At 51.3% G+C, this 54,333-nt stretch overlaps 2 protein-coding genes across 3 annotated transcripts; one reads left to right on the top strand and one right to left on the bottom strand.

Moving 5' to 3' along the window:
• Positions 1 to 25,130: 25,130 nt before the first annotated feature.
• On the top strand, positions 25,131 to 34,121 carry HCRTR1 (hypocretin receptor 1). Its single transcript, XM_019429907.2, has 8 exons — positions 25,131 to 25,327; positions 26,514 to 26,844; positions 27,080 to 27,258; positions 28,490 to 28,733; positions 29,175 to 29,290; positions 30,447 to 30,673; positions 31,471 to 31,592; positions 33,289 to 34,121. Exons 2-8 carry the CDS (start codon positions 26,634 to 26,636, stop codon positions 33,477 to 33,479), a joined length of 1,290 nt encoding a protein of 429 aa, XP_019285452.1. The 5' UTR covers positions 25,131 to 25,327; positions 26,514 to 26,633; the 3' UTR covers positions 33,480 to 34,121.
• Positions 34,122 to 36,364: 2,243 nt separating this feature from the next.
• PEF1 (penta-EF-hand domain containing 1) lies at positions 36,365 to 52,277 on the bottom strand. Of its 2 annotated transcripts, XM_019429909.2 has the most exons (6): positions 52,152 to 52,277; positions 42,930 to 43,230; positions 39,666 to 39,821; positions 39,035 to 39,178; positions 38,572 to 38,635; positions 36,365 to 37,367 (listed from the first exon to the last, which is right to left on the bottom strand). In XM_019429909.2, the coding sequence occupies exons 1-6, from the start codon at positions 52,173 to 52,175 to the stop codon at positions 37,040 to 37,042; spliced, it is 1,017 nt and encodes a 338-aa protein (XP_019285454.2). In that variant the 5' UTR covers positions 52,176 to 52,277; the 3' UTR covers positions 36,365 to 37,039. The 2 variants fall into 2 exon arrangements, with proteins under 2 accessions (XP_019285454.2, XP_019285455.2); XM_019429910.2 differs by lacking the exon at positions 38,572 to 38,635 and having other exon boundaries at positions 52,152 to 52,276.
• Between the last annotated feature and the right edge of the window lie 2,056 nt (positions 52,278 to 54,333).

Raw genomic sequence — 54,333 nt, forward strand, 5'->3', positions numbered from 1 at the left:
AGTGATGGTCCGGTGTCCCTTCCCAGTCCTTTCCCTGCTTGGGAAACTCTTACTCGTCCTTAAAACCCCAGCTCAAACGCTCCTTTCCTGGCGTCCATGGTCTAGTCCACCATTCTCGACACAGCCGGAGTACCTGTTGACAGCCTTTGCTCCTACACAGGAATGAGGCAGGACTATTTTTTTTTTTTCTTAGTCCTGTCCTTTCCTATCCACTAAATGTTCTGCTTGGGCATTCATCCTGGTCTCCTGTGGGGCTCTGTGGGGTCCCGAGTCACCTGACTCTAGTCTCCCCGGAGCTGCTGACTTATATCGCTTCACGAGTACTGACGCCTCACATCTTCCTGGTGTCTTTGCCAAATCCTCATCCTTGCCTGGTGCCCATTAAGGGAAAGGAATCCATGCTTACCGAGCCTGCAGCAGGCCAGGCCTTGGGTTGGGCGCTTCACATGCTTTTAGCTCGTTTGTTACTACGCACATCCCTGTGAGAAAGTATATCTTTAGAAATCGATGCCAACCGGAGAGGTGACTCTCAGAATGCAAGGGGGAGGCGAACTCCTAGATTGTGAGCAGAGCTGCTGGGCCCGAGCACAGCCCAAAACAGGGGCCCAGATACTGCTGGGTCTACCGACTGTCCCTCTCTCTCCTCTGCCTTTCCCTCTGCAGACGAACTGCCATGAGGAAGGACATGTGGCCAGTGATGATAGCTCCTGAGCTTTTCAGCCCACAGCCATTTTCTCAGTTTGGGTTCCAAACAAGACCGATGGAACAGGGAAGGCTTCTGATCAGCCTGGCTGTGGTCAGATGTCCACCTGTGGGCCAATCACTTGTGGCCAAGGGACAGGATCATAGGAGTGGGGACAGCCCTGGCTGAAACAGTGTTTGGAGCAGAGGAGATCCCCAAAAAAGGAGAGGGCTGCTGTTCTAGGGCAAGTGGGTGAAGCTGAGCAGATGGCAGAACAATGCCCACGGCAGCTAGGGACCACTGTTACTCCTACTTGACAGACAAGGAAGTCGAGGCTCAGGGAGGGGGGTGACTTGTAAGGCCACACAGCCGATAAATGGTGGAGCTGGATACGGACCACACTATCTTCCGGTGAATTTGTAGAGATCCTCTTTGCAGGTCAAAGAGTGAGGGATTCCTCCCACTGCCCCCCCCCCCCAGCTTTTCCCCCACGACTCCCTGCTGAGCCCTGGGGGATTCCACCCACTTCCTGAAAATTCTGTGGTTCTGACCACAACCTGCAAGGCGGCCTCTTCCCAAGGTGAAGCAAGGCTGAGTCCAAGCAACCCTTGGAGGGTAGCATCCTCCTTCCTATTCCAAGGGTCGCAGCAGGGTCCACCTCTCAATGCGACGACGAGATGGTTAACGGGAGTTTGCCACTTCATAGATCAGGGAGACGGCTGCCAAATGAGCCTTACTGGACATATGCGCTATAGGATGGTTATTACCCGCCCCCCCCGCCCCCTCCCCCCTGTTTTACGGGGAGGAAACGCTGGGGGAAGGGAAGGGAAAGTGAAGTGTCCTCCCCAAGGACGCATTGCTAGGAACTGGTAGAGAACTTCAACTGTCAGGCTCCAAAGCCTGGGTTTTCCCTGCCCTCTGTCCTTGTGCACATGCAGCCGCCCTTCATCTTGTACCCAAGCAGGCTCTGTGGCCTCTAACTCTGCAGGGATGACTAGGGCCTGAAGTTTGGGGGCTCACAGAAGCTGGTGGTCGCGGTGTGCCTGGAGGGAGGGGGAGTCATGTGGGTTATGAACACCCAGGACGGCTTGGCTTGGGGCTGCAAGGAGGTGTGAGAGTCTGCAGAGCAGGAGCAAATCACTGCTCATCCTGGAAAGTCAAGTTCAAAAGCCGCCTCCTCAGGGGCACCTGGGTGGCTCGGTCAGAGTCAGCTCAGGTCATGATCTCATGGTTCGTGAGTCTGAGCCCCAGAGCATGGTCTCTGTCGTCAGGGCAGAGTGTGTTTCAGATCCTGTTGCCCTCTCACTCTGCTCTTCCCCACTTGTTCTCTCTGAAAAATAAACTTTTTTTTTTTTTTTTTAATTGAAAGCCTCCTCCTCTGAGAAGGCTTCCTGACTCTGTATGGTCAGCTCAGTCCTCTGAGCTCTTACCCCCACCCCACTTTGTCCAGCATAGTATGCTTTCTTGACTGTAGGCTTCTCAAACAGGGCTGTGCCTTCCCCTCTGTGCTCTTGGCATCCCTCCAACCTCTACTGGGCACAGAAGGGACACAGGAGCTGTTTGTTGGGAGAGTGGAGGAATGACTGAAGGAACAGATGACCCTGGCGGGGCCCAGATGCTTGGTCACCCTTGGCAACAGGGCCCCCTGGTGGCTGAATCCGTAGGTCGCCCTACCGCAGCCCAGAGAGATGAGGAAGAGATCCAAGCTGACTGTGTACCAATGTTAGACATACATTCCCTCATAACTGCTCTTTGAGGCCGGAGACTGGCCCAAGGGGATAAAGAAGGAAGGGGCAGAACTGGGGATGGCTCTCAGTCTGTTGGCCTTCAGAGGCTTGTGGTTGCTGTGGCCCCCACTCTGCACCTGTTACCCACATGTTGTGCCCCAACCTGTCCGCGAGAGGTTTTGGCTTTGAGGTTTCTCTCACCTGTGGCATCATCCCCCCCTCCTGCCTCCACTCAGGCTGCCCTGTCCCCCCCCACCCCATCCCCTGCCAGCACGCGCACACACACACACACACACACACACTTCCCTTGGAAAGCCTCTAACTCAGAGCCGGACAGACCCAGGTTCAAATTCCACCTCCTCTAAATAAATTCCCTGAATCTCACTCTCCACTCTGATCTTCAGTTTCCCAGTCCGTACAATGGGAACAGGGACCTCTGTGAGACCTAAACTGAGAACTTCCCTAAGAATGAGGATATGAGGGAAACAAGCTGGGCCCACTGAGAGTTGGACAGAAGAAATTGATATGTAATGAATCAGAGTAGAGATGTCCAAAGTCATCTCAAAGGGCCAGGCTAGTGTGGTCCTGCGGAAGCTGACAGGCATTAAGTGAAAGTATTGACCCACCTAAAGTAATAAAGCATCCTCAGACAAAGGTGAGTCCCCGTGACCCCAAGATACTGAGTTTGGCCAAGGAGAGACAGCTCTGGCTATTGAACCAGTGGCCAAGCTGGACAGGTGTTGAAATGGACAAGGTGGGTGTTACTGATGGCTTTGAGTACTCCCTTCCCCCCTCCCCACCCCCCCCCCCCCCCATGACTCTCTGGAGACCTGGAGGCTGTGACTCTCTTAGCCTGGGGCTATGAACCCAGGTTCTCCGTCTCAATGGTCTTTGAGACCAGGCAGATCCAAGAGCGAGCCAGGAGTGTGAAAACAGGGAGTGGTGGCGCCTGTGTCCAGCACATGTTAGAGAGTGCGCCCTTGCCTAAAGGCATCCAGAATCAATGACTTAAACACACGATGCCAGCCTGCATCACTCAGGGTCCCAACAGGAAACGGATGGCATACTTTGATTAGGGGAATTGGGGCAGCATTTATTTTTAAAAGGACTAATGACAAAGCAGGGCGTAGGGGAGTCACAAGAGAGAGTGCAAGAGCCCGGGGCAGCATTAGCAACAGCAGCAAAGCTTTCACCCCTAAGCCTGCAGGGTCAAAGCCAGGGAGAGGTGACCCGTACTCGGATGGAAAGGGCTTCTAGAGCAGAGGAGACCTCAGAGAGAAGGAGCTGGGAAATAAACACCCCGATTCCACTCTCTTCCTTCCATCTCATCTCCTGCTGGGATCCCCATTTGCCAAACCCCACAGGATGCCCCAGCTGTGGACTTTGAAATGAACAAAAAATACACTTCTCTCTTATTTTAAGCACTGTTTTTAGAGTCTTTGTCACATTGGTCCAATCCTAAGCAATACAATCGTAGAGGAAAACACCTGCCAGGAAGTTAGAATAATCGCGAATTTATATGTATCGTGAACTTATATTTATTTTGGTGAGACATATAAAGCGAATCTGGCAGGACTGTAAAGAGAAAGTAACGTATCTATAAACAAAGTGGGAAGTGTTAATTAAACTTTTGTAAAACCAATGGCTCAAGTAGCAAAGCATGAGTGAGGATACAGAAGTTTGAAGAATATAATTAAGGAGCTTCATCTACTGGGTAAACATAAACTTCTATTACAGCCCCCCAACACAGAATACTCATTGTTTTCAAGCTCAAGTGGAACATTAAAAAAAAATCACATACGTGGCATGAAGAAAGTCTACAATTTTTTCAAAAAATCAATATCACTGCCAAGTTCTCTAATCCCAATGTAATAAAATCAGAAACCAACAATAAAAGGTTGGCCAAGGAAATCCAATATGCTTTGTAACTTAAAAACTCATTTCTAAATAAGTCATGGGATAAGGAGAACATTATCATGGAAATTACAAGATATTTAAAACTAAATCACAATAAAGCTAAAGTGGAACTTGAAGGAAAAATTCTAGCCTGAAACGCATTTATTAAAGACAGGAAGGATTGACAACAATGAATTAAGTGTCTGACTTGAGACGAGGAAAAGGCCATCAGAAAACCCAAAGAAAGCAGAAGAAAGGAAATAATAAAGCAGGAAGGAACGCTATGGAAACCAACAGAAAGTTGAATTCTTTTAAAAAGACTTAGTAAATTCTTTTAAAAGCTTCAGCAAAATAAACAAATTATTTTCACAAAATATACCATATTAGGAACAAAAAGGATAGGACTAGAGACGCAGTCAAGCTTTTAAAAAATCACTTTAAAACACCATGGAGAGTTCTGACGAGATGTCAAATTAAGATAATAGATAAAACACAGGAAATAAACCCAGAAAGAAAAAGTAGCTTGCAAGAAATGGAAAGCAAAAACATGATTAAGCGTGGGAAATTCAAATAAGAGTGGACTTAAGAAAAATTCTACAGGGGCACCTGGGTGGCTCAGTCGGGTGAGCATCCAACTCTTGATTTCGGCTCAGGTCACGATCCCGGGGTCATGGGATTGAGCCCCAAGTTGGGCTCTACACTGAGCATGGAGCCTGCTTAAGATTCTCTCTCTCTCCCTCTGCCCCTCTCTCCTACTCCCGCACACACGCACTCTCTCTCTCCAAAATAAAATGTTTTAAAAAATTAAAATTTTACAGACATTTGGGGAATAAAATAAAGAACGTAAGACCAAAAAAAAAAAAAAAACTGGGAACAATCAAATTATAGGCAGGAAGCTAAGATCAGGGTTCAAAAGTATTCTGACTAAGGTCCTTGATTGTTCTAGAAGAGGACATTGATTAACTTTAGACTTTGTTAAGTTGAAGTGGGCATGTTAAAAAATTTTAAGGATGACTAATGAAAGAACAGAAATAGAATGTATTCTAAACCTGCAGAGAGGAAACAAAGGGAATGAAGACAGTCCAGTTCGTCCACCTCCAGGCAGGAAATGACAAATAAAAGAAGAAAAGGAAAAGCTTGGTGTGGCTGTCAGTTTCCAAGATGGCCCCAATGATCCTGCCTCCTGGGACCCACACCCATGTGGAGTCCCCTCCCATAAGGTGCAGGTGGGACTTAGTGACTTGTTCCTGTGTGGTAAAATATGATAGAAGTGATGGTATGTCACTTGCAAACAGGGTTGGCCGTCTTGGGAGTATAACCCACGTTCTGACAAAGGGCACTGTCCTCACTAGGGCTCCATGCTTGGTTTAGTGCTCTGCTCTCGCTGACTTGAAATTCCTACAAATTTAACAAGGGACCCCACGAGTTATGTAGCCAGTTTTGCTTCCAAGGTCAGGTTATCAGTAAGGTTGCCAGATAAAATTCAGGAAGTCCAGTCAGATTTAAATTTCGAATAAGCAATGAGTAAGCATTTAGTATAAATATGGCCCGTGCGAATATTGAAATATTAACTGAAATTTAAATTTGACTGTGCATCCTGTATTTGTATTGGCTAAATCTGGCGACTCAAGTAGAAGAGACCCACAGCTTTCATCCTGTTGCTCTCTCTGTGTGCTCTCTGTCTCCTTCGGATCACTCACTCTGGGGAAGCCATGTTACAACCATGGAGAAGTTCATGTGGCAAGGAACGGAAGCTTCCTGTCTCTGGCCACGGGAATGAACTTGGAAGCAGATCCCCAACAGACCCTTCAGATGGCTGTAGCCCTGGCCGACAGCTTGACTGCGACCTCACAGATAGCCTGAGCCAGGATCGCGTAGCTACGTGGTTCCCAGATTCCAGGCCCTGAGAAATTAGGAGGGATAATAAATGTTTGTTGTTTTGAAATGCTCTTTTTGGGGGGTCGTTTGTTACATAGCAATAGAGAACTATTGATCATACACGTGGTAAATGGAAAACACAAAAGAGGATTTAGAAATAACGTTCTAAATGCTAGTAATCACAAAAAATGTAAATGGACTGGTTTCTGCAGTTGCTAGATTATCGTAGTGCAAGAAAACACATAATCTAGCTAGATGCCGCTCCTGAGAGACATCTAAAACAAAGCTACAGAAATATTGAAAGCAAAAATATGAAAAAAGACACCTAGGGTATAACTGCCCATTGTTTGAGCAACAGTGTACCCCAAAACTTTTGCCCTTTGACACTGAATCCTGATTTGCTTTTTCTTTCAGGGAGGAGGCAGAGATCTGTTGGTCCAGGAGGAGTGTCTGTCCACCAGCCTCAGTTTATTTCCTGTGATGCCAAAGTACCAGCTGCAAAGGATGAATCACGATTTGGTCTCAGCCGATCATGGAATCTCATTTCTCTTGGTTAGCGATTAAGGAAAAGACGCTCAAGTGCCCCAGTTCTGGAAACTGGGATGTAAAGAGAAATCTGGAAGTGTTTCTTTCCTTTTCTCTTCTGCCTGGCCCGTGGACACCAGTGCCTCAGAGTGCTGCAGCCTTTGTGCAATCTTGATGACAAGTGTGAGCACAAAGGCGTCCAGGCTAACACTAAAGAGAAGGAAACACAGGGGCGCCTAGGTGGCTCAGTCGGTTAAGGCGTCCGACTTCAGCTCAGGTCACGATCTCACGGTCCGTGAGTTCGAGCCCCGCGTCGGGCTCTGGGCTGATGGCTCAGAGCCTGGAGCCTGCTTCTGATTCTGTGTCTCCCTCTCTCTCTCTGCCCCTCCCCTGTTCATGCTCTGTCTCTCTCTGTCTCAAAAATAAATAAACGTTAAAAAAAAAAATTAAAAAAAAAAAAAAAGAGAAGGAAACACAGAGCAAGCCTGGGTACTGAGGAAAACATACATCAGTTTGCTTCAGCCACTGTTGTTGGGTTTTGTTACTTGTAGCTAAAAGCATTTTTTTAACGTTTATTTTCAGAGAGAGAGAGAGAATGAGTGGGGGAGTGGCAGAAAGAGAAGGAGACACAGAATCTGAAGTAGGCTACAGGCAAAGCCATCAGCACAGAGCCCGACTCAGGGCTCAAACCCACGAACTGCAAGATCATGACCTGAGCTGAAGTCAGACGTTCAACCAACGGAACCACCCAGGTAGCCCCTAAAAGCATTTCTAATAAGCACAGGAGGCAAATACTAAGCCAAAAAAAGCTGGTGTAGCTTTATAAATCTCAGATGTAATGGACTAAAGGCATCATTATGGATAAGAGAGTCATGGTATAATGATTAACAAGAAAAATTTTTTAAAGAAAAGAAAAATTCACCTGGGAGATATAATTCTGAGTTTCTTTGAAGCTAACAGCCTAGCCCTCAGATTACATAAGGCAGAGTCAACACACTTTTCTTATAAAAGGACAGATAGTAAATATTTTAGACATTGTAGACCATACAGTCTCTGTCTCAACTACTCAACTTTGCCATTGTAGTAAGAAAAAAGCCATAGATCATACATAAACAAAGGAACATGGCTGTGTTCCAATAAAACTTTATTTAAAAAAAATAAGGAGTGGGCCAAATTTGGTCCACAGACCATAGTCTGATGACCACTGATAGAAAGTGAAACTTGAGACAATTCAGAGAAAGATGGATGAATCCCTAATCCTCCTGAGGATCTTATCTTTCCTTTCTCCATAGTTACGAAGCCAAGTGGCCATAAGATTCGTAAATATGTAGAATATTTGAATAACACAATTAAGAAGTTTGGTCACAAAAATTGGCATTCTTTTCATGCAGTATGAGAATGTTTACAAAAATTGTTCCCATACTAGGTCATGAAGCAAGTCTTCCCACAAAGTGAACTGATGTCTCATAGGCCATTTTCTATGACCACAATCCACTAAAATGAGAAAACTATAACAAAAAGGTAAATTTTCATTGGAAAATTAAAATCAAACCAAAGGCTCAATGGGACAAAGAAAAAATACAAAATATAAGAACGGGCTGATGATGAAAGCAATACATTTTGAAATTTAAGTGCAGCGAAAACAACCCTTGAGGGGATGTGTATCCTCTTAAATGCCTATATTAAAGATTGCACCTTGGGGCACCTGGGTGGTGCAGTCGGTTAAGCGTCTGACTCTTCAGTTCGGCTCAAGTCATGATTCCAGAACCATGGGATCGAGCTCTGTGTCGGGCTCCACGTTGAGCATGAAGCCTGCTTGAGATTCTCTCTCTCTCTCTGTCTCTCTCTTTCTCTCTCTTTCTTTCTTTCCCTCTGCCCCTCCCCTGTTCATGCTTTCTCTCTCTCTCCCAAAAAAAAAAAGATTGCACCTTAATAAAGATTTCCCATTGGTGACCTAAGCATTCCACTTAGGACACCAGAAAGAGACAACATAATCATGTCTCCCCCTCCCCCCCGCCCCCCTCCCCCCACGCCCGTAGCAGGAAATAATAAAGATAAGAAAAAAACCAATGAAACAGAAAGCAAAGAACCAGCACGGATGATCGCCAAAGCAAATGACTTATAAAATAGGTACATTTGTAGTAAGCGTGGTTAAGAAAAAAGAGAGAAGGCCCAAATGAATAATGAAAAGAGGGAGTTACCTAGACAAAGATTTTTGCTGACCACGAGAAACAACTGTGCATATAAATCGGAAAATGAAGATGCGGTGTGTCTTTAAAAGATAACTTATCAAGACTGACGTAAGAAATGGAAATGAAAGGGCACCTGGGTGGCTCAGTCGGTTAGCATCCGACTTCAGCTCAGGTCATGATCTCACGGTTTGTGAGTTCGAGCCCCGCGTTGGGCTCTGTGCTGACAGCTCAGAGCCTGGAGCCTGCTTTGGATTCTGTGTCTCCCTCTCTCTCTGCCCCTCCTCTGCTCGTGCTCTGTCTCGCTCTGTCTCTCTCTGTCTCAAAAATAAATAAAAACATTTAAAATAAAACTTAAAAAAAAAAAGAAATGGAAATGAAAAAGAAAACGTCACGTTAAAGACACAGTTGTGTAGACTGTTCTCTCAAATCTCCCCTGGATCTACAGTGATCACATCCTTTTCATTCTTAATATTTACTTATTTGTTCCTTTTTATATGCAAATCAGCCTCGGAGGTTTGAGTATTTTTTTAATCTTTTCAAAGAACTCACCTAATCCTCTCCGCTGTGCCTTTGTTTTCTGTTTTACTCATTTTTGTTTGCTCTCATCTTCATCATTTCTTCGCCCTGCTTTCATGGGGTTTAGTCTCTGGTTCTTTTTTATTTTCTAAGTGAGAGAAAGAATTTTTCGGCATCCCTGCCGTCGTCCCAGAGGAAACCGCTATTCTCCTTCTGTCACTGTAGATTAATTCTGTCTGCTTTTGAGTTTCACGCAAACAGAGTTATGGAGTATTTACTTTTTCCGGCTTCTTTCACTCAACAGTCATTCTGCGAGTTTCCCCCGTGTCGCCTGTCACAATTGTTATGCACGTGTGCTTGTGTCCGATGCGTTTTGGGATGTGGCATCCCACTGTCCAAATCTACTGCAACCTATTTATCCATTCAACGGTTGATGAGCATTCGGGCTGTGTCCAAAAGCGTGTTTTTAAACTTCCAGACATGTGGGAATTATTTATTGTTACAGATTCTTAAGTGGATTTTGGTGGGAGAATATGGTGTGCGTGACTGGTGTGTGAGACCTGCTGTGAGGCCGAGAATGTGCTCAATGTTTGTTAAACGTTCCACGTGTGCTTGGGAAGAATGAGTCTCAGTGTTGGACTCTCTTTAGGTCGGTAAGCTGGGCTTGTTCGGTGTGCGGTTCAAATCGCCCATACTTTTCATCATTCTTTTTCTGATTAGAAACAGCAGTCGCTTGGCTCAGGTCACGATCTCGAGCCCCACACCATGATGGCTCAGAACCTGGAGCCTGTTTTGGATTCTGTCTTTCCCTCTCTTTCTGTCCCTCCCCTGCCTGCACCCTGTCTTTCTCTCTCTCTCTCAAAAATAAACATTAAAAAAATAAAAAAAAAAAAGAAACAGCAATCAATAATAAAGAGAGGTGTTTTAAACTACCCCGCTTAGAACCCTGTATTGCCGACATATTATTATTACTAACTTACTTAGCTTGTCTCTATCCTGGTGGTACCTTTTGCTTTCTCTTTGTCTCACCTTTGCTTTGCATTTCGTTCTCCTTCCTTGCTTTTTTATTTATTTTTTATTTTTATTTTATTTAAAAAAAATGTTCATTTATTTTTGAAAGAGAGAGGGAGAATCCCAGGCAGGCTCTGTGCTGTCGAGCCTTGGGGCTTGATCCCATGAACCGTGAGATCATGACCTGAGCCGAAATCGAGAGTCAAACACCTAAACGACTGAGCCACCCAGGTGCCCCCTTCCTTGCCTTTCTAAAAGTAGACTGGGTTTTTGTTTTCTTATTCCTTTTTCTGTCTGCTGGTTTGGAAGTCATTGACCCCATTCCTATTCTTAGAGTGGTTCTCTTAACATTTTGACTTTGTACCCTTAACACAGCTTATATTTAATATCCCATCCCTCTTGCCAAGCAGTACAATCACCTAGGAACACTAACCCCAGTGTCTCTCCCTTCCACCTGCACCCAACTTGCATTTCGGCCTGTCCTTTTCTCAGCCCACAAATTTGCCTTCCTGCTCAATATATCGTACGACGTGTGTTTAGATCCATCTACGTGTTTATCACTGTTTTTTTTTTCTCAACACTCTTTCTTCATCTCTGACTCGTCTTCTTCAATCATTTTTCTGCTCTCCAAGGTACATACTTGGAGGTTCTTTTAATGTAGGTCTATTGGTGATTTAAAAACATTTTTGAGCGGGCACCTGGATGGCTCAGTCGGTTAAGCGTCCGACTTCGGCTCAGGTCATGATCTCGCGGTTCGTGAGTTTGAACCTTGCGTGGAGCTCTGTGCTGATAGCTTGGAGCCTAGAGCCTGCTTGGATTTCTGTGTCTCCCTCTCTCTCTGCCCCTTCCCCACTCTCACTCTGCCTGTCTCTCTCTCTCTCTCTCAAAATGAATAAACATTAAAGAAAAACTTTAAAAAAATTTTTTTTTAATTTTGATATAATTGTATGTGGGACCTGGGGAGGATGGTGAATCTGAAACCATTTGAAGGCACTTGCAGGGTCCCCGTTCAATGCAGGAATCTCAGTCAGTTTCCCCAGCTTGCTCCCACCCCCATCAGCACTCCTGTGGTGTTGAGTAGGCATCTACCTTAGGTAACACCTCCTCTGACTATGCACCCCTCAGAGCCCTGGGCTCAGCTCACAATATTGGCTTTGTCTCTTTAGAGATTTCACTTCCTAGAAATCTACCAGTAAAATTTTAAATTACACTTTTTTTTTTTCTCCAGCATCTGATTCTTTGGGATTGGGAGGCCTTTCAGAGCGTACCTAGCCTGCCAGGCTGCCAGATGCAGGTGTCGTTTCCATGCAAGCTTGTATAATTTTGCTCCTACCGTACATATCCGTGAACAGTTGATAGTACTGATTTGGACACAGTTTGGACAAAGTCGCTCAAGTGTCAACAAATGTGCGCGTGAGGTTTTCACCGTGTGGGATGGAGGCAGAGTGGGGAGAGGACAGGGATGGGCCCCGAGCCTTGCCCTGGGCCTCGGAAACGTTAGGGGTAGCCTGTCAATCAGTACGTATCTCTCCAGCGCGCGTTCACCTTCACCGTCTACTTTGTAGCTCTGACAAGGTTGACTTGTACATTACTCTGTTGTTTCCAATCTTTCACTCTACACGGTGTTGTAATGAACATTCTTGTGTTTGTCAAGAGTTGCGATTTATTTCCAGAACTAAAGGGCTAGGTCCGGGAGTATGGCGCAGACACGCTGCACTTCACTAGATTTTGCCAGATTGCTCTTCAAAGTGGTTATGACTTAAACCCTTTTTGGCATTAACAAGAGTTCCCCTGTTCCACCTGTTCCCCAACACTTAATAGAGTCAGGCTGGAAATGTTGTTTGCGTTACCATCCTGGGGAGTGAAATTCCAACTCATTATTGTTTTCATTGGCATTCGAAAAATTACAAGTAGGATTCAACATCGTTTCACATATATTTGTATTGTCTACCTATTTATGTCTTACCCTTGTTTTTCTGTTGAGTGGTTTGTAACCTTTTCATTGATCTATAGAACTTCCGTTGTTTTAATCTTTGTTTATTTTTACTTTTTAAATTTTTTTAATGTTTATTTACGTTTGAGAGAAGGAGAGAGACAGAGGCGTGAGTGGGGGAGGGGCAGAGAGAGAGGGAGACACGGAATCTGAAGCAGGCTCCAGGCTCTGAGCTGTCAGCACAGAGCCCGATGCAGGGCTCGAACTCACACACGTTGAGATCATGACTTGAGGTTGAAGTCAGGCACCTAACCGATTGAGCCACCTAGGCACCCCAATCTATAGAACTTCTTTGTGCAACCTGAATATTAACGCTTTGTTGTGTACATTATATGTGTATCTTCTCCCAGCCTTGTGGCTTGGATTTTAATTTTCTTTATCACGTTTTTGTTATACAATACTTTGGAATTTTAATGTAGTCAAATCTATCTGTGTTTTCTTTATTGTTTATGCTTCTTAAACTTATTTAAGAAATCTTCATACCATGAGGTCTAGAAAAGATTTTTCAAATATTTTTTTAAATGTTTATTTCTTTCTTTGGGGTGAGGGGAGGGTCAGAGACAGAGACTGAGACAGAATCCCAAGCAAGCTCCACACTGTTGGCGAGGAGCCCGACTTGGGGCTTGCTCTCACAAACCGTGAGATTATAACCTGAGCCGAAATCAAGAGTCGGATGCCTAATTGACTGAGCCACCCAAGCACCCTAGAAAAGTTTTTTCTTTAGAAGTGTTAGGTTGTTTTTTTTTCACATTTAATATCCCTCAGCATTGACTTTGGTGATCACAGGGATATAGGAGTGCAATTCTCTTTTTTCCACATGGAAAACCAAATTTCACACCACAATGTATTGGAAAGAACTGTTTTAACTATCTTTTTTTTTTTTTTAAGTAGGCTTCATGCCCAGCACAGACCCCAGTGCGGGGCTTGCGGGGCTTGAACTAATGACCCTGGATCAAGACTGGGATGCACCACCCAGGTGCCCCTCTTTTTTTTTTTTTTAAGTAAACGCTACCCCTAACATGGAGCTTGAACCCATGACCCTGAGATCAAGAGTTGTATGTTCTACCAACTGAGCCAGCCAGGCACCTCATGAAAGAAACTGGTTGGAATGCCACCCCTGACATATGTGAAACCTCCAGTCTGCACACTTCTGTCTCTGAACCCTCAATCCTGCCCCATTTATTTATTTGTACATCCTTCTGTCAATATCTCCCTGTCTCAATTACTTTAGTTAGTTGTATAAGTCCTGACATCTAGAGGGTGATTCTCCTCACTGTGTTCATTTTCTTCAAAGTTGCCTGGCTACCCTTAGCTGTTCTTTCAGATGACTTTAGGATAATGTTTCCAAAAACATTAATTTAAAAGCCCCTTTATTTAATCCTTTGACAGTGAAATAAATGTATAGATTAATTTGGGGAGAATTGACATCTTTACAGTCGAGTCCCTCCTTCTACAGGCGAATTATACCTCTCCATCTATCTGTATCTTTTGAATGACCATCAATCAAGTTTTCTAATTTTCTCCATAAAAATCTTGCACATCTCTTAGGTTTATTTGTAGCCACTGAAGAGTGTTTTGTGCCTTTTTAAATGGTACCATTTATAAATAACACTTTATGTCTGTTGCTGGCATTCAAAAGTGAGATGGCTGAACCATCCATCAAGAATGTAAAGGATCTGGGATTTTACCCCATCAGACTCTTCGCTACCACAGCATCAGGGATGCCACAGAAGACACGAGACTTACAGGTCAGAGACAAAGGACTTCATTACTCATGGCTCAACAAGAAGCATGTGCCTCATGTTTGAGCCAGCAGCTCTGCTCCTCTGGTTCCCCAAGTCCCACAGGGATGTTGCACATGCACTCAGTGGGTTTGCATATTCACTGAGGAACCCTGAGCTCAGGGAACCCAACTGTCTGATCTTTGCTGCAGACGGAGACATTATCTTCACTACACTGGGTAATAAGCAAATCTGCCTTCTGCTCCGGAGGAAGAGATTTACTCTATATTCCAAAGATGGTCGACAAACAAACATCTTTGAAGAGATTGTCCAAAAAAAACCCCAAAAAACAAAAACAAAAGTCCCAAACCAAAGGTCAGTTAGTGTCTCTGTTGCAAAGCATCCAGAAATGCAACCGACCCAAGGAAACTCTCAGTATGAATCTTCTCGATAATTTTAATAGCTGGTCTGTAGAATCTCTTCCACTTTCTAGGTAAACAATCATATGATCTACAAATATATGATGACCATTTTGTTTCTTCCTAGCACGGGTTTGGGAATCCAGTATAGCTCTGAACAGAAGCTGAGGTAGTAAACATCCTTTTTAGGTTACTGACTTTAAAGGAAATGCCTTTAAGTTTTTACCATCAAGTGATACATTTACTGCAGGTTTTAGAAAGATACTCCTTATCAATGTATCACATTAAGGAAGTTCCCTCCTATTTCTAGTTTGCCAAGAATTTTTATAAACAGCTTAATTTTATCAAATGCACTTTCTCCCATCTGTTTCATGTGATTGTAGGATTTTTTATGTCTTTTAATCTGTTAATGTTGAGCCTTAAAATAATAATTTTCTAATGTTGAAATTATTCTTGCATTCCTGGAATAAACCCAACTTGGTCCTTATGCATTTTTAAATGTATTGCTGTATTTAGTTTGACAACCTTCTTTTTAGGATGTTTGGATCTATGTCCAGAATTCACTGATCTAAGATCTTCTTGTCTGAAACTTCCTAGTCTCGGTTTAATATTACGTTTTTACTAGCTGCACAAAACACAATGGGTAATTTTCACTCTTTTTCTACTTTTTAGAGCAATTTGGATAAGATATGGACTGTCTGCTCTCTGAACATGTACCTGAGCCCAAGATACTTGATTGTTCTATCCACATGCCACTAAGAGTGGCCAGGAGAGGCATGGCTGAGCCTGTGAGCCACTCCCTGTGAAAGGAGGGCTCAACCTGCTTCCCCAGGCAGGGATGGAGGCTCAGTTAACAGTCCTTGCCCTAAGCTAAGGCCTTTACAGCCATTACCAATAACAAAAGTGATACTTTGCCTTCCATAATTACTCTTTTCCTTTATTTCCTGGCATGTCAGAAACAAGCCAAGGAGGAGAGGCACTATTGAAAGGAGACCTCTTTGGAAGGCCTTGGCAGGAATGCAAAGAAAGCTCAGGCAATTGATTAACGGGTAACCGACATGATTATTAATTAAAGAAGTATTTCCCAAAGTATGGTACATGCACCATTGCTGTGAATGCTATTTGGTGGTAAATAAAACTTTTGTTATTTTTTTAATGTTTATTTATTTTTGAGAGAGAGACAGAGTGACAGAGTACGAATGAGGGAGGGGCAGAGAGAGAGGGAGACACAGAATCCGAAGTGGGCTTCAGGCTCTGAGCTGTCAACACAGAGCCCAACGCAGGGCTCGAACTCACAAGCCATGAGATCATAACCTGAGCCAAAGTCAGATGTTTAACTGACTGAGCCACCCAGGTGCCCCTAAACTTCTGTTGTCTTAAGAACTGGGCGTATAGGGGGCATCTGGCTGTTAAGCAACCCACTTCAGCTCAGGTAATCATCTCCTGGTTCATGAGTTCAAGTCCTGCGTGGGGCTCTGTGCTGACAGCTCAGAGCCTGGAGCTTGCTTCAGATTCTATGTCTCCCTCTCTCTGCACCTCCCCCACTCACACTCTGTCTCTAAAAACACACACACACACACATAAAAAAAACCTAGGAATATAGATTAGAAAATACAACTATATAATTACAAACAAGAGATACAACTCTAACATGAAACATGCAATTTGATAGGTATAACTAGCAGAGTCAGTTTCAGCAAAAGTCATACCATAAGTAAATATTCTGTCTGCTGTTGGCTTGAGTGGCTGGTGTTGAGATGGACAAGTTTGTGTAACTTGAAAATGTTGGGCCGATCCTGGCTGGACGCTACTCCAGTCATCATGAAGAACATTGGTGACGGCACCTCAGACCGTCCCTACAGCCACACTCTGGTGGCTGGAATTGCCTGTGATCCCTGCAGACTGACAGCTGCCATAAGCAAGAAGAAAACCACCAAGAGGTCAAAGATCAAGTGTTTTGTGAAAGTTTAGAACTACAGTCACTTCATGCCCACAAGGTACTCTGTGGCTATCCCCTGGGACAAAACTGTCATCAACAAGGATGTCTTCAGAGACCCTGCTCTTAAATGCAAAGCCTGACAAGGGACCAAGGTCAAGGAGGAGGTACGAGAGGTACAAGGAGAGGAGAGGTACAAGACGAGCAAGAACAAATGGTTCTTCCAGAAACTGTAGTTTTAGATCTGTTTCATTTCAGTCATTAAAAACACCAAAAAAAGAGAGAGTAAATATTAATACAGGTAGTAAGAAGATATGGCAAAAATAGAGATGCTGTTATGAGAATCACCAAAATTAGAAAATAATTCAAAGAAAGGCCTGTTTAACGAATAACAAGCCAGCCTCGGCCACCAACAATCCCCTGCAAACACATACACATCAGGAACACACAGAGAGGGGGTAGATTAAACAGTGAGAGAGAACTCCTTTCTAAAGAAATTGAGCAATTTTTTTCAAATGGACCAGAATTCCTATTCAGAGTGTTGGCGATCTAGAATAAATCCCTCCTTATGTTGGCCCCGGGGTGAGAACCTGGGTGCCGGCTTGCCTGTCTGCCTCCTTTCCACATGCCCTAAAGCGAAGCCTGTGGGTTGATGGCCCCACTCAGTAAGAGTAAGGACAAATTTAAAACCTTTTTCAGACATGCAAAGCTTCAGAAGATTTTCCTTCCATGCACCCCCCCCCTCTTTAAAAATGTTATTTGAAGATATCCTCCAGCAAAACAGAGGTAAACACCAAGTAAGAGGTAACAGATTCACCAAACAGTAGAATTAACCCACAAGTGCAACGAATAGAAATACCAGAGGTCCATAAAGCCATCAGTCAAAATTAGAACAGGAAGTCCGGGTTTGGAGGAAAAAGCCTTTAAGAAGAAAATGGGCTTCATTCAACAAATAATGTAATTAAGACGCTGGAAGATTTTAGTGACCTGATTAAAAAGGCATATGTTTCTTTTCTCGAGAAGAAAAGAGAAAAGCAATTAGAAATTCCAGGAGAACAAAAACTCGTATAAGAAAGTCATGGTCCAGATATGAAGTGAATTAAAATATAGCATGACTTTGAGTATCTGAGGGAGTATAGGAAAATACATTTGAACTTGAAGCCTGGAGCATTTGCCTTCAAGCAGCATTTAAATCATAAGATTACCGGTCCTTCCCTCTGGGTCCCCGGATGCTAGTTAGCTCTGCAGAGAATAATGTTTACATAATCACAATATTTTTTAAAAACACTTTATTGATTTTCAATTTTTGAAATTCAGAGACAGACAACACACAAAACCAGAACATTTTAATTATGGATACAGAACTAGATGCAAATGTAGTGGTTTAGCAAGAAGATTTAGGAGGAGGGAGGGCAGGTGTGATAAAGGATGTCTCATCTTACACAGTGGGGAGTCAAGAGATACTTCATGAAATGAATGGCATAAGAAAGAAAAGCTGGAAAATGTGTATCCAACCGAACTCTGGAGGGAAGTTACCTTTCTAAACTTCTCATCTTTCATAGTTGGGCATGGTGCCAGGCACTGTGAGTTCAGTAACCAGCTCCCCTCCTTCCCTTCACAGAACCCCTGCGTTTCCCTGGACACGTGGCTATCCAGAGAAACAGGATATTTCCCAGGCTTCCTTGCAGCGACCTGGGATCAGGTGACCAAATTCAGACCAACTGGATGCAAACAGAACTGATGTGCCTCTCCATTAGCTGGAATACGGATGTGACTGGCCATCTCTGATCCAGGCCAAGAGTTTTGGGGTAAATAATAATAGCTAACACTTAGACATATTCTATGTTTTCTAACAGGTCTTTTTCTTTTGTAATTAAAGTTTTTTTTAATGTTTATTTATTTTTGAGAGAGAGAGAGACAGAGCGGGAGCAGGGGAAGGGCAGAGAATCCAAAGCAGGGTCCAGGCTCTGAGCTGTCAGCACAGAGCCCAACCTGGGGCTTGAACTCACAAACCAGGAGATCATGATCTGAGCTGAAGTCAGATGCTTAACCAACTGAGCCACCCGGGCACCCCCTGGTCATGGTGGTTTTCTGGGTGTTTTAACCTAATGAGGATGTGTATTCATTACCTTATAGCTGCTCTAACAAAATACCACACACTTGGTGGTTCAGAACAACACAGATTTTTTTCCCTTACAGTTCTGGAGTTCTGAAGTTTAAAATCAAAGTGTCGTCTAAACTGCTTCTTTCTGGAGACTCAGGGGAGAATTTGTTCCCTTGTCTTTTCAGCTTCTAGTGGGTCACCTGCATTCCTTGGCTCCCAAGTCCTTTCTCATGTCACTATGGCCTCTCATTTCCATCATCGCATCTCCTATTACGATTTCCATTTCCTGCCCCCTTCCTTTAAGGACCCTTGTGATTGCATAGGGCCCACCGGAGCAGTCCGGGATAATATCCCCAACTCGAGAGTCTTAATCACTTCTGCCAAGTTTGTTTTTTGTTTTGTTTTGGTTTTGGTTTTTTTTTTGCCGTATAACATAACGTTCACAATTTCTAGGGATAAGGGCATAGACATCTTTGGCAAAACATTATGCTCCCTCCCTCAGATTCGTAGATAGTATCCCCATTTTACGGATGGCGAAACCCAAGCACAAAGAAATTAAGTGGCACGCTCAGGGTGACACAGCAGCTCAGAAGTGGCAGACCCGTCACTTAAGCCTGGACAGTCTGGCACCAGAACCTGTGCTCATGACCGTGACAACACTTCTACCCTGGCCGTACTCTGGCTTCCCGAAGACTGCAGAACCGTCTAGCCAGCGCTGGATGGCCTGCGGAGAAAAAGAAACTTCCGTTTCCTAAGGCACTGTCATTTGGGAGTCTTCGTTACAGGGGCTGTATTCTAATACCAGAGTCAATAGCTACTGTAGGTAATTGAAGATAATGATTTTCCTTGATCTCATTCCTAGTGATTTGAGCCTATAATGAGAAAAATGGGCTTTGTATTCATTGCAAATGTGTTTAAGTTGGAGGGCCCGGGTGTAGATCAATTCACATCACAACCTTGCTTAAACCCTTCAGGGACCCCGCTGCCTTTGGGATGGAGCCCAAGCCCCTCAGCCTAGATTCAGGTCAGCTTTTCTTTCGTCCATCTTTCTGTTTCTTGCTGCTCTTCTTTTAGGGAGAACCCTTGGACCCCACTGGCATTGACAGTGGACCCAGAACAGACCTTTGGCCGTGTCTACCCCTCACTTTTGCTCATCTTACCCCCTCTCCCTGGAATCCCATCTTTCTTTCTCTCCCCCTCCTTTTTTTTTTTTTTTTTAATGTTTATTTATTTTTGAGAGAGAGAGAGAGAGCAGGGGAGGGGCAGAAAGAGACAGGCACAGAATCTGAAGCAGGCTCCAGGCTCTGTGCTGGTAGCACAGAACCTGACGCGGGGCTCGAACTCACAAGCTGTGAGGTCATGCTCACCGACTGAGCCACCCAGGCACCCGTTCCTCTCCCCGTCCCGCTCAGCATGTCCTACTCAAAGCCCATCTGTGAACTCCTAGTCATCCCTCAAGACCCAGCCCAAGTTGCCTCTGGAATATTTTTCTGTTTATCTTGGTCTTTCTCCTGTTAAAGATTTTCCTCAAATGTCCGGCAGTTCAGATCATGGTTAAACAAAACAAAGCAAAACAAAACAACTCAGTCTACACACACACACACACACACACACACACATATGTACACACACCCTCCCAGAAAGATCAGGCTTCTCCTTTTCTTTTCCTTGTGCGTTCCTGGGTCAAAATAACCACATCAGCACACATTTACCATGATCATTGTTTGTAACTAATATTATTTATAATTTTAGGATTTAAGATCACTAGGAGGGTCCTGCACCAGTATGTGACTCAAAATAAAAGCAATACCAAATGACAAGAGAGCCATAAGGACATCTGACAAAACCCTGATTTGTCCCATGATGACCACTCTGATTTTTTTAAAATATTAAACTATTTAAAAAAATTTTTTTAACATTTATTTATTGTTGAGAGCCAGAGAGAGAGAGAGTGCGAGCAGGGGAGGGGCAGAGAGAGAGGGAGACCCAGAATCCAAAGCGGGCTCCAGGCTCTGAGCTGTCAGCACAAAGCCTGACACGGGGGTCGAACCCATGGACCTCAAGATCATGACCTGAGCCACAGTCGGACGCTTAACCAACTGAGCCACCCAGGTGCCCCGATATTAAATTATTTTTAGATACTGTGTGTATGGAAGTATGAGTCTCTGTCTTGCCCGGCCACGGCTGCTCTGCCCCCCTGCCTGTCCGCAATGAATCCTTACGTGACTCTATACGGAAAACTTTCCTGTTTTTGCCCTTAGAACCCGTGAAACGAGGCCCAGAGAAGCAGCATTAGTTTCCTGGGGCTGCTATAACAGATTACTGCCGACCGAGCGGCTTAAAACAACACAGCTTTTTTTCTTGCCACATTTCTTTCTGGGGGCGAGAAGTCCAAATTGGGTCTAATGGGGCTAAAAGTAAGGGCTGAATTCCTTCTGGAGGCTCTAGGGGAGAATCTGTTCCTTGCCTTTGACAGCATCCAGAGGCCGCCCGCCTTCCTCGGCTTGCGGCCCCTCCCAGCGCTGGTATCACCCCAACCTCTGTTCTGTCACCACATCTGCTCCTTCTAACCCTCCCGCCTCCTATTACAAGGACACTTGTTATTCTCTTGGGCCCACCTGGATAACCCAGGCTAATTTCCCCATCTCAAGATCCTGAATTTAGTCCCATCTGGAAAGTCCCTTTTGCCTTGTAATGTGTCACAGGTGCCTGGGATCAGGATGCGGACATCTTTGGGGGCCACTACCCAGCCTGTCATAGAAGTGAAGTGACTAGTCCCGGATCACACAGCAGTAAGCAGCAGAGCTAGGAGTCTGACCCAAGTCTTTCTGGCCCAGCCCCTTCCCTCTTTGCCCCTGCCCTAGCCTGAAGATGCTCTGTAGCTTGTGAAGTCACCAAGGATGCCTGGCTCTGGGTGGGCCTTGGGGCTCCTGCTCTCTCAGTGGATGTCCACCCCCTTCAAGCCACCCAAACCCTGAAGGAGGGCCAGCCCTTCCTGTGAAGAAGGGGCACAACTGAGCATCTGGCCTGGAGACATGAGCTCCCTGGGTCCTTCCCGTTGGCATGGCACTTTGCCAGGAGCTCCCAGAGGCCAGTGCTGTTGGGCCCGAGGACCGAACCCCACAGCCTCCTCAGTGGCCTGCCAGGCTCAGCGCTCAGAATGCCCCACTTGGGACCCACGGCCCCGCCCCTGCTGGCCCACCCCTCATCCCTGCACACACCTCTGCCTGTTTTCTGATTTCTGGTCTCCTAAGAGGCACCTCTGCCCTGCCCTGAGTGTTCCCATGCACAACCCAGGCCTCTGGCAGCATCAGCAAGTCAAAAACCCAATTACATTCCGATTATTCTAGTCCTAGCCCGACAGAGGTTACTGTAAGTCACGCTGGAATTGAGAGGGACGGGGAGGCAGACCTGGGGCCGGTGCCCAGGGATAGCACTTAAAGATGGATGTGACAGGGACCTGTGGCTCAGAGGTTCGGGATTAGATCAACAAGGCCGGGGATGGCTGGTTCCAGGAAAGAGGTCATGTGGCCGCCAGTTTGACAGACAGCTCAGGCAAAGCAAAGGCTTCAGGCCGGTCCTTCCTGGTCAGAGCGGGTGCCAGGGCTGAGTGCCCAGCCTGGAGATGGAGGGCACGAGGTCCCTGGATGCCTCCCCTGGGCACTGGTGCTTGGCCAGGAGTTGCCAGAGGCCAGTGCTATTGGACCCGAGGACCAAAGCACCACAGCCCCTTGTGGGTCCTCCAGAGCGTCACTGGCCCCTCTGGGTATCGCAGGATTTTCTCTGAGCATCTGCCCAGGGGTCTCTCCCTCGTGCCCACCTTGGCCAAACAACTGGCCTCTCTCCTCAGGCCATGGCTGAGGGAGCCAGACTCAGGACCAGAGGGACCTGGGGGCTCAAAGCCTCCTCCCTGACCAGGGTCTGATAGGGAGAAATATTGCTGCCTGGGGGGTCAGCTTCACTTCTCCTCCTGTTCTGGGGAGGTGAAGGTCACTGACCTGTCCCCTGTGTTCCTCCAGCTCCCTTCCCACACACTCCTGATCCTTCCTCCTGGAAAGCAGCCATCTCTGGGGTCCCCAAGGAGGAACAGAGGATTGGCCTTTGGGATCCCTTTTAAGGGGAGCTGAGACTGGCTCTGTGAAGCTGAATTCTCAGCCACGAGTCCTTCCCCACGCCGACACGTGCACCCCATGTATAATGGTTTGGGGCACCTGGGGAGCCCCGTGCTCACTCCAGCCCAGGGGGTATGGGAGGTCCCGGACTATGGCATCCCAAGCTCTGGGCTGGGCTCTAAGCCTGGGCCGTGCTGGACTCCGCTGGGGCCCACTGCCTGGGTGGGTGTCTGCATGGGTCTCTACCTGTCGCATTACCAGCTGCACCTTGTTGTTGCTGCTGGTGTTTGAGTGTCCCCGCACGATCTGGCTCCCACCCCACGTCGTAGCCCCTCCCCAGTCCTTCCACAGCAAGCAATCACAGCTCTAGATGGGCGGGGGGGGGGGGGTAGCGTGGGGGATGAGATGAGTCATCGCTGTGGGGGCAGACATACCAAGCCCCACAAACACACAGTCGCGGTGCTGCGGACACAAAGGCATGCGCACACTCACGTTCCCACGCTCACAGGGGCACATGCCGGGAGGCCCGTGCTCCCCAGAGCCACAACTGCACATTCAGACACACAGAGAGACAGACACCCCCTCCACACACACACACACACACACACACATTCCTTATGGACACAACTGCACAAAGTGAAGCCCCATACAGAAACATCCCACCCAGGTGATCCCCACGTCACCACCCCAGAGCCTGTTCTCCACTCACGCACGCACTCAGAGACACAAACACACACACAGTCACATGTCAGGTTCTTCAGACATACACTCACAGCCCCAACTTCTAAATACAGAAACACACACACACACATACACAGGCGCACACGCAGTCACACACACACACACACACACACACACACAGACGCGTGTGCACTCGCACCAGGCACTTCTGTCTCGAGTCCCCTCATCCATTCCCCTGCCTCTGCCAGCACCCCAGGAAGGCAGGACAGAGCGCCAGAACCATAGGGATGCTATGACCTGGCACCCATCCTGCCCAGGGACAGTGCTGTGCCATGGGGTCAGCTTCACTTCTCCTCCTGTTCTGGGGAGGTGAAGGTCACTGACCTGTCCCCTGTGTTCCTCCAGCTCCCCTCTCACTCACTCTGGGCCCTAATGGTCCATCTCTAGCTCCTCTGAGAAAGGACTTTGGCTGCCACAGGGAAGATGGAGGTTACATCTCAGGAATCATCTCCAGGGAGCGAAGGAGTGTGAGTCTCCTAAGGTGACAGAGAATGGTGGGATCTGATGTGTTAGGAAGGTCCTGTCCTGAGGCAGGCACAGCCAAGGTGGCTGCCTGATGCCCAGAGGGTCACCCGTGGCCTACCTGTCGTTCCTGAAACGCCCAACCTCCATACATTTGCACCTGCTGTTTCCTCTACCTGGAACCCTCTCTGGGGCCACCACAATCCCCCTTGCAAGGCTACCTTCTCATTTTTCAGGTCCCCGTGTTCTCGCTCCAGGAAGTCTGTCCTGATACCCTGGCTGAAGCAGTCTGTCCTTCTGGGTCTCCTCACAGCAATCCTCGTGCGATAGCATATTTGCTGGCTTGGGAGCCTCCCACCCCCAGCCCGCCTGAGCGCCTCTGTCCGGCAAGGAGGTGGGTAAACCCAGAGAGAATCACAGGCCTGAACCCCACCTCTGCCTCTGCTGTGTGGCCTCGAGCAAGTCACTGAACCCAGTGAGTCCAGTGTCCTCATCCGGAAAATGGGGACAATAGCAACTACCTCCCCGGATTGGCCTGAAGAATAAGTGAGATCACGCATGGTGGGGCCCATGCAAGTGGCAGCTGTGTTTTTCTAGCTCATTGGCTGGCACACAGCTTAGTCCATGTTTGTTGAATTAGTCAGCCCCTCTGGCTTTCCTCTTCCTGCCCCCACCTACCATCCATCCATTTTGGGAGGGGGTTAAAGTAGGTACCAAGGAAAAGGATGGAGGGGGGCAGACAGAACGGGGCGGGGGGGGGCGCGCTGGGAGATGGACGAGGAGGGCGCTCACTGCAGCAGCTGCAGCCGGAGCGTGGCCGGGGGCGGTGCAGGCACCGACTCTCACTCCTGTGACCCACCTGTGCCATCATCCTCGCGAGCTAGCTGAGGCCGCGAGGAGAGTTGGCGCTGTGGCCCTCCGAAGCTGCCCAGGGCCCGCCAGCACACAGTAGGTGCGCTCTGAACGCCCAGGGACCGGAGGCGTAAATGCCGACTGAACGCGAACGTATGAATGAACGGACGGACGCGTGAATGGAGGTGGGATGGAAGCAAGAAGTGGCAGACGAGGAGGAACGAGCGTCTCCCCCGCCCTCCCAGTCTCGGGCTGAGCGACGTGAAGCCGAGACCGGCTGGGGGCTCCCCTCCCCGCCGGCCCCTCCCGCCCGGCCGCCCCCCCCCCCCTCCCCGCGGCGCGCAGCCCGGCGGAGCCCGCGCCCAGCCAGAGCCCGCGTTGGAGCAGCGGCTCGCACCCAGCAGAGCGAGCCCAGGCAGCGCAGCCTTGGGAGGGGGCTTCCCCGGACCCCTCCCCCGGCCCGGGCCCCTGGAGCCCGACCTTCCGGGCAGGGAGGCGGAGTCCCCGGTGCAAAGTCCGGGGACCAGCAGCCGAGGACGCCAGGGTCCCGGAGCCAACAGGTGCGGGGCTTGGGGGATCCCCAGGCCCGGGGTGGGGGTTCCAAAGGACCCTCGGCGGGAGCCAAGAGTCTCGGGGCAAAACCTGGGTGCTGGGAGGCGGGGTCCCCAGTAGGCAGTGCCCTCCTCCCGGCAGGCTTCTGCAGAACCCTTAGCGCCCTCGCTCCCCCACCTACTCCCCGCAGCCTCCCACAGCACCCGAGGTGCAGGGAGGTCCCGCTGAGGGAGTGGGCTCGCCGGCGCTGGGAGGGGGTACGAAGGAGCCCCCCCTCGCCCTCCCCCCAGCGGTCACCGGGGCCCGGCAACCCTCCCACACACGTCCGGGGTCGTCCCTGCCCAGCCTTGGGAAGGAGGGGTCTGAGCGAAAGAGGAGGGGCGGGGAGCGAGGCCCGATTTATGAATGGAGAGAGCGGCCTGCGCGCCGGCCCAGCGACCCCTGGCGGCCGTCGGGGCGCATCGCGGCCCCGGGGGTCTGAGGGGCCTGGCCGCTGAGCCTGGGGCTCTTCTCTGGCTTCCAGGGAGGTGGTCGGTTCCTCCCTACACCTCTCCCGTGTGTGTGTGTGTGTGTGTGTGTGTGTGTGTGTGTGTGTGTTTCCTAGCCGGGAGGGTCCAGGTCTGGCGGGCGGGGGGGCGGGCCCTGGGTCTCTAACGCGTCCCTTGACCATTTTTTCAACCAAAAAATTCAGGCCTGTGAACTGACTCAGGAGAGAACATTTGCCATCGGGATGGCTTCCCCTCACAAATCTATGGTGTTTGGTGGATTCAGACAGACCTGGCATAGTAGCTTGGTGACCTTGAGCAAGGGGCTCAACCCCTCTGAGCTGCTTCTGCAAAGCAGGGTTCTCTAATGGTAGCCCCAGGTGACCCTGAAGCCGGCTCTCCCTGCCCCCCCCCCCCAGTGGGTAAAGCACTAGACATGCATTAGACCTCACTACGCCTCACCGTGGCCCTGTGAGGCAGGTGGTTATTACTCCTTTGGATAGATGGGGAAACCGAGGCTGAAAAGGGCGACGTAAGTTACCCAAGAGCAACTTGCATGGAATTGAGATGCGAGCCACATCTGTCTTTCTCCATCTATTTCGGGCTCACTGTAACCTAACAGCACTGTGAGAATTAAGAGGGAGCTTATATGCTAATTGCCTGGCACACTCCTAATGTTCTTTCTTCTTTCCTCCCCTCCTTCCTTCAGGAGGTTTGGGGCTGGGACCCCAGAGACCTAGGTGCAAGGGAAGTGGGCTGAGGCCAGGCCAGGGCTCCCCTCCCTCTGCAGAGCCCAGGATGCCCCTCGGCTGCAGCAGCTTCTGAGCTCATGGAGCCCTCAGCCACCCCAGGGGCCCAGATGGGGACCCCCACTGGTGGTGGGGAACCGTCACCGTCACCGTCACCGGTGCCTCCTGACTACGAAGACGAGTTCCTGCGCTATCTGTGGCGCGATTATCTGTACCCGAAGCAGTATGAGTGGGTCCTCATCGCTGCCTACGTGGCTGTGTTCCTTGTGGCCCTGGTGGGCAACACGCTAGGTAGGTGTTTAGGTTCCTGTGGTGCTGCGGATTTCCCTTGGGGACTGGAAGGGGTCCTGGGCCTCACTTCTCTCTCTCCCCCTCCCCTACCTTCCCTTGGCTGGGTAGTGTGGGGGATGGTTTGGGTAGCGTGGGGGGGGGTTTGGTGGGGGGAGAGACACTGGCTAGGATGGGCGTGGCTCTGCCCCTGGCTTCACCTCCTCCTCTTCTTCCCACCTCCCCACCTGCCCTGCAGTCTGCCTGGCCGTGTGGAGGAACCACCACATGAGGACGGTCACCAACTACTTCATTGTCAACCTGTCCCTGGCTGACGTGCTGGTGACAGCCATCTGCCTGCCAGCCAGCCTGCTGGTGGACATCACTGAGTCCTGGCTCTTTGGTCATGCCCTCTGCAAGGTCATACCCTATCTCCAGGTGAGCTCTGCCCGGGTGCTGCTCGTCACCCCTCTGTCATCCCAAGTCCAGAAACCACGGCCTTGCCTAGACCTCAGTGACCCTCAGACTTGCCTTTCAGACAGGACACGGTGGCTCGGTTCCCCTGCACTGTCATTCTCTATTATCAGCGGGGACAGGCCATGAGGCCTGACACTTGAGGACACAGACACAGCCCCACACACTCCCCCTGCAGAGATCCCTTCCTGGTCACACCCGCAGACCCCCCCCCCCCCACACACACACACAGCCACGTGTGGACACATGTACAGTCACCTCCAGGCGCCTGGGACACAGTGGAGGAAAGAGGCACAAGCCCGTGGTGACAGACGCAGATGCACGCTGAGCCTGTTCTTTGATTTCAAGGGGGCTGGTTTGCGGGGGTCGCTGGAAAGTATCCCCCCTCCCCTACCATCCCCGGCCAGGGCCTTCCCTCCCCCAGAGGTGGGAATCAGGATGTCCAGATGGGGTTGGTGGGGTGGAAAGAGGGCTGACCAGAGGCCAGAATGGCCCCTCAGCTGCACCCCTCGACCCTCTCCTCATACCCCAGAGGGCAGGGGGGTGCTCTCCTGGAGGCAGTGCCCACCTTCACCTCTGGCCTAGGCTTGTGTCTGCCTCCCAGGATGAGGCTCTTTCCTAATGGCCCGGGGAAGGGATGGCATCCTGGGCAGAGAGAAATGCCTCTCGGATTTCCATCGTTTTCAGGTCTTCTGCTCAATGGATTAACCCCGGCAACCCTGAGACTAAAGACAGGGTGGGGGGTGGGGGGAGCGGTGAGGACATTCACCTCAGGCAAATTATTTAACCTTTCTGTGCCTCAGTGTCGTCATCTGTGACACGGGGGTGCGAGTACACATCACGGGGTTGTGGTGAGGATAAAGAGAACAGTGGCACGGAGTAGTTTCCATGAGCGTAAGTTATTATTCATCATAGAGGAGCACCCAGTAGGGGCCAGGTCTCGACCTGGACGTTTTCCATCCATGATTTCATGGATTCTCATAAGAATCCCTCCAGGTGGCTGACATGGTCCCGTCCTGCAGATGAGGCTCAGGGAGGGTGAGTGATCTACCCACATGCGCCCAGCCAGTGAGTGGCACGGTCAGGACACGCACCACCCCTGGCTGCCTGGTATTTCGGGGCTCGGAGCCCCGTCCCTCACCCCGCGTCTGTGGGTGGCCCCCCAGAAGGCTGACATCCTGTCCCCATGGGGCAGGCCGTGTCTGTGTCAGTGGCAGTGCTGACTCTCAGCTTCATCGCCCTGGACCGCTGGTATGCCATCTGCCACCCGCTGTTGTTCAAGAGCACCGCCCGGCGTGCCCGTGGCTCCATCCTGGGTATCTGGGCTGTGTCACTGGCTGTCATGGTGCCCCAGGCCGCCGTCATGGAATGCCGCAGCGTGCTCCCCGAGCTAGCCAACCGCACCCGGCTCTTCTCGGTCTGTGATGAACACTGGGCAGGTAACGGCGGGAGCCTTGAGCAGGCATCGCTGAAGTGGGCACCTCTGGGGCACATACACCTAGGGCAGGTGTCTGTCCGTGTACTTCTGGGGTGGGCTCCCCCAGGGTGGGTGTCTCCCAAAAGGACACCCTGGAGTAGCCTTCTACCGGCTACCCTCCCAGGGTAGGTATAACCCCTTCATGGATGCCATAGAACGGCCACCTACCAGGGATACCTCCAGGGTGGGTACCTCCTCGAGTCTAGACATCTGCTAGGAGTCCCTCCAGAATGGACACCCCCAGGCCGGGCAGCTGCGGGGTCTCTCTGCCACGGTGTCTGTATCAGGCCCTGCCACTTGCTTGGGCTCCATGGCTCTAGTTGGGGGAGGGTGGCATTGCTAAGCACGACAAGCTGGACGCTCCCACAGTGGGTCCAGCCCTTTTATCTCTTGACCCCTACAGATGACCTCTATCCCAAGATCTACCACAGTTGCTTCTTCATTGTCACCTACCTGGCCCCGCTGGGCCTCATGGCCATGGCCTATTTCCAGATCTTCCGCAAGCTCTGGGGCCGCCAGGTGAGGCCCACGCTGGTGTCACTGTCCGGGCTGGGAGGGGAAGGGGGTACTGGTCTAAGGGAATAGACAGTCCTGTGCTTTCAGGACATGCCATCCTGGCTGCAACCAGAGAGAGGCAAGGCCTAGGGACATGGCAAGGTCAAGGCCAAAGTGCTAGTGCCTCCCCTGGAACTGGATAGTGACTAATATCAGTTTCAGTATCTAATAGCTAATCATTGTTCTAGTAGCAGGAATGTCTTCACAACCATCTCAACTGACCAACAGCAGGTTCTGTCTGGGGTGGAGTGTGGGGGAGAGAATTGCTCAGAAGTTCCTGGCACCAGCAGGACCAAGTTCTGGGTCCCGTGCTTGGGCAATGAGAGGATACAGACCAGAACGTGACCAGTCCGCAGTCTGCCAGCACTTACCCATCCACCCCTAACAGCTTCCCAGTCAGGATGGCGAGAGTCACTGTGCTCATCTAATGGATGAGAAAACTGAGGCTCAGAGAAGGAAAGCGAGTCGATCGAGGAAGGTCACGTAACTCGCGGGTGGCTGAGCTGGCCCTAGACCCCCAGTTTCCTGAGCTGTAGCCCCGCGCCCCTCTGGTGGGGGGTGATCTAGGTGTCCAGTGGTATGAGACTTCAAGGGTATCTATGGCTGCTCCGGGAGCCTGCAACCCTCGTAGGCTTCCGGGCACTGACCTAGGCAGGGACTGTGCTCTGAGGTCCAGACCATTCCGAGCTGCCCACCTGCTCACCCCTTGCCCAGGCCTCCCCACAGTCAGGCGCAGGCCAGGGGGAGGCACAACTCACCCCCCGCCCTTACCCCCACAACAGGAGCTGATGATCTAGAGTCTTCTGCCTCTCTGAGTTTCAGTTGCGTCATTTTTAACTAAGGGCCAGTGACACCTTCCCAGAAGGCACGTTGTGGGTGGGCTCACAATGAACTAATGGAAAGTGAAAGTGCATTGTTCACCCTCCAGTCCGGAGTGTCGGTCTTCGTCGTGAATATTAGGTTTCTTCGCATGGCGGCGAGAGCATTTGTTCCCTTTGCCCACCTGCACCCTGCCCCAGGGTCCGCCCCGGCGGGGGGTGGGGGTGCGGGACCCAGCAAAGGGGAAGGACTCTCCCCGGGAGCTCCGCCCACCGCCACCATGTCTGTGTGTGCTGGACAGATCCCTGGCACCACCTCGGCCCTGGTGAGGAACTGGAAGCGGCCCTCAGACCAGTCGGAGGACCAGGGACAGGGCCCCAGCACAGAGCCCCCGCCTCGGGCCCGGGCCTTCCTGGCCGAGGTGAAGCAGGTGCGAGCTCGCAGGAAGACGGCCAAGATGCTGATGGTGGTGCTGCTGGTGTTTGCCCTCTGCTACCTGCCCATCAGTGTCCTCAATGTCCTCAAGAGGTGAGAGCACAAGGGGGGGTGGGGGTGGGCCCGGAGGAAGGGGCTCTCTCTGCTTTGCCGGAAGACCGGCTCGGGCACTCACCCACGGTGTGGCCTTGGGGTGGGTCATCTCTCTTCTCCGAGCCTCCGAACCTCAAGTTCTCACCTGTATAACGTGAATAATAACAGTCCTGGCCTGCTAGGGCTATTGTGAAGATTCTTCCATCTAGTCACCCAGCCATCTGATCGCAGGGGCTGGGAACAGTGACCACAGGACAAAGTCCCTGCCCTCGTGGAGGCTACATCTAGCGGGAGAGAGAAATAAGTCTCTATTGTACTGGCAGGCAGTGAGACTACTATGAAGACAAATAAAATAGGGAAAGAGGATAGCGATGGTGACAGGAGTTGGTGCGCTTGTGTGTGTGTGTGTGTGTGTGTGTGTTTTAAGATATGATCTTTAAAAAAAAAAAAAAGCTCATCTGAGGAAATGACATCTGGCAGAGATCTGAAGGAAGGGAGAGACCGAGGGACGAGGCCCCACAGGCGTCTGGAGGGACAGGGCTCGAAGCGGAGGGAAGATGGGGCTTGGCACGTGAGGGGCCGCAGGGTGCAGGGAAGGAGGGCGGGCTGCTCGTCAGGAGCCGATCTCGGTAGAGTTTGTGCTTGGCGGCTTCCGGGCTGTGTGACCTTGGGCAAATCACTTTCCCTTTCTGAGCCTTGGTTTTCCTGTCTTTTAGATGAGGGTAGCGACTCCTGCCCCACCTGCACACATGCACACACATCTACCCCATTTCTGACTGTGGTCCCCTCGGCCCTAGGGTGTTTGGGATGTTCCGCCAAGCCAGTGACCGAGAGGCCGTCTACGCCTGCTTCACCTTCTCCCACTGGCTGGTCTATGCCAACAGCGCAGCCAATCCCATCATCTACAACTTCCTCAGTGGTGAGTGGGCTGGGGAGGCGGGGCGACCGAGGGTGGCAGCGGTGCCCAGGACAACAGGCTGCTAACCCCCAATCCAGGCTGAATAAAGGGATGGCCCCTGCTCCCTCCTGGGGATCGTCGTGAGCTTGCTCTGGGAACCCGCATCAGGAAAGACTCGGCCCTGCCCAGGAGCCCTGGTCTGAGTGGAAGGCGGGACTCACTCCCACCGGGGGCCCAGATCCAGTTGTACAGATTATGCAGACCAGTGAGGGGGTGGGAAAGGCAGGGGCTAGGCCAGCTCACCTCCACCCCCGCCTGGTGCCTGCACAGCGGGACCTCCAGTCAGCTGGTCTGGCCAACACAGGCTCCAGAAGGAGCCAGGCCTGTGGGAAGAGGTGCCGGGAGTGCCTGCCTGGGAGGGTGACTGTGTAACCGAGTCATCGGGGGAAGGGAGGGTCACCAGCAGAGACGGCCCAGGGCCAGGAAAGGGTTTCCCTATGCCCAGCTAGACAGGTACAGGTAGAGTGGCCAGAATACAGAGGGGTTTTCCCTGGATCCACCTGCCCCCAAGACCAGCCATCTTGTCCCCTCTGGAAGTCCCGGCGTCTCCACTCCCCCAGCCGTACCCCAGGCCACTCCCCTCTGCTGTCCTGCCCTCTGCACCCCTCGCTCGACCTCCCAGTCCCAGGATGGTAACACCTCCACCCTCGGACCCACCTGGGTTCAGCAGAAGAGTGGCTCACAAGACATCTGGCCCCAGAACTAGGCCTAACAAACTGGTCCAGATGGCTGTTCAAGCCTGGGCACAAGTAATCTTTGAGAAAAGGGTGAAAGGCTGAAGAAGGAGGGGCCAGGGGTCCGTACCACAACCCTCATTGAGATTGAAGAAGTATTCCCTGAGCTCAGAGGGGAGAACAGAAGAGATAAGGGCTGCGGCAGAGGCGGCAGCAGACTTCTTGCTGGGCATTTCCTGTCTGGGTTGCATTAACTGAGCACCTACTGTGTGCCCAGCCCTCCACTGGGGCCCCACAGAAGCATGGTCAAGGAGGCTTCTGCTCCGGACATAGTCTATTTCCCTGGTGTCCCTTGGCTGACCGAGGTGGCTGTGGTAGTCCCTCCTTCCCTACTCCGTCCTCCCCTTGAAGCGAAGGGCTCTGGAATGAGAACCAGGCCTGAACTCTGGCTGGGTGACCTCGGGCAAGTCTCTGCACCTCTATGCAGCCCCCCTGTGAGGTCAGGATAAAAGCTGCCAGCCTCTCAGGGTGCTGGGATGAGAGGGGGGCGGCGGGGGAGGCAGGGGTGCCCGGCACCGTGCTTTGCGCAGGCTGCTGCTGTTCTTTCCATCACCATGGGGCACAGGTAGGGAAAGCCTAGCCCCGGCTGGGGGGCCTGAGCCCCTCCACCTACTCACCAAGGAGGGCGGAGGTGGCCCCAGGCCCCCGAGCCAGACACCACGTTTTGAGCCCGGCTCAGAGCCAGAGCGCAGTCAAGGAATCAGATGAAAATTGCATTTCTCCTTGGGAACTGCTCCAGGGCCTCTGTCCTCACTCTCCCTGGCAGTGACGAGGTCGCCTTCGGGCTTTCTCCATCCCAGCTCAGCTCCGCCCTCCCGCTCCCTCACAGGCAGCTTGGCTGGAGCTGCGTGGGTGTCCCTGGGCCCAAGGCCCTTCCTGCTTCGTCCATCTCCTTATGGCTGTGTCTTCTGTCTCCAACCAAGGCAAATTCCGGGAGCAGTTTAAGGCCGCCTTCTCCTGCTGCCTGCCTGGCCTGGGTCCCTGCGGCTCTCCGAAGGCCCCCAGCCCCCGCTCCTCTGCCAGCCACAAGTCCTTTTCCTTGCACAGCCGGTGCTCCGTCTCCAAAGTCCCTGAGCACGTGGTGCTCACCAGTGTCACCACGGTGCTGCCCTGAGCGAGGGCTGCCCTGGTGGCGGCAGGGTGTGCAAGCCTTGGGCTTGCTCCTCTGGCTCCTGGGGGACCCACCTCCTCGTGGAGACTGCTGGATGCAGGGAGGAGGCTGGGGCTCCAGACCTGGTTTTCTGCCTGTTTAACTCTGGGCAAGTGACTTCCCTTCTCTGAACCCTGTCTCCTAAGCAGGATTGATGGGAGGATTAAGCATGCTCGAGAAAGCGGAAAGCCTTTTGTAGACTGGGAAGTGTCATGGATAGGATTATCATATTCCTCTCGAGTGGCTGTGCCCCACGGTACCATCCATCCCCATCGTCCTTCCGCAGCCTGGCCTTCCTCCCAAAGATCCCCCTCCCACCCAATCACAGGCCTTCCCTGGAGTCTGCTGTAAGGGTCCCGGCAGGCATTCCCATCTGGCCGAGTGGCTCCGGCTAAAGCCCAGTTGTTCTGAGGCCCGTGCGAACTAATCTGGGTCCATCCAGCCTTCTCCCAGCGGGAACAGAGCCCCGTCCTCACCAGGCGCCCGGTGCACACACCATAGACCGGACTCCGTTGGCTTTCTGGTGTGATAGAACACTCTCCATGTGGCCATTTGGCATGGAGGCCAGCAGCCTGAAGCAATTGTAATTAAAAGCCTGGCACTGAATGTTCCCTTTCCTTGTCATTGCACAAAATCTGTGCTGCCTAGGTGAGGAGAGAGAAGGTGGGGAAGCTTGGGGGAGGGGAGCAGACAGGCATTACTGGAATGCTAGTATCTGCTGACCGCTCCCACCCCCCACCCCCAACACACCGGATCCCAGAGGGGCTCCTAGCCAGGATTCGGAGCGCACGCGGTGCCGCCCCCTCAGGCGGTGCCAACCCTCCAGTGCCCAGGACCTGGATCCTTGACACATCTGTCTGCTTCTGGGCCTGGCGGCCTCTGGGAGGTAAGGGAGATGGCGGCAGCAGTGTGCGGGGCGGGGAGCGGTGGGCAGACAGCAGGGTTCACAGACTGATTTACTGTTACCTTCCCCTTCTTGGAAATCGGGCTCGCATTTACTTTCTCTGAACTCACAGGATAAAAAGAGAAAGCCGCAGACATGCTCCGTCTGCCACCAGGATGATTAGAGGGCTGCCAGAGGCCCCGATCCCCGTTGCCAGAGCAGGAAGTAGAGTGCGGTCTGAAGCACCGCTCTGCTGAGAGGGCGGGAGGCATCTGGCAGGGGCCGGCTCGGCCGTGCGCACCGCCGGCTCTGCTTAACTTGATTAATGGAGCTTCGGGCTCCCTCTGACCTCACCCGTCAAGAAATGGGGAGAAGGCACGGTCCTGCCAGGGGCCCAGCCCGGGAATGCTTTCGCACCCCTCCTCTTAGACATCACGCTTTCCAAGAGCAGGTGGAAGGTACGGCCTAAGTATGTCATCCACCCCTTGGATGACTCACCAACCTGGCGCTCGTGGCCATTTTCACAGATGTGCGGTCATTGCCAGGTGGGACGGGCTGCCCTCTCCTTCCGCACTCCCGCTGGCCTCAGGATCCAAAGCTGTGTGTGGAGTTTCGTGTAGCCGGGCTCGGAGGTCCAGTGGGCAGAGTGAGGTGTGAGGGCTGGACCCGAGCTCGGAACCACTTACCCACAGGGACCAACCCACGGGGACGAACCCAGGCCTGTGGCTCCTCGGCCCTGGCCTAGCACAAGGCTGACACTATGATTGGCACCATTCTAGAGGCAGGTTTCGGTAGACACTTGGCTCAGTGGGAGCAAAGAAACAACAGAAGCTTCCCCTAATGGCCTCATTTCTACTCTACCCTGCTGGCTGAACTCAGTCCCCTGGTGGGCCCGAGGCCTCCCTTTGGGGGGATTTGGATGAGCTGGAGAAAATTCAGAGGACCAGGATACCCAGGTGAGAGCTGCTGAAGCACCCGGGACCACCCAGCCCAGGGAAGGAAGGCCCGGGGAACACATGATGGCACGTTCCAGGTATCTAGAAGCTTGGCATGCAGAAAGGGGTGATACAGGTTCTGGGTGACCCAAGACAGAAAACCATAGTCATGGGTGGTGTTTTCAAGGTGGCAGGATTTGGAATCCCATCAGGAAGAAGTGCTGCTTGTCGAAAAGGAAGCTTGTTTCCTGGAAGGGCACTGAGCTGTCCCCGGAGGATGGCAAGCAGAGGCGGGACTCAGGGTGGGGCAACGGGGGATCTAGCCCCGGGTGGAGACTGGTCTGGTGCCAGGATTCTAGCACATGGCAGCCCAGGGGACAACAGGGCTGAACTGGCTGAGCCCGGCAAACCTACTGGGCTCACTGAGCTGCTTCCCCCAAGCACCCAGTGCAGGGACAAGAGCTTTCTTATCTTCATCACCCAAAGCAAAAGGATTATCACACTGGTGCCCGTGATAAAGTCCCCCAACAAACCAGAATGTCTGGTGTCTTAGCTTTTGATTGAAATTCTGTCAGATCACTACAGACATTTGGTGTAGACTGGTTATCATGCTGATCTAAGGATCTAGCTGGCAAGCACAGATGTCTGTGCTTAATAAAAATGGGGGGAAAGTTATGACTTAATAAATGCAGTTTGTCTGCAAGATAAAACTAAGGCTTGAGATAATGAAAAAGCCATGCTGTGAAAAGTTTAGGGCAGCTGCCCGTAGCCTACCACGCCAGCCCTAAAACTGTTATCAAACACAGCTGGCTTCTTGAAGTGAACCCGGCCAGTCCCTACATTTCAACTTCACCCTGGCAAATGGCACCAGCCCCACGTGGGCCATGTCCCCCCGAGACACTTCTTTCTGCATGGTGTGGCCTACGCTATGTACTTACATATGCGGTGAACGAGGCAGAGACGAGTGGCTGAATGGGCACGCACACGGGGGTGTGAACCGGAGCCAGGAAGTGTGACGGAAAACGTGGAACTCCAGAGTTCTGTCCTTTTATTGAGCTTACAGTTTCACTGAACTTTTGGCCCCGAAAGAAAAAACACACAACTTAAAAAAACAGCATTGGCAGTGGGAGGTGACAACTGTCCCCTGGGGATTGAAGCCGAGCAGAGAATGGCAGGCAAGTGAGGGGTCCGAGCTGCAGAGGGGTAGCCTGGCCAAGGGTGCCCAGAGAGCAGGCGGTCCAAGCCCCCGAGCAGGGCCAGCAGCCAGGCAGCTACAAGACAACACACGTGGATTTGGGGGCACGGGGGTGGTGGAATCCAAGCCACTTGGTCCCGCGGACAAACCTCCCTCGTGCTTGGTCAGCTTCCACTTCGGAGAAACTGGGTTCATCTGACAAGACGGTATGGGTGAAGGGACTCAGGTGCCAATGGCATGAGGCTGATGATCACTTACCCCTGGTGTCAGGGCGGAGAAGTGACAGCTAGAGGCTAGAGCCCAGCGGACTGGACACTAACTGGCATCTTCTGCTCCTGGCACGAGGCTGGGCCATTGAAATACTCAGGGCTCCAAGGGCATTCAACGTCCAGTCCTCTCTTTGGCCACCTCCTGTGTGGCCTCAGCCTAGGTCCCCACTATTTGGTGACTGACACAAGACTCCCAGCCCTCTTCGGGAACAGCGCTGCATCAGGCAAGGGAGAATCTTTTTCTAGGAGGGACAGGAAAAGCGGAGAGGCCCGCATGCCTCTCCCGCTCTAAGGGGCCAGGAAAGGCCCCTGGTACACTCCACTCTACAGATGGGCTGGGTCATAGCATCCGAGAAGCTGTCATGGTGACGAAGTCCTCGAAGCTGAGCCGAATGGTGCCCTGTACAGCTGTGTCCTTCTCCCGGAAAGCCTCGGTCAGCACCTGCAGCTGGGTGCACACCTGGATGAAGCGGTCTAGCTGCATGGTGGGGTTGGCAGAGCGCGGGCAATAGCGGGAGACCAGGAGCTGGGTGAACTGGGGGCTCAGGTTGTAGCCCATTTGGGACAGAGCTGCAGGGGAGGGAGGGGCACAGAGAGCAGACACAAAACCTTACCACAAGCACCACCATCCACCAGCTCCGTGGAGCACGGCAGTGCAGGGGACTTGGAGGAGATGAGCGCCAAAATGGAGAGGACAGAGGTCCCTAGGGTCTGTCCAAGATGGTGGGAGCACAAAAGGGGCTCTAGCTGGATGGTGCCCTTAGCTGGAAAGCTCCCATCCCTTTCTCCAAATCTCCACTACTGTCTGTTCAGTCGGGCCCACGGGGTCCCAGAAGGACACGGGGCTAGCTCTTCTGTGACTCATGTGCATTACAGAAGGAAGCCCGCGCCCCCGGGACCAACCTTCCCGGGGCAGACATCAGAGGCGGTACGACAGAGTAGACCTGACAAAGGCCTGCTCCGTAGTCGAGACAGCCCTTCAGCAAGTTGCTTACCCTTGCTAAGCCCCTGTCTTATCATCCCTAAAATGGGAATAATACTTACCTTGTAGATTCTAGTAAGGATTAAAGGAGGTGATCCTATAAAGCACTTGGCGCGGTGCCTGACACATAACAACGCTTTGTTATTTGTTAAAAATAATCAAATCGTCTTCCTCTCCCCAGGCGAGGCTGCTGGGCAGTTCCAAGGTCATGGCCTGCGTGCCGCTCTCTGTCCCTCCACCTGGGAGGCTTCCTTTGTTCCTCTCTGCACATCTACCAGCCCAGGCTAAAAGCTCCCCTTTTGCTACGTGGCCCTTGGGGAAGTTGCCTAAACTAAGCCTCAGTTTTCTCACCTGTAAAGGGGCAATGATAAGAGATCCCTCACCTAAGAGTGGGGAACAATAAACAGTAGCTATTGCACGGGCAGAACAAGTGATGTAACATATCAGAAGCGCTTCATACAGTGCCTGGCACACAGCAAGCGCTCCGGAAGTACCGATTTTGGTGGAAACGTCACCCTCGCCAATATCCGTGACAGGACCCGGCATGATCAGTATAGGTCATCTCTGGTTCCTTCAACCAGGGCACAGACATGGTGAGCTCACCCCCACCCAGAGCTCCTCAGTCTGACTGAAATCCACAGTCAAGCAAGGAGGGGACCAGGTTCTCAGGAAGCCCTTTCCCCCTCCCAGGTGGCAAAGCTCCCTGTCAGATTCTTATCACCCCACTAACCACCCATCTTGTAGAGTCAGAAATGGAACCAGACCTGGAGCTACGGCCTCAGGCCATCTTACCCGAATGCAACTTTTAGCGTGGCCTGGATCCCAGGGTTGGGAAGGAAACTGCCTTCTAGCAGAGCTGGTAACAAAAACCACCTTTCTGAGTCCTTATACAGGGCTCTTTCCATTCTGCATGCTAGAAACTAGAGAGGAAAGAGCCACACAGGCCACACACACTGGTCTCAAAGTGACCTGGGCCACCGAGCTCCCATCCCCGAGGCTCCCTGCTGGCTGGTCTCTCTCATCTAGTGGTGCCAGGAGTCCAGCCCCGATCCCGGAACCAGGTGCCCTCTTGCCCTGGATCTTGGCTCAGTGTCCCAGCCTGATCACAGAAGGGATGGGGAAGGGACCCGTGCTGAGTTTTAGAGTGTAGGTGGACATGTGGGAGTCAGAGGCTAGAGAAAACCCCCTTCCCTGCATAGGGAGTAAATGGAAAAGTCTAGCTCTGCCTGTGCAGAGTCCCCACCGTGGCCCTCACCTTGCTGCAGCTCGGTGTAGCTGATGGAGCCCGAGCGGTCCCGGTCATACTGCTGGAAGAGGTTCTTCCACTGCTGGATGAACTTCCACAGAGCCGAGAAACCATAGATGTCGATGCGGCCTGACTTCGTCTTGTCAAACATGTCTTGGGTGGAGACGGGGTGGAGGGAAGAAAAGCTTCAAGACTGAGGGCCGAGGGTCCGCGGGTACAACCCAGGCCGGAGTAGGAGACTCCACAGAGCCACGGGCCCGAGGCCCAGATGCTTGCACCTGAGACATACTCTCATCAAGTGTTGACCAGCCCCTACCCTTGGCCACCCTCAGCTCTAGCCCTTCCAGAACTGCGTATTCTCTGTACGCTTGGCAGCTGACCCCCTCTGTGCCATCTGCTACCAGGGCAGGGGGTCCCACTCTGCAGAACGGAAAACGGCATGTGACTCAGCGGGGTCCGGAACTTGAGAAAAGATCTCAGGGAAGGAGCTCTCAGTCTAGAGGATCTCACCTTGAACCCAACTTCCTGCCTGAAATCCTCCCTGGCAGGAAGATTTCTCCTCAGAATGGCTGCCCAGCCACCATCAGGTCTCAGGTGGCACTGCCCCAGCTCGAGCCCACGGGGAAGGGCTAGGACTCACTTATCATCATGAGGCACGTCTCGTCGTTGAACGAGGACCAGTTGGAGTTGACCAGAGCCTGCTTCAGCTCCTTGATGGAGATGTAGCCACTGTGATCAGAGTCTACGGACTGGAACCAGGAGTAAGCCTCAGGATCCACGTTGGGAGGAACACCACCTGCGGGAAGGGGTGCAAGCCAGAGGAATTAGTCACAGGTCTCAAGGCCAGTGTGAAGAAATACTGGGGAGGGCCGGCCTCGGTGCCTCGCTGGTGATGGGTTTTCCTTACCCACAAAGCCTCACAGGTCCACCGACCCCGTCTCCCCTTAAGCCAACAGCCTTGTTCTCATGGAAGAGGACCTTCGGTGCAGACTCAACGAGTATTTGCAGCCGGCTTCTACTCTGTGAACCTGCTGGGCTTTTCCTACAGTGTTCCAGTCATTTCTCTCTTTGATCTTAAGTTTCTAAGGAACAGGGACTTTCCGGCTGACTGAGAATTCTCTGCAAAGAAGGATTATCTCTTCCCCAAAGACCGGCAACCCAAAAACATTTGCTGAGCAGCTACCAGGCACAGCCCAGGGATGAATATTTTGAGAGTCACAGCAGCAAGGGGCCCTCTGGTGTGGGAATCAGGTCCGATCCAGGTCTGATCTTCCTGGCACGGTGACAGCTGACATATTCTATCAGGAGTCACCAGAGTGTGCGTGGCCACAGAACTCTACCTCTTCTTGTTCCCCATCACCTCCAACGCGAGGACCCATCCCCAAACCTCCCTGGAGACATCTCTGACACCTCCTCACCCCCACACACCCAGAGAGAGCTGCCCGGTTCTGAGAGATCCACACACAGGTGCCTCCTCCCCGTTCCGACGCACCTGCACTGGTTCAGACACCTCTCACGTGGATTGTTGTAACAAACCAAAATGCCTAACCAACCCATCCTTACAGCTACTCTCCGCCACCCTGTCCCTTTAGAGTAATCTCCAAAATTAACTCAGTTCTAACCCATTACCCCTCGCCTCAACTCAAACCTCTTTCAAGGCTCCCCACCGCCTGCAAAATAAAGTCCAGCATCCTTAACACAGCATGCCAGGCCCTCCCGCAACGTGGTCCATTCTTGCCTACCTCTCGCACTCTGTCCCCCTCGCAGCTCTGTTCCAGCCCAGATGGAGCATTATATACTCACTCTTAGCCACCCCTGCTCATTCCCACAGCGGAGGCTTTGCTGCTCCCCGCCGTGTAACCCTCTCTCCCTCGTCTCTCTGCATCCATTTCCTGTCTCCCTGCAACACCCAAATAAAATGCCGTTCCTTCCATAAAGCCTTCCCTGTTCTTCCAACTCTGGACCGGCTTCCTTCCCCTCTCCTTTGTACTCCTTCTCTCTTGTTTTATTTTATTAGTTTTTAAAAACTTTATTTTTTTGAGAGACAGAGTGTGCACGAGTGGGAGAGGGACATGGAGAGAGGGAGACAGAATCCCAAGCAGGCTCCGCACCATCAGCACAGAAGCTTGGATGCATGAACCGTAAGGTCATGACCTGAGCCAAAACCAAGAGTCAGATGCTTAACCGGCTGAGCCACCCAGGCACCCCTGGATCAGGCTTTAGGAAGCGCTGTCCCAGGGAGTCACTAGCCGCACTGGAAAGGAGACAAAGGTGGCCACACGAGGGGAAGCCGCAGATGGCGAGCAGCGAAAGGTATGAGGCACATGTCTCCTCTCTCTGCGGCCCTAGAGATGATCTCTGGCCTCAGGCCCTATGGGGATAAGCCTCCCAGAGAGGGGCTCCTTCCCCTGCAGTGACCTCATGTGGGCTCACAGACGAGATTTCAAAAGGACGAGGGACTCCGCCATGAAGCTGCTGGGCTGAAAGCAAACAGCCAGAAGCTCTGAGCTCTGACAAGATAAATGCCACTGCCTCGGTGTTTAGAACCCCCAAGGTGTGAGCATCTCCCTCGGGGCCGCCCGCCTGGGAACGAGCGCGAAGATGCTGCAGCCGCCCAGCGGGGCCGCTCCCTGGAGGCCGTGCAGGTGTGCCAGGGCGGTTCTAGATGCCGTGCTGCTGGCTTGGTCTCCCGGGGGTAAGCGTTCTGTGAAGAGGCTGAGTCCGTGAGGACACAGGGACCCAGGCACTCCCCCTCCCTGACCCCCTGTCTGCGGCCACTTGGAAATTTGCACTGAGCCTGAGGCTGCCCACCAGGATTCTCTGCTTCCACTGGATCTCCAAGCCCCCCTCCCCCCGCCGCCCACCTTGTCCAGTACCTCACCTTCACTATCTTTGATCTTTATTCTCCCTGCGGCATTCTCCTGCCTGTCTCAGTACCTCCCAGTGGTAAGGCCCTCGTCACACGTGCTATCCCATTACATGCGGAATACCTCCTTGCTGAGATGTCCCCGAACGAGTCCTGTCACAGCACAGTGGGTACTAAGGCCTTCCCGCCGTGCCCAGCGTTCACCTGCACCTTCTCATCGAATCCTCATTAATAATCTCGTCAGGTCGTGGCATTCACCCATTTTACGCGTGTGGACGATGAGGCACAAACAGGTGAAGTGATCTGGTCAGGTCGGTACGTGGTCTGGTATCAAAAGCCCGGGTTTTCAACAACTTCACTATCTTGCCTTTCAACACATAAGGGCCAATCTCCCTCCCCCAGAAATGGGTCCTCCCCGCGGTGCACTGCCTCCAGTTGTTTGCCGACTCCCCCGCCCCTCCCCTGTAAGAGTGCCGTATGCCCTCTCCACTGCCTGGTGGCTTGTGGAGCCCCTCCGCGAGAGGACTATCCGTTCCCATCCTACTGATGGTAGGTCAGGCTTGACCAGGGGCTGTGGCGGGGCCAACAGAACGCGGGTGGTAGAAGATGTGAAGAACTTCAGCGCAGGAACTTTAAGGGGCACTGTGCTTTCCTGCCAGCCCTCCCCACCTTTCCTGCCACATCCGCAACATATCTCAGGGGCTGCTCCTTCAGCCTGGACGTGGAAAGCACAGACATGTGGCTCAGAACCTCGGCAGCCAAATCCTCAGCCGCTGACACGTAAGCAAGAGTAAGTGAGTGCGAGCGAGCGATAGAAATACACGTCTGCTGTTGTCAGCCGAAGTGATTTTGGAGTTGTTGTTACCACAGCAAGTTAACTAACACGTTCCTTGTTCTGCTGTTGCAAGCTGGAGCCAGAAGCAAGATGCTAGGGAGCCAGAGACGAGACTGCCCGCACACCCACAGGAAGGGCAAGGACGGGCCCCAGACAACTCAGAACAAGATCAGAGGCACCTGGAGTCCAAGATCCCTACTCACCTGGAGGAGGTCCCTGTCCGTAAGGCCCGGGATGCTGGGCACCGTAGGAATTCGGAGGTGGCTGGCCATAGGGACCCCCCGGGGCCGCACTACCATATAGTCCTCCTGGAGTCCCAGGATTGGGGTGTCCATAGGGCCCTCCACCAGCCGGCGGTCCATAAGGCCCCCCGGGGGCAGGACCCCCGCCGTAACTGCCACCAGGGGGTACCCCACCGCCATACTGCCCTCCACCGTGGGGGGGTCCGGGGTAGTAGCTACCCGGAGGGGCTCCGGGCGCTTGTCCTCCAGCTCCTGGGCAGCCCTGTAACAAGAGCAAAATATCCATCAGAATGATAAGGCCGGAAACCAGCCACAGTCTGGCACTTTACAGTTATAAAGCACTGCCAATGCCACCGCCCTCTTGCAGCTGACCCCATAGGCAGGGCTGGAATTATGATCTCGCTGCTCAGACGGGCAACCTGAGGCTTCCAGAGAAGATAAAACTTAGCCAAGATCGTACTGTCCACGACCTGTGAAGTCAGGGCTTGCCCTCCTGGCTCCCCTTCCTATCACGCCGAGGGGCTCCGTGGGGGCTGGGATCGTGTCTGGTTTGCCACTCGTATCCCCAGCCCCCAGTGCCGAATGGATGGATGCTCGGTAAATATTTACTGAACAAATGAGGAGGTGAATGAATCAAAATCCCAAATCCTCACCCTGTGCTACCTCCAGCCCTATGTGGCGAATTCACGGCGCAAATGTGATTTGCACCACACACCCCGACCCTCTCCGATCACAGACGCTGTATCGGCAGCATGGCTTCCTTATTCTAGAAGAGCCTGAGACACAAAAGCATCTCACTTGTGACTCTGGGAGACAGGCAGGGGAGACCCTACTCCTCAGGCACCATAGTGCGACCGGTAAGAGGCAAAAAAGACCAGTCTGACTTCAGGCTCTGCCATTTATGAACTGGACTCATGACTTACCCTCTCTAAGCCTCAATATCCTCTGCTCTAAGTGGAAATAAAAATAGCGCCTATCCCAGGTTGGTATGTGAACGAAATGACACCGATCATGTGAAGTGCCCGACACGGGCCCTGGCACTCAAAACACATTAACTATTAATAACAGCACCGTGCTAGGCAGGAGGAAAGCCAGGTCCAGAAAAATCACGCATAGACCACGTGGAGGGGCTGGGACCAGGACCTGGGTCTCCTGGCTGTTGAGCCCAGGCCACGTGTATGGTAGCACACATACAAGGGGGTGCTCCCTCTCTTGTCCACGTCCCCACACCACTAGCCAGGGACCCGCAAACTCCGAGTGTTCAGCTACAGCTCCCTAAATGACAGAGGGCAGCCCCAGCACATCTGCAGACAGGCTGGGCTCAAAGGCATAGGGAGCGGCTGGGCCCAGCTCTGACGAGGGTACCATCTGGACGTGTTCTAGATAAACCTGTAACGCACACCAGCGGACTAGCTGCTGAGAGCCTGGACTTCCTCTTTTTATTGTGTCTGGTAGCTTCTGGGGCACCTTTCCTCAAGGCTAAGGCCAAATTCACACTTCATCTAAAGGAGGTCGGATTGCTCAAGGAAGGGAGGCTTCTTGAGGGAGGGCAGGAAGAGGTCCTTCCACCTTCCCCACTCGGCATCGTGGGGGCTTTTCCACCCTGGAAACTGCCAGAGCTAGCAGCAAGGCTCCTTCACGGTGAAGTCACAGACCAATCTCAATTCCAAACTCTGCACTCACCAGCTGAGTTCTCACCGTGGGCCACTGGCTTAATCTCCCCGTGCCTGTTTCCTCACAAGTAAAATATAATAATCTCTCCCTCACTGGAAGGTTCTGCTGATTACAAGAAATACACGCAGCAGAATTTTGTCAGTTTAACTCTTAGCTAAAGACTCTTCTGATAAAATGTAATTTTAACAGATAAAAGAAAGTTGCTTTGGTAGAAGCGAGGTGGGGGTTTCAGAGCCCCGACCATGCTGGCCCCCTCTCTTGTCAGATCCTGAGGGAGCTCTGTAGAAACCTTATGGTGACTCGAAAGACAGTTTGAAAACCACTAAAGGGGGGGCGCATGGATGGCTCAGTCGGTTGAGCGTCCAACTTTGGCTTAGGTCTCACGGTTCAAGGGTTCGAGCCCCGCACCAGGCTCTATGCTGACAGCTCAGAGCCTTCGGATTCTGCGTCTCCCTCTCTCTCTGTCCCTCCCCTGCTCTCACTCTGTCTCTCTCTCTCTCAAAACTAAACATTAAAAAAAAGAAAAAAAGAAAAAAAAGAAAACCACCAATGTAAGAAAAAAAGTTCTCACAATAGTGCCTGGCAAAAGCAAACAATCTATAAATCTTGGCTGTTGTTACTATTATATTAATTATCATCGGCAAAGCCCTGGACCAGATAAATTCTTGGGGGGCGTGTATAAAGAAGCAGAACAGTCTGAAGGAGCAGTTAACTGAACAGTTAACTGAAGAGGCATGGAAACATTCTCCAACATCTAACAAAACAGCAGAAGGAAACGGGTGCTGCGAATGGATGCATAAGCCATGCGTCATGGGACCAGAAAGGAAAGAGGGTGAGATCAGGGGAGTTTCCAGGAGAAAGCCGCATTTGAGCTGGGACAAAAAGGGAGTTGGAGCAGTGTGATGGCAGGGGTGCCAGGAGGTGGTCATCTAACCTAACCCCTTCAGTTTATGGATGGGGTAACTAAGGAGAAGGGAACCGCTCGAATCACACAAATCACAAGGAGCTGGAGGCAGAGGTGGAGGCAGACCACTCCCCACCACACCCATGCCCAGTGACTCCCAATGCCTCCTGCTACAGTGCTCTTTCCTTAAACAATAGGGCACAGGATTCCGGCGTAGGATGAGAAAAGGGGTGGGGGCCCTGCAGAGACTGGGCGCACCCAAAGAACAGGCCAGACCAAGGCAGGAAGTAGCTGCTCCGCAACAAGCCCTGTGAGCAAAGCCATAAACTGGACCTGGCCTAGGGCACCTGAGGCACAGGCCTTCCCCCTGGGAAATGCCCCCAGACCGCCAAAGCAGGTGTCGCCAGGCAGGTCTTCTGACCCTCCTGCTGTCACATTTCAGGGGCCTGCTGGGTCTGGTGCAGTCTGGCAGCAGCTAAACCCTTTCTGGTCTGCCCTGTGTTAGAGCCTTTACCTGTGCAGTTTATAGAGCACTTAGAGAGAGAGAGAGAGAGAGAGAGAGACACACACACACACACACACACACACACACACACACACACACACACAGAGTGCTCCTGGAAGAATCCTGCCAACAGTCCTCCAACAGAAAAAGGAAGATTTTTCACACCTGTGAAATGACTTCATTCAGCAAGTATTTATAGAGTGACCACACCGTACTAGGTATGGGGCGGGGCAAAACTAAATAGGGCCTATCCCACTGTGGCCCATAGTGGTTATGATACAGTTTGATCCGTGCCATCAGAAAAGTCTACTTAACTGCTATCAAGGAGACATAAACAGAGTAATTTGTTCTGTTCATTGAATGACGGATGAGCAATCAAATGAAGAAATGCATGAAGTGGATCAAGGAAGGCTTCCTGGAGGAGGCAGGAGTGATACTGGAGGCGGCCTTGAAGGATGCACGTGCATTCCCTAAAAGGAAAGCAGGAAAGGACATTCCAGACAGGAGGGAGAAGATTGATGAAGGCACACATCTATGAGTGAGCACAGAGAGGTGGGGGAATGGCCTGAAAAGCAGGGGCGGGGACAAGAATGCAAGGTGAACTCAGAAAGGCTGGCTCTTTACAGGCTCCTTGACCAAGCTCCCCTCCTGCTGCATTTCTGTTAGCTGGTGAGTTACTGGTGTCTTAAGGTATTTTCTGTCTGTCTCTGCCTCCTCCATGCAACAGTGGGCTCCCCAAGGCCAGACACTGGGCCTCATTCATCATGGTACCCAGGGTCCAGCACAGTGCCTGGCACCTGCAAGCCTCCATAAATATTTGAACAGATGAATACCACTCTAAAGAGTTTGGGCTCTATGCCTGAGGAAACAGAGCGCCATAGAAGGGTTTCCAATGGAGGAGGAACGTGATCAGAGCGTTGTTTAGAGAATTAACCAGCAGCGGGGTGGAGGATGAGCTAGCGGGGGAGGCAGCAGCCCAGGTGCTAGGCAGGCAGGGCTTGAACCAGACAGCGGACTTAGACATGGAGCGAGCAGGATGGATTCTGAAGCTATTTCGGAGATAGGCTAGACATGACTTGACGACTAATTCGATTAGGGAGTAGATGGAGGGGGAAGGAAAGGGAAGTGTTTAGAATGACTCAGGTTTCCAGCGTGTACCCACGAAGGAACTGGAGCCTCCAGGCTGCGGAGGAAGTTTGGGGAAGATGGTTTCCAGGGTCACGGAGTTGTTAGTGAAGGTCTGAACCAGACATGAAAACCGGAGTCCCTGACTCCCTGTTCTTTTATGCTACTCCATGCTGCCAACCCTTTTGAGGCTTTTTCCGAGAGCATTTCATGCTGATCAACACAAGACTGTGAAAGAAAGAAAAAGACGGGAGAAGTCCTGCAACCACGGTTCCCAAAGCATCACAGAAAACTATCCCTGGGTCTTTACTAAATGCAAATAAACATTTGATATACTGGGGCAGGGAAGGGGCAATTCACATTGTACTGAGGTTCTGCTAGGTGCTTCCAGTTCAACTGACCCTCACTGATCCTCAGTCCTGTGAGGAAGGGCTATTGCCCCCATTTTACAGATGAGAAAATTAAGGTACAGAGTTCACTAATGTGCCTGGGACAAACAACTAGAACAGATGAGCTGGGATTCAAAACGGGGCCTCTACTCTACCACCCTCTGCTGTGTTCACTCAATTGTGACTGAACAGGGACTGTCCTCAATGTAGCTGTCAAATATGAGGGATTTCTACAGTGGACAGGGCTGAAGCGGGAAGGTGGACTGGGTGATCTTTCAGACGCTTCAAGCCCGGAAATCAGGACTCAGAAGAATCTTACTCTTTTTCCAGCCCAGTGCCCAGACCTGATTTGAGAAGCACAGGACTGTAAGAGACCCCAAAGGCCCTCCAGTCCAACCTCTCAGTAGGTGATGGAATCTCTGCTGCACCATCTTGAACCTCTGTTTGCATTCATGCAAGTAGTGGGGAGCTCAGCTCCCCCTACAGGACCTACTCAAGAAGCTCTGTGTTTTCCTTCGGCTCTGAGCATTCATTCATTCTTCTACCCCCAAGACCCTCGTGGAGTTCAGAGATATCAAAGGCGGGTGCATGCCGAGTCCTGAGGGGGAAGGGAGTAGGCAGGCTGCCTTGCAAAGGGAGGCCTGTGCTCTGGGGCTGTCCCTCAAGTGTCTGCTGGAGGAGGCGACAGCCCATTCTAAGGGGTTAAACAATCAAGAAGACAGGAGTGGTCTGGGCATTCACCAGCAGAGCCTCCTAAAATATTTAAAAGGCCAGAAACCTGCAGCCAATAGACAGTGGGCCAAGAACTGTCCCAAGACTTCAATTACCGCCTCGGTGCTGACACTCCAAAATCGTCTGTCCAGTTCCATCTCTCCTGAGCTGCAGACCCACATATCCAACAACCTCCTGGATCTACTCTCCAAATGTATCCCTCCCTCTCGTCTCAGCGAACAGTACCTCCCACCCAGTCACCCAAACCTGAAACCTGAAACCCCAGTGCCCTCCTGGGCACCTCCTCTTTCCTCCCCTCCATCACCCCAATTAGGCACTGAGTTTTCTCAATTCTACCTCCCAAAGGCTTCTCAAATCCATCTCCACCAGGTCGCTGTTCTCTGTAATCAAGTTTACTTCAACAACTTTGAAACTGGTCTCCCTGCCTCGTCTCTCCTGCTTCAGTCCATTTTCACAGTGCCCCATGGTGCCAGCTCCAAAGCACAAAGGAGAGAAGACTCTTCAACAGCTCCCCTCATTAGTCAGGATGAAGTCCGCACTCCCTCGAAAGGCATACAAAGTCCTTTAGGATCTGGTCCTTGCTTACCTTTCTGGTCTCATTTCTTAGCCGTTCCCCCCTCTTCACTACATATTGATCTCCTGAAATTCCTCCAAGATATCGGGCTCTCTTTTCCCGACCTTTGTGCATGCTAGTCCCTTCGTTTTCTTCACTCAGCTAATGCCGATTGGTGATTTAGCTTTTGGCTTAAATGTCACCCCCTCTAAGATTTCCTCACCCCCAGACTTACTTAGATGTCCCTCCTGTGCTGTCCTAGTGCCTTACACTTACTCCCATTTAATATTTATCACACCGATTCTACAATTTATCCATCTGTATCACTCTTTCCTTGGAGTATTTATATTTACTACATGCCAAACACGCCGCCAAGCACTTTACGTGGATTATCTCCTTTAATCTCTACAGTAACTCTTGAGGTAGGTTCTCTCATGACCCCATTTTAAAGAAGGGAAAACTGAGCCTTGAACTTTTGCAAGAAACTTCTGCAAGGAAATGGCAGAGCAGGGATGTGCAGCCAAATCTCTCAGCCTCAGAGACCAAGCTCTCACCAAAACCCATCAAGGCTGCCCCCCTCCCACCCAGGACCAAAGAAAGGGTACTTGATTTTATGATTTTATGACTCCCAACACCCAGTCCATGCTTGAGGACCCCACGGCTGGAGGCAGTGGAAAATGAGAGGAGTTTTGACTCCCAACAATAGGATGGAATCCTCCGGGGCCATGTACTTACTGGGTGAAGCGGGGCTGGTGTTAACTAAGCCTTTGGATGCTCTAAAACAACCAGGCACTTTCTTGGAATACCCTGGACCAGGAGGGACAGGCAGAGAAGGGTATAATGGGGGGATAAAAGCATTTCTTCTTCTATTTTAGACACATTTCTCTTCGGGCTCCTCTTCAGTATTTCACTCTGAGCATAAGCCCAAGCAGCATGGTAACAGCAACTGCGGGAGCAAGAGCCATCACACCCTTGGTATCAGCAATGTGCCAAGCTCCCTGCAGGCTTCATCATATTTTGTCTTGATTTCAGCCCTATGAAGGCAGAATCCTCCCTTTTATCATTCCTCCCTTTCTAAAGGTGAGGAAACTGAGGCTCAGAGCCCTCAGATGGTTTGTCCAAAGGCACATAACTGTTAAGTGCTAGAATTAGGATTCTAGCCCAGTTGTATCTAACCTGGAAGTTCAGGCTCTTAATTTCTATGTCATTGCCTCTAGGATGCATACAAATGAACTCCAGATGCTTATTAAGATGTAGATTCTTGGTTCCTTCCTGGGCACAGAATAGGTCTGAGGTGGAACCCAAAGGTGTGCTTTTTAAACAAGCTCCTAGGTGATCGTGACACAAACCATCCACCGAGAAACAAGGCGTGATGGCAATGTTTTCTCAAACTGTGTTTCTCCAGAATACTAGTGTTACCAAAAAAAAAAAAGACCAGACATTCAAAAAGCAGCCAGTTGAGGTGGGGGGGTGGGGGGGGTGGTGGTGGCAGGGAGCTCCATGGTTAAGTAAGTTTAAGAAATACTGCATATTCTGGGGCGCCTGGGTGGCTCAGTTGTGTTGAGCATCTGACTTCAGCTCAGGTCATGATCTCACAGCTTGTGAGTTCGAGCCCCGCATCGGGCTCTGTGCTAACAGCTCAGAGCCTGGGTCTCCCTCTCTTTCTCCCCTTCCTCCACTCATGCTCTGTCTCTGTCTCAAAAATAAATAAACATTAAAAAAAAAAAAATACTGCATATCCCAGTCCTCTCTGGCAGATTTACAAAGCATATTAACAAATTAAGAATTCAGAGACGCCCCATGTTGAATAAACTTATTCAGTTGTATTTAACAGACTATTTCCCAAACCTACCTAAACCACAGAATCTTCCTCTATTAGCAATGCCTATTAACATTTCATAAGATCCAACAAATGGAATGGAACTTCAGAAACCCTGCTAGGTTATACTTCCTCCTGACCTCGGCCCATGCCAGCCTTTTTTTTTTTTTTTTCTACCTCTGCTAGATACACAATGAAAGGAGTTCTAAGTTCTAGCCCTCACTTGCTACATGTGACCTTGAGCAAGCCACTTAACTTCTTTGGGCTCCTTCCTCAGCTATAAATTGGGGATAATAATCTCTGCTAGAGATTCGGCCTACAGGACCTTCATCACTGAGATAATAAAGGTCCAAATACTGTGTACAAAAGCCAGAGTGCCACACTTCCTCACCACTCTTTTGGCACGTGACTATACTCAGCGGAATGCTAATATCCCATATATTTGTTTTCCAATTTTCCCTGCATGGGTTTTATCTCCTAAATTAGTATGACCTTGGGCAACTCGAGAGCCCTCCCTGGGCTTTGGTTTCTTAAAATGAGGGTATTTGAGGAACCCCGCCCCACCACTGGCTTTCTAGGAGTGTAGAAAAAAATCAAAATAGTTACACTTTTAGAAGTACCAAATGCTTTACAAGCATGACTTCATTACTCTTCCTAGCAGCTCTATGAAGTAGACCCTATTACTGGGCCCTATTTTACTAAGGGGGAAACAGGCTCACAAAGGCAATACACCCTTGCCTAGCTGCTCAAAACTATTTACGTGATGGAGCCAAGGTGTGAGCTTTCCTCTGACTCCAAGCTGAACTTTAACCACTCTACCAATCTGTCGTCCAACAAAGGATTCTGGAGACAGAATCCCCTTGCTGTGATGTTCTGGGCTGGATCAAAATGGGCTGGAGGTGGGCAAGGGCATGTTGCTGAGGCTTCCGGGTTCTGCTGCCTGCCTAGAGACTTCAGATGAGTTCTGCCTTCTCTGGGATTCACTTTTCCTATGCGTGAAACGGAAGTGTTAGACTAAGTAAGCAAGGTCACTCGTGGAACCCGCGAAAACCACAGATTCTCCTGATTGTTCGCATGCAGTATGTCAGGGTGTGTTTTTCTCCGACGCCCCCAACGATGCCGACGAAACCAGTGCTCTCAATGTTCTGTTGGCGTTGGTGAGGCCGCAGGGAGCCCCCGCGGGACTCCTGAGAAGGTGTGGGGCCCAAGCGGAGCCCAGCCTGATTACGTGGGGTCCAAGGTCCCCAAATCCTCGCCGGCGCGACGTCAGAGGGGGCGCGACGCGACCTCCCAGACCTGTAGCACTGCGTGACGTGAGACGGGCGCGACCGACCAGCCCTTTTGCCTTCTCTCCCGCGCGAGACCTCACTGAAACCAGCTTCAGCGTGGGAAGGGCGCGGAGAAAGCCGGGAGAAAGCCAAGCAGGGCCGGGGCCTGGATTCGGCGAGGCCCCTCCTGGAATCGCCCGCCCCCGACACTCACCTGCCCGTACGGATAGCTGGCCATGGCGACTCGACGTCACACGCCGGCGGTGGGCGGAGCTTCCCGGTCCTAAACCTGCCCCGCCTGGGCCTGGGGGCGGGCACGCTTCTAATTGGGTGCCCGTCGCTGTCTATCTTGGGCGCACGGGCCGTCGGGAGTGACGCTACAGGGCGATGGTCGGGTGCCTCGCGGAGAGGCCCGAGGAGCTAAGGGCTGGGTGGAGGTTTCCGGAAATCTTGTTCGCTGTGTTCGCGGTGCTGTTGCTCCCTTTCCTGACCTAGCCTAGGCCCCAGGGCTGCTCAGACCCGGGTATTTGGTGAGAAGCTTGGGTCGGTTGTTGCAGTGGTGGCCATGTTTTAACCTGGCAAATGGGACGCGTGATAGTGGTGTAGTTTCAGTTGTCAGTCACTGTTAAGTTTCCGCCCGCCGGAGGAGGGCCCAGGCGGTTGCCGTGACAACGGGAAACAGCCCCAGGCCTCCTGGAAAGGACGGAGGCAACAGCGAAGTACTTCTCTCTAATGTCAGGACAGCATGTGCCAATTAGTAGGTTTGGAGTGAGATTTGTGGTCTTTGGAGAGGAAAATCCCCCGCTGTCAGAGGAGGAAAATTAGATCACGTAGGGTCTCTTCTTTCCTAAAATGGGGATCCTAAGGCCCAGAGAGACAGTGACTTGCCCTAGTTCACAGTAGGTTGGGGCAGAGGTGGCCTAGAACTGGTGTCCATGGATGCCCATTTCTCAGCAGGGAAGCCTTGACTGGTCCACAAAGTCAAATCCTGGTTACTAAGTGACCGCATATAGTCGTACTTAACTTGGTCTTGGTGGTTTAGGCTCTACACTTGTTTGCGTGCTTATTTGACTCATTTGTTAAGTTCTTCCATGTGAGCATGGATTGTGTGTGGTTTTGCTTGTCATAGCTCCTGTACCTAGTACAGTGCCTGGCACTGTAGTTTTTAAAAACTCAATAAAGGAAGTGTTACGAAGTGCTATCCATTCCAGCCCACCTATCTAACCATCTAGCCAGGCATTTTCCAAAATCATTGTGCTGATCATGCTATTTGCCCACTGAACAGCCTACAATGGTTCCTCTTCATCTGCACCTACAAAAAAGGCCCAGCCTCTTCATTCTGGCACCCCAGGCCCTTCACAATGTGACCCAGTCTCATTGGCACTTGGTCTCACTGTCACTGTGCTGTAGTCCAGCCTGTCTCATGTAAGAGTTCTCTTTGATGTTTTCCCCCAAAACTCATTCCTCTCCTTCATCTCAGAAAATTCACCCAGACTCCCAGGCCAGAAACCTAGGATTGTTCTAGTGTGGCCTCTGTTTCTCCACATATTTTCCCATTTCCATTTGCTCTACTTCCAAAGTAGACCCACATCTACTCTTTTCTCCCTGTTTGCACTATCACTTTAATCCAAGACTCCGTCATCTGTGGCCTGCGTCACTGCAGTAGCCTCATGGTCAATGTCCTTGCTTTCACTCTTTCCCCACACTCTATTCTTCGCGGAGCAGCCACAGTGTTTATCTTATATGTAAATTAGATCGTGTTATTCCTGGGCTTACATTGAGGCTTCCCATACCTCTTAAAATCTAAACACAGCCTTATGAACTTCATGGCCCCATGTGACCAACACCTTGCCTGTGTCTCCAGCCTCACTTCCTGCTCCTGCTGTCCCCCTCTGTTCCAGCCATGCTGACCTGGTCTTCACCCCTGGAACTGAGCTCATTCCTACCTCCGGATTTTTGGATTAGCTCTTCCCTCTGTCTGGAATGCTCCTGCCTTGACTCTTCACGGGCTGGCCCCTACCTTGCCATCCAGGTTTCAGTTCAAATATCCCCTTGTGGGGATAGGGACATTCCTTGACACCACATCTAAAGTAGCACTGTTCCCCCACATTCTAGTCATCTGTCATCTCACACTGTTTTAGTTTTTCATACCACTTGTCACTGTTTGAATGTCCTATTTAAAGTTTACATGCATATTGCAGGATTGTTCTTTTCTTATTCACTCCCGTATCCCCAGTGCCTAGAATAGTGCCTGGCATGAATTTAATAAATGTTATTAGACATCACCATCATCACCGTCATCCTGTATTGAATGCTAACTATGTGCCCATTGTTGTGCTAAGTACAATGTGTTGTTTTATTTCCACTACGGCACTTTGAGACAGATATTTCTGCTC

This window comes from Panthera pardus, unplaced genomic scaffold (genome assembly GCF_024362965.1).
Source record: "Panthera pardus isolate Hobbes unplaced genomic scaffold, ASM2436296v1 HiC_scaffold_11, whole genome shotgun sequence".
Lineage (NCBI taxonomy): Eukaryota > Metazoa > Chordata > Mammalia > Carnivora > Felidae > Panthera > Panthera pardus.

Coding starts and splice junctions, on each gene's coding strand:
- HCRTR1 (XM_019429907.2), top strand. CDS start 26,634: ATGGAGCCCTCAGCCACCCCAGGGGCCCAGATGGGGACCCCCACTGGT. Junction 28,734..29,174: donor CTGTGATGAACACTGGGCAG/GTAACGGCGGGA, acceptor TGACCCCTACAG/ATGACCTCTATCCCAAGATC. Junction 31,593..33,288: donor CATCTACAACTTCCTCAGTG/GTGAGTGGGCTG, acceptor TCTCCAACCAAG/GCAAATTCCGGGAGCAGTTT.
- PEF1 (XM_019429909.2), bottom strand. CDS start 52,175: ATGGCCAGCTATCCGTACGGGCAG. Junction 39,179..39,665: donor GACGTGCCTCATGATGATAA/GTGAGTCCTAGC, acceptor TCTCCACCCAAG/ACATGTTTGACAAGACGAAG. Junction 38,636..39,034: donor CTACACCGAGCTGCAGCAAG/GTGAGGGCCACG, acceptor TTTTGTTACCAG/CTCTGCTAGAAGGCAGTTTC.